At 49.2% G+C, this 67,183-nt stretch overlaps 2 protein-coding genes across 2 annotated transcripts; both read right to left on the bottom strand.

Annotated features, from left to right (window-relative positions):
• Positions 1–12,601: 12,601 nt before the first annotated feature.
• LOC122731102 (solute carrier family 22 member 20-like) lies at positions 12,602–29,432 on the bottom strand. The gene is made up of 10 exons (XM_043970963.1): positions 29,058–29,432; positions 28,872–28,975; positions 27,482–27,636; positions 25,408–25,576; positions 23,940–24,063; positions 23,157–23,272; positions 20,422–20,636; positions 17,644–17,752; positions 15,079–15,282; positions 12,602–12,758 (listed from the first exon to the last, which is right to left on the bottom strand). The coding sequence occupies exons 1-10, from the start codon at positions 29,430–29,432 to the stop codon at positions 12,659–12,661; spliced, it is 1,671 nt and encodes a 556-aa protein (XP_043826898.1). The 3' UTR covers positions 12,602–12,658.
• A 3,074-nt stretch (positions 29,433–32,506) lies between these two features.
• CAPN1 (calpain 1) lies at positions 32,507–60,178 on the bottom strand. Its single transcript, XM_043970962.1, has 23 exons — positions 60,039–60,178; positions 59,231–59,341; positions 57,182–57,449; positions 56,891–56,960; positions 56,375–56,493; positions 49,859–49,992; positions 49,590–49,758; positions 44,856–44,939; positions 44,545–44,630; positions 44,084–44,158; positions 43,219–43,379; positions 41,961–42,142; positions 40,705–40,716; positions 38,519–38,730; positions 38,289–38,328; positions 37,832–37,897; positions 37,684–37,741; positions 36,716–36,780; positions 36,143–36,211; positions 35,780–35,858; positions 34,417–34,533; positions 34,076–34,134; positions 32,507–33,584 (listed from the first exon to the last, which is right to left on the bottom strand). The coding sequence occupies exons 3-23, from the start codon at positions 57,446–57,448 to the stop codon at positions 33,558–33,560; spliced, it is 2,151 nt and encodes a 716-aa protein (XP_043826897.1). The 5' UTR covers position 57,449; positions 59,231–59,341; positions 60,039–60,178; the 3' UTR covers positions 32,507–33,557.
• Between the last annotated feature and the right edge of the window lie 7,005 nt (positions 60,179–67,183).

Genomic DNA, 67,183 nt, shown 5'->3' on the forward strand with positions numbered 1-67,183 from the left:
AGACCTAAACTCAAAGTCAGCAGCCTCAGACACTAACTGTGTGACCTTGGGCAAGTCACTTAACCTCTGTCTCAATTTTCTTAATTTCGAAATGAGGATTATAATAGCGCCTCCCTCTCAGAGTTGTAAGGCTCAAAAAATATAATATTTCTAAAACATTTCCACAGTGCCTGGCAACTAATAAATGCTTGTTCCTGTCCCCCTTTCCCCAACTAACTTTATTTGGGGTTTTTTTGGGGAGGGGGGGTTGGCAGGGCAATGAGGGTGAAGTGACTTGCCCAGGGTCACACAGCTAGTGTCAAGTGTCTGAGGCTAGATTTGAACTCAGGTCCTCCTGAATCCAGGGCCAGTGCTCTATCCACTGCGACACCTAGCACTCCCCACCCCCAACTAACTTTTTTTGGGGGGGGGATTGCCCAGCTAACTTTAAATCTGAGTTCACTCTACCCAGGGACCAAGGTAGTGCAGAAGTGAGGGTTCCTTTCAGAAGTCTTTGTATTGGGAGGCATAGCTTCTCATATTCATTTGTAAAAGCTAGTTGATGTCCATTGTCCACTGACGATATCACAGAACTATCAACTGGTTAATTTATATGGAGCACTGGTGTTCTGGGGTAGCCCCAATTCAGACCATTAGCCTGGCAGTTTATGTACAGTGACCACAGACCAGCCCCTGACTATCCATTTGGATGATGGTGGCGGTGGCAGCGGCGGCAATGCTGCTGCTGCTGCTGCTGATTTGGCAGGGCAATGAGGGTTAAGTGATTTACCCAAGGTCACACAGCTAGTAAATGGATTATTATTTTTTTTTTTTAATCTCAGTTTCTTCAGCATGGTTGTTAGGCTTACAATTCCAGGGATCTGCCTTGATTTGCATTTCATCACAGTTGGGGGTCCCTCTATAAGGTCCCTCATTCAATTGGCTGCTTAGGACTTTATGCATTTATAGACCCAAGGACAGCTGGTTTAACTGTCAGGTCATTTCTATAAAGTCATTCAAAACTAACCAAAGCTTTCTCCATTCACACACAAATAAGGTCCCTTGGAGCTGGGGGGGGGGGGGGGCTCCTTTCCTGGGCCTCTCCGGAGGTAATTAGCTAGTCATTGCATTAGCAATACAAAAGCCTGGAAACCAAGCAAGAACAGCTCATTCAAATGCTTTTGTCCTTTTAAATTCGGGGGAATCTACTTCCGGCAGCCGCTTTGAAGGTAAATTGGTTTGGGGAAATCCCTCCGAAGAAGTCGGAAGCACTGAAGTGACCTGTTTGGGAGGCTCTGAAGGGCAGGGCAGCTGCTGGGCCCCAAAGACAATTGAGCCGATTTTCTCTGAGGCGCAGACTCACCAGGTAGACTGGCTACTGATAGTTTACTTTCTCTTCTCCCAAGGCGGGGGGGGGGGGGGGGGGGGGGGGGGGGGGGGGGGGAAGAGGCGCCTCGCCATCTCCAGAGGCCTCCCCAAAGGCAAAGCCGACAGCCTGCTAAAGGCCAATCCAGACTTCCCTTCCTCGCTAGGCCCACCCACTTCAATGAGATTGTTCTCTTCCAACCCTGACTAGTAGAACCAATTGTTAGCCATAGCAGGATACAGCATTCAACAAAGAGAGGCAACCTCAAGTTGATTCAGTTGGACAAAGCTTGAGTCACCCATTGTTCGAATTGTTAATATGAATATATGGATCACCTCAATTTGTTGGAGGTACCTAATTATCCAAAAGTATTTTTTATGAAACCCCAGGTTAATAGGAGCAAATTGCCCTTCAACTGAACTCCAAACTGAACCCAGATAAAAGTCCCTACCTAGTAACTTCTTTTCCCTAAGGATAGCAAGTCCCTATCATATGATAAGATCTGGGTGTCCTCATCCTTGCCAAACCCTTGTTTGGAATCCTGTAATCTTATCATGATGCTTCGGTATTTCCTCCATACTTGTTATAACTGAAATGGTTAAACTGCCTTTGCTTCTGTATCAAACTATTGAAACTTATAACACTCTGTAACCCATGGACAAAAAACCCTTCTATGCCCTCAGAAGGAGGGAGTCTCTGAGCCCTTCTGAGGAAGGGGGTCTCCAACATGATCATGTTATATTTCTTCTTGGGACAAAATTAAATTGGTATTGTTTTTTCTGTCTGTCTCTAATTTTTTTCTGGATGTGGAGAACATTTTCTATCATGAGTTCTTTGGAATTGTCCTGGATCATTGCACTGCTGAAAAGAGCTAAGTCTATCACCGTTGATCATCACACAATGTTTCTGTTACTGTGTACAATATTCTCCTGGTCCTGCTCATTTCACTCAGCATCCATCCACTTAAGTCTTTCCAGATTTTTCTGAAATCTGCCTGCTCATCATTTCTTACAGCACAACAGTATTCCATTACATTCATTCTATAATCATTTAAAAGATTTACTTAAAACATGACTATCCACACTGGAAAAAATCAAGTGAATGAAGAGTGCCAGGCTCTAAAGTGTTCTAACTCTGATAGGAAGGTAGAACTGATCCCTCTGTACACATATCTTAAATAGGCTAAGGGCTAGTACCAGAACCTAATAGAAAACAATGAATTCTTTTAGAAAAATGTCATTGCTATTAATTTCCCTCTTTCTCCTACACTTTTTTTTGGCGGGGGGTGAGGCAATGGGGGTTAAGTGACTTGCTCAGGATCACACAGCTAGTAAGTGTCAAGTGTCTGAGGTCGGATTTGAACTCAAGTCCTCCTGAATCCAGGGCTGGTGCTTTATCCACTGTGCCACCTAGCTGCCCCACTCCCACACTTTTAAACAACAGTCTTCCTTTGATGCTGTATAGGTTTCAAGTCATGGAATAATACTGCCTCCAAAGAACAGAGGCTAAAGGTTATAAAAAAGGATAGTAGAGAGAGGCTCAAGGTGGTTGTGAGTGAGCAGCTGCACCTTATTAACAAAAGAAGTTCTTAAGGATTACCATCAAGGAAGATGCATGTCCAGAAGAGAAGGTGGATCATCATCTGGGAGAGCCAGTGGTCAGTCCACATGTTCTAATGGTCAATCCATCAATCAACATTTATTAAGCACCTACTATGTACCAGACACTAGGCTAAGTGCTGGGGGTACAAAAAGAGGCAAAGACAGTCCCTTCCCTCAAGGAGCTTACAATCTAATGGGGAAAGCAACATGAAAATATATATACAGGATAAATATAAAATAATTAAAAGAGCCCAGGAATGAAGAGGGGTTGGGGAAGCCTTCCTGTACAAGATGAGATTTTAGATGGGATTTATAGGAAGCCAGGAAGGTCAGCAGTTAGAGCTGAGGAGGGAGAGTGTTCCTGCCATGGGAGACAGGCAGAGAAAATGCCTGGAGCCAAGAGAAGGGGTCTTATTCTTGGAACAGCCAGAAGGCCAGTGTCACTGGACAGAAGAGTCCATGATGGGAGTAAGGTGGAAGAAGATTGCAAAGAGGGGGGGGGTAGGGTCCGAAGGACTTTGAATGCCAAACTGAACATTTTGTGTTTGATCCTACAGATGACAGGAAGCCACTATAATTTATTGATTAGGAGGGCAATGCCACGATTGGACCTGAATCTTAGGGAAATCACTTTGGTGACTGAGTGAAGGATGGATTGGATGGGACAGGCAGACACCCCTCCCCACCCCCAGCAATTACTGCAATAATCCAGATGTGAGCCAATCAGGGAGGAGAAAAGGGGGTACATACAAAAGATGCTATGACGTTAGGAATGGCTGGACTTGGCACTGGATTAGATATGAGGCTACTGGTAACACCAAGAACACAAGGACTATGACACCGCAAAACTAGATCTGAAAAATATCACAAACCAATCAAAATTTAACTAAAAGTTTTTATTATTTGGCACAAGAGTACATGGCCGGGAGAAGAAGTCTAAACTTCAACTCCTGGGGAGGAGCAGATTTATGGCATGTTCCTCAATCAGCCAGAGTAAAGACAATGCTTTTATGGGGATAGAAGGGGATGGGGAGGGGCAGCTAGGTGGGGCAGTGGATAGAGCACTGGCCCTGGATTCAGGAAGACCTGAGTTCAAATCTGGCCTCAGACCCATGACACTTACTAGCTGTGTGACCCTGGGCAAGTCACTTAACCCCAATTGCCTCACCAAAACACACACACACACACACACACACACACACAAAGAAGGGGATGGGGAGATAGACTTACAACTGAAAAGTTACAGCTGTTTGGGGAGTGAGGATGCTAGCTATTGGGGAGTGGGATACATGAAACAGTAGATATGTCATATTCCTAACTTAAGGTTTTTGTCAGGGGCAGCTAGGTGGTACAATGGATAAAGCACTGGCCCTCGATTCAGGAGGGCCTGAGTTCAAATCTGACCTTAGACACTTGACACTTACTAGCTGTGTGACCCTGGGCAAGTCACTTAACCCTCGTTGCCCTACCAAAAAAGAAAAAGCAAAAAAGGATTATTGTCACTACCTGGTCCTAATCATGTAGGAAGCACATTTGGCCCAATTAGGCTCCTGCTATAAATTTCAAGGCCCCAGCTTTCTGGTTGTCGGTGACACATCTGCTTTGTTATCTGTTTGACTAACCACTATCTGGTTAATTAACTGCTTAGCTTTCCCAGTTAGAGTACCCTCTAACTGACCCCAGCAAGTTGATCAACTGTATTATTTCTCATGGTCAGAGTGTCTTCCTCACAGCTAGAGTATCCCTAACTGGACCCAGGCCTACTGGGCTGCTACTACACTAGGGGTTTGAAGGTAACTCCTAGGTAGGAGACAGAGGGACAGAGTTGCCCTCTACATAATAGGGAAGGTGAGAGGGAGCAAGGTTTAGGGAGGGGGAACAATGAGTTCTGTGAGTTTCAGATGTCTCCTAGACAATGACGTCTAGAGGAAGGCTGCCTGGATTCTGGGTAAGTCTCTTTTGGAGGCCTGATGGGAATACATGGATACAGGTCATACGGGGATAGAAGGAATGAATGGGGCTGGATCTCAGATCCACAGATGTATTCCAAAGCCTCAGAAAGCAGCGATGGGAATTAGGGGGAAGAAATGGTTCGAAGAATGGTTCCCTGGTGCTCTGTAAAACCACAGCTGAAGACACTGCGTGTGATGTTATTCAACGTCTCTTATGTAAGAGTCTGTGGGATAAATTCCTGCAAGAAATTAATTCCAGGAAAAAGTGAGTCTCTCTAGAACAGCGTGTGTGCTTCCACTCAACAGCATGCTGCACAACCAGCATGTTTCTTTCTCGTCCTTCATTGGCCTCAGAGAAGCTCAGAGCCCACCCAGCTGTGCTAACTCATCGAGGAACCACTACAGTTCTGCTCCAGGTCACTGACTTCTATTCTTTTATAGGGGTTTAAACTCAGCAAACTATCTCAAATCCCATTTTGGAAGTTCCTTTTGCCATTCAGTCATTTTTCAGTCCTGTCTAACTCTTCATGACCTCATTTGGGGGTTTCATTGGCAAAGATATTGGAATGGTTTGGTATTTCCTTCTCTAGATCATTTTGCACATGAGGAAACTAAGGCAAACAGGGTGAAGTGACTTGCCCAGGGTCACACAGCTAGGAAGTGTCTCAGGCTAGTTCTGAACTCAGGTCTCCTTGACGCTAGGTCCAGAGCTCTAGGAACTGTACCTCCTGGCTGCTACTTTTAGAACTAGCTGGGGAATAAACTCTAAATTTAACCCCCACTGAACCCTAAATCTGGGAGGTCCCAGAGCCAAGAGAAGGAGGACTTCCCTCAGCTTGGCCAAGCTTTCTCCCATGCTCCTTTTGGCTCATTCTCTATGCAGCCGTCACCAAGTTCTTCAGAGATACATGAAGTCTGGTGTTGATGGTGAAGCCAACATACAGACTCTATGAGGAAGCTCATAGGGTGAGAATAAAAACAGAAGTGCTCCAAGCTCAGACCCCAGCACAGTGAAGCACTCCTGTCTGCCTAACAGGTGGGAGGTGGCCTCTGACAGATGAAAAAGTGCTAGAAAAGGAGTCAGAATCTGAGGTCAGGTGGGTTCCTACCCTGCCTCCCAGGCAACCTGTGTGTGTAGGGGGGGGGGGAGTGGTCCTTAGATATTCCTCAATATAGCATTACACACTCGAACATAGTCCAGTCAGAATTTAAGGCATTTTTATTTGGCACTAGGGAAAGAGATGGAGAGGAAGGTCAGAGACCTAGCCTCTCGGAGAGGAAGAAGAATTCAAAAGCACTTCCTCCTCAGACAGAGAAAAGGCAAGGCTTTTATAGAGGATGGAGGGGGGACTTGACACCAGATACTGAAGCAGCTGCTATTACATTTCCCAAACTCTGCCTCTGGGATTATCTCTGGCTCCTGGCTCCAGCCAGGTGGCAGCACACCTGTTGAACATCTGACTTCCTGCTATCCTATTATCTGGCAGATCCATCCTTTTTCACAGGAAGTGCTCCCCAGGCCCTGCTGCATCCTTGATTTTGTTTCTCATAGGGAAAACCCCTTCTGATAGATTTTAGGCTCATGTCACTGTGTGGCCTTGGACAAGACCCTCGAACTCTCTGGGTCTCCATTCCTTCCCTATAAATGAGGGGGTTGGACTAGATAAATCCAATGAAAGCTGCCAGCTCTAAGTCCATTCTCATAGAAGGGACAGACACCATCCAGTCCAACCCCCTCATTTTACAAATGAGGAAACTGAGTCCCAGAGAGTTTGAGGGTCCTGTCCAAAGTCACATAAGTCAAAGCAAGAAGCATTTATGAAGCCCCTACTATGTGCTAGGCATTGTGCTAAGTGCAAGGATGCAAAGAAAAGCAAAAACAGTCCCTGCCCTCAAGGAGTTCCCAGTCTAATGGGAAAGACAACAAAGTATGTATAGTACATGCAAGATATATACAGGGTAAATTGGAGGCTATTTCAGAGGGAAGGCACTAGTAAATGTGGAGAAAAGGAGGGGGAAACATTTCAGAATAATCAACAGGAGGGGGAAGGAGGGAAGGAAGAGACTCTGGTTTCAAACCTGATATCAAACTTCAACCTAGTCACTTCTTCCCCTATATAATTTTCCAGCATTTTTTTTGTTTGGCGGGGCAATGAGGGTTAAGTGACTTGCCCAGGGTCACACAGCTAGTAAGTGTCAAGTGTCTGAGGTCGGATTTGATCTCAGATCCTCCTGAATCCAGGGCCAGTGCTTTATCCACTGCGCCATCTAGGGGCCCCATTTTCCAGCATATTTTCCAGCCTTTGGAGAAATTTCAGATTAAAGCTGTTACAATCATTTTTGTGGGTTGGGGGAAGTGGTATCTCCAAAGTTAAGTTGATTTCCTGGGTGATCCTGAATTTTCCAATTCAATTCAATTCACCATCTCTGGAGTGCTAGCTCCCAGGAAAGCACTGGTCTAGGAGCTTGGCAGGAGGGAGGTTTATCAAACAATCCAGGCCTTCAAGGAAGGTACTAGGCTTTTGTTTTGCCTCAAGCTCCCTAGTGCCTAGACAGGCTTGTCACATAAAGGGCTTAAACAATGCTTGTTGAGTGTTTATGAAAAGAAGAATGAAGGAAAGGATCTATGATTTGGGTATGCAAAAGTACCAAACCAAGAAGCACTCCCCCCAAAAAAACCCACATAAAATAGACATTTTAAAAACAAAAGACATAAAATTGAAAACAAAAAACCTAATTCATAAATAAAACTGATTTTAAAAAAATTAATAAGATAGACAAAGCATTCTCTAATTTCTTTTTTTAAGGCAAGCTAAATTATCAATTTACAATCTTTTTTAAAAGGAGAAATTACAGGCAAACCATTAGAAACTATTTGGCTCAGTTAGCTAAGAAATAAAGCGAGGTTGGTCACCACTATTATTTACTACTTGAAACCTCCAGATCATTTTTAGGCAGAAGTTATTCTGAAAAAGCCCTGAGGGGTTTCCTGGCTGGCAAACTCAGTGTGAGTCAGCAGTGGGATGTGGCCAAGAAAGCAAATGCAATCTTGGGTTCCACTGAGAAAGGCCCGGCTTCCAGGAAAAGGGAAGCAACTGTCCCGCAATCCCCTGCCCTGATCAGATCTCATCTGGTTCAGTTCTGGGCCATGTGGTTTAAGGATGTTGGCTGAAGATGGCAAACAAGATAGTGAAGAGTTTTATGTTCTTGCAACCATGGAGATCAATGAAAGAATTAGAAACATTGAGCTATAGAGGAAAAGCCTTGGGGGGAAGAGGAATACGGAAGCTAGATGAGTAGCACCTGAGCCCCCATTGTAGTGCATTCTCCTCAATACCAATCCCCAATTACAATGAATACTTCTGGGGCAGCTAGGTGGTGTAGCGGATAGAGCACTGGCCCTGGATTCAGGAGGACCTGAGTTCAAATCCAGCCTCAGACACTTGACACTTAGTAGCTGTGTGACCCTGGGCAAGTCACTTAACCGCAATTGCCTCACAAAAAACAAACAAATACAATGAACACTTCCCTTATGTCATCAATAGTGTGATTGGTGCTCCAGTATAATTTAACCAATTCATAAGGGGCAACTAGGTGGTACAGTAGATAGAGAGCATCTGCCCTGAAGTGAGGAGGACCCAAATTCAAATCTCACCTCAGATACTTACTAGCTGTGTGACCCTGGGCAGGTCACTTAACCTCAGTTGCCTTAAACATCCAGGGCCATCTCCAGTTGTCCTGATATATATCTTGGCACTGGACCCAGATGGCTCTAGAGGAGAGTGATGTTGGTGACTTCGCACAGCCCTCCCTCACTTCAATCCAATTCAGTGCAAATCATGACATTAGCCCAATATCATGGTCCTCTTTGAGAATGAAGGACAAACAAACACAACCAGTTAGGATATGCCCTGATAACATATAAGAAAGAGCAGAGGTTATAAAAGTACTCTCACCCCAACACCTAGGGGATACTCTCCCTCTAAATCACTAGTGGTCCCTGGAGATAGTGGACTTAAACTTAAAGCCATTTCTACAAAGCATTCATTCACCCCAAGTTCACTTCTTTTTTTTGTTTTGGGGGGCAGTGGGGGTCAAGTGACTTGCCTAGGGTCACACAGCTAGTAAGTGTCAAGTGTCCGAGGCTAGATTTGAACTCAGGTACTCCTGAATCCAGGGCCGGTGCTTTATCCACTGCGCCACCTAGCTGCCCCCCCAAGTTCACTTCTAAGCACTACATAGCAGACAGATGAGATCCCATCGCTCCCTCTTAGCTGCTTTTGGTTCACTTTTCAGAGTCTGACTTCTAAGCTTCAAATCTGTATTCAGGCCTCAGACCTTTTTAAGCTCCCAAGGTCATCACTCAGTGCAGTGCTAGAGCTAAACTGAGAGCAGAAAGACCAAAACAAAGAAGCAAAGAGAGGCCAACATTCACTGGCCATAGATCAGTCCAGATGGGAAGATGAAGACCCAAGGCACCTTTTTCTCTTCCCCCCTCTCCCTCTCTCTCTCCCCCCCACTTCCTTTTCCATCTCTCTCCCTGTCTTTGTCCCTTTCTGTCTCTGTTTCTCTGTCTCTGTGGCTCTCTGTCACTGTCTCTGTCTCTCTCCCTTCCCTATCTCCCTGTCTCTGTGTCTACCTCTGTCTGTCTCTGGCTCTCTGGCTCTCTTTGTCTCTCTCTCTGTCTCTTTCTTTCCATCCCCCACCCACCCAAAGGCTTACATCATGCCTTTCCTCAATCATAGCCAGAAAGGAATGAGCCCTGTTATATAGTTAGCACCTTTTGAAAGGATTCTCAGTTCTGACTCAGCAGCCAATTGAAAGGCTCCTCTTCTTCTCATTGTAAGCAGACAGTCGAAAATACCTGCCCAAGCTCTGCAGTCCAACTGCAGAAAGGACTGAGCATGCTCCTAAGGCCTAGGCTTATTGACCATCCTCTCCTACACACACACATACACAATGGACAGACTTGTTTGGCACCATAGGGCAGGGTAGGAAACTATGACTGGAGTCAGAAAGAGGTCAATGACTTGGGCTCAATGGTGGGAAAAGTTTCCTAAGAATAAGAGCTATACTAGAGTGGATTGGCCTACCTCCAGAAGTGGGGTTTTCCCCCTCCTTTTCAAAGCAAGACTGGTCAGCTGGTCAGGAAGAACCCCTGGTCAGATATGGAGACGGGGCTTCTGGGTGGGGGGGCTCAGTGGCTTTGAAGACCTTTCCGACTCAGATCCTATGATTCAGTGTCGGGGGGAGGGTACAGTATATGAAGGATATATGTGGACAAGCAAGGAACTATAAGGTAATTCGGAGAGGGAGAGTGCCAAGAGCTGGGACCCTGAGAAAAGGCCTCCCACTCTTCTAAGAAATAGAGGCCAAGAGGGTCTCTATGTCAGGCCTGGGGACAGAGGGAGGAGGTGCAATGTCAAGACCAGTGAAGAGCTAATAGGTGAGTTTGGCTGTATGGGACTGGACCTGAGATTTCATGAATATGGGGAAATCTACATGAGGAAATACTTTTCCCAATGCAGGTCACCACCTTCTCTGAAATGTATAATCTTAGCGAATTTCTAAGAGTGCTAAAGAATTAAATGACTAGTCCAAGATCACATAGTCAAATTGTCAGAAGCAAGGCATGAATCCAACTTTTCCTTTCAAGGTCACCTCTATTCACTACCACAGAGACATTAAATACAAGGCCAAGGCGGCTTGCGTGAGGCCCACAACACTCCTAGTGCAGCCAAGCCAGATTCAAATGGATGTGGGATACATGGAAATGTGGTTTGCCTAACTACACGTGTGTAGCTTGTCAGATTGCTTGCCTTCTCAATGGGGAAAGGGGGGAGAGAATTTGGAACTCAAAATCTGGAAAAAAGAATGTTGGAATTGTCTTTACACATAATTGGGAGGAAAAATAAAATACCAAATTTTAAAAAACAAATATAAAAGGGAAATATTTAACAAAAATAAATAAAAATATAATAAAACATAATATTAAATTTTTAAAAGTAAGTCGGGGTGTGGCCCACGGGGATCCCTACATGTGGTCTGGTGGCCCCCATTTTTATTTGAGTTTGATACCACTGGCCTATGTCAAAGCTGCATCTCCCTCTGGAAAGTGTGTGAATGGGAGTGATATGCAATAACAATAACTAACATTTATACAGTGCTTACCATGTGCCAGGCACTGGGATAAGCACTTTACAATTATTATGTCATTTGATGCTCACTGGGAGGTGGGTGGTGGCAAACAGAGTTAAGTGATTTGCCCAGGGTCACACGGCTTGAACTCAGGTCTTCCTGACTGAAGACCTCATGCTCTGTGTACTGTGGTGCCCCCTAGCGGCAGATGTAGAGAAAGCGGCTTAGAGAGGGGCCAAGAGACTGTCCCGCTGAGGTCTTTGCAATAGCATCACCCCATGGCAGAGCTTGATTGGAATCAGTTCAGTCCAAAGCAACAATCTTTCATTAGTTTCTACCATGTGCCCAAGTGCTACAGATGCAAAGCCAGAAACAAAATAGCCCTAAGGCCCGGAGAGTGAAAAGAGAAACTAAGTAACTGCAAGCAAGCTTGAAGGAGGTGGTGGCGGAGGAGGCTTCATGGGGGAGACGGCACTTGAGGTGAGACCAGAGGGAGGGAGGGCGCACAGAGGGCACAGGTGAGGAGGGAGGACATTCCTGGCCTGTGTGAAGGCGCGAGGTGGTAGCAGACAGATTGCCAGGCTGGAAGAACAACCAGACTGTTTTAGCCTGGACAAGTGAGTGAAGGGGATGAGGTGCAGTAAACCTGAAAAGGTAGGCTGGTAGCCCTGAATGGCTACACCTCCAGACTGAGGTATTTTAGCCCCGAGGAAATAGGGAACAGCTGAAGATTTGAGGTTAAGGGACTGATGTCAGACTATGCTCTGGGGCATCGCTTTGACTGAGGCAGGAGGGATGGCTTGGAGACAGAAGAATGGAGCAATAGAGACAGGACCTCAGGGACCAATGCCCTCATTTTACAGATAAGGAAATCGAGACCCAGTGGAGTGACTTGCCCAAGATCACACAGATAAGAAGTGAGAGATCCAGGACTTTTTTTGGCAGGGGGGGGCAGGGCAATGAGGGTTAAGTGACTTGCCCAAGGTCACACAGCTAGTAAGTGGCATGTGTCTGAGGCTGGATTTGAACTAAAGTCCTCCTGAATCCAGGGCCTGTGCGTTACCCACTGCACCACCCGGCCGCCCAGAGTCAGGACTTTCTGCTAGGTCTCCCCACTCCCAGTTCAGGGTTGTTGTGCAGAAACTACTTTGTAACCCTTAAAATGCTAGAGATGTAAGCTGTTGTCACGGGCATAGAAGCATCGGTCCCCTGAGAGGTCCTCCATCGGACTGCGGGTGCTCCTGGAGGAACAGACTGTCTCCCTCATATTTCTACACATTTTTATTAGCAATTGATGATTGATTGGTTTGTTTTCATATCTCCTGCTGGCCTTTCTTTCACAATGCCTGTAGCCCTGGTCTAATGGCTGTTTAAGCCTAATGTAAGTAGAGGCCACAGGAATGTAAACAAAGAAAAACACAGACAACTTTGAGGATCAATTCAATTCAACTCACATTGGAAATTGTGATAAACATCTGGGAAATGATTGAAGAAGGGGACAGCAGGGCCAAGGCTCTGCTTCCCTTCTCCAAAGGATACCCCGCCCCGCCCCCAGCAGCCTGGCCAAGCACAGGGCCGCTTGCTCCAAGCAAGCAGGGCCCCTCCCAAGGGGTCCCTCCAGCTTAGATGGTTTCCTTGATGTGAGAAGAAATCCCTGTGGGCTGCAGGCTCACTTCTTCACTCTTTTCTTTGGTATCTTCCTTGGAAAGGCATCCTTTGGCCCTAATGAAAGCAAGGGGGAGAGGGAAGACAGCAGAAAATGGGAGTTGGAAGAGACCTCAATGGCCATGAAGTCTAACTCATACCTCGACAAGACCCAACAATTATAATAATTATAAACTAGAGCCAGCATTTGTATAGCACTTTAAGGTCGGTAAGTACTTTAAAAATATTATCTCGTGTGTATATATATATATGTATATGTATATAGATATATAGATATAACCTATATCAGATTACCTGCTGTCTAGGGGAGGGGGGAGGGAGGGGAGGGAGGGGAGGGAGGGGAGGGAGGGAGAAAAATCTGAAATTGTAAAGCTTGTATAAACAAAAGTTGAGAACTATCTTTACATGTAATGGAAAAAATAAAATACCTTATATGTAAAAAATTAAATTAAAATTAAATTAAAAAATATTATCTCATTGGATCCCCATAACAAACTTGGGAGGTAGTTGCTATTATAATCCCCAACTGAGGCAAGCAAAAGTTCAGTGACTTGCCCAGGGTCACACAGCTAAGTAAGCGTCTGAGGTTAGACTCAAACTCGAGTGTTCCTGACTCCAAGTCCAAGAGCTCTACTCAGTGGTTGTCCCACCTTGGGTGAAAGACCTCCAATGAGAGGGTGTCCCTGCACTTGGCAAGGGAGCATATTCGGCTGTTGGACAGCTCCAATTGGTAGGAAATGCTTCCTGACATTCAGCCTACACAGTTTGTTGCTTTGCGACCCTCCCCCACCCATTTATTCCTGTTTCTGCCTCTGAGACAAGCAGATCAAGGCTGATCCTGCAGTCCACCTTTCCCACTCTGGGCAGGACTCTAGCTTAGAACCAGAGTTAGGGTGACTTGTAGAGGAGATGAGGTTTATCCCTGTGGCTTCCAAGCCTTTCTGGTCATGTGACCCTGGACAAGTCACTGATCCTCTCTGAGCTCTCCATAACCTGGTCCCTTCCTGTCTTATGGTCTTCTGTTACCTAACTGTCCTCCATGCTCTCTAGGATTCAGTGACACAAGTGATAAGTTTGTGGAACACAACACTCCACCTCCCGCGCCTTTGCACTAGCTGTCACACACACCTGGATGCTCCACCTCCTGACCTTGGACTCTCAGTTTCCCTGACTTTCTTCAAAAGACTCAGCTCAAATCTCACCTGTCCCAGAAGAGACTTTTCTCCTAGATCCCTTAGCTGGTGACCCTTCCCCTCCCTGTCTCTCCTGCCAACCCCAATTTGATTGTAAACTCCTTGAGAGCAGCTGTGGTGGTCTTTTGCCTTTCCTTGTATCCCTAACACTTAACACAGTGCCTGGAATATAGTAAGTGCTTAAGAAATGGTTGTCTTGTCTCGACTCACAAATATTAGGAATTCAGAAAAATTTGGGAAGATTTGTGTGAACTGATGCTGAGCTCAGTAAGTAGAACCAGGGGGAAAATAAACACAATGACCATAATAGTGTAAATGAATAAGACCCCCTTGCCCAGGGCCTTTCCTGATTTCCCCTCAGTTACTAGTGCCTGCCCCCACCAAAAAAAAAATCACCTTGCATATATTTATATGTGGCCATATCATTAGCCCTGATAAACTCTAAGCAACTTTTTTTTTTAATTGTAGGGGCAGCTAGGTGGCGCAGTGGATAGAGCACTGGCCCTGGAGTCAGGAGGACCTGAGTTCAAATCTAACCTCAGACACTTAACACTTGCTAGCTGTGTGACCCTGGGCAAGTCACTTAACCCCAATTGCCTCACTAAAAAAAAAATGTAGGCAATTAGGGCTAAGCCCAGGGTCACAAAGCCAGTGTCTGAGATCAGATTTGAATTCAGGTCCCACTGCATCCAGGGCCAGTGCTCTATCCACTGTGCCATGGAGCTGCCCCATACCATAAGCCCCTTGAAAGCAGGCAGGACATTTTTGTCTTTGAATTGCTAGTACCTAGCACAGGGCCTGGCACATTAGAGGGACCTCTTCAACCTCTCATGTTAGAAAGTTGCCTAGAGCTCAGAGAGATTAAGGGACTTGCCCAAGGCCACACAGCCAGTGGGTGTCTGAGGCAGGACTTGAACGAAGAGGCCAGCTTGCCATCCCCTACAATCCCCCCCACCTCTGGATGAAATTCTGCACAACCAAAAAAGGAGAAGCCAAAGGACAGGCAGACACACCTCCTGTGCCTAAATGAGGAAATGTGAAGAAGGATGACTGGGGGTGGAGGTGAATGGTTAGGGTACCCTGCCCTGAAATTCACTAACATGTAGTTATTGAGCAAGTTCCATCAATTGTTTAATAGACGGCATTAACTTTTTTTAATGATATGCCCGTGATGGAGAGCTCACCTTCTCTCCATCGCCTCGATGGTCTCCACCAGGGGCATGTTGCGGGTCTCCATGAGGAAGCAGACTGCCACCCCAGCCAAGATGGCGGTAGCCCCAAAGATTACCGGAGGCAGGGCGCTGTGGTACTCTGCCAACATGGACACCAATGGGGCTGCCATGCCGCCCAAGCGAGCATTCACAGAAACGAATCCCATGCCCATCTGCCTAGCAGAGGAAAGTCAGTGGGTTAGCAAGCCAAATGGAAGTCAGAGGGTTGGAGGATGGAAGCAGGTCCTGAGACTTTCAAGGATGAAATCAGGGATCAGGGCCAAAAAGGGACAGGTTTGAGTTTGCTAGATGGTGCCCATTGAGGAAAAAAGGCCCACTGCCCCACGCAGGGGGCTCTGGGTCCAAGACTTCCTTCACCACCATTGAAGCCATGCCATCCCTCCTTGTCACTGACCAGATCCTTGCTGTGGCCTAGAGGTGCCCAGGGCCATCCCCCTCCTCTCTCAAGTTCACAGTATTCCTCCCCATCCCAGCCTCTCCCTCCATCACCGGTGACCTCTGTGCTCATGTTAATGGTCATCTGAATGCTGGGGCCTCCTCAGCTCCCATGATCTGCATCTTTACTCCACTCAACTACCCAGAGGGATGCTTCCACTTTCAACTTACACCACTCACACTTGCTCAAACTCTGCCATTTCCCTCCATCACAGTCTCCTTCATCCTCCCAGCTCTACCTCTGCCTTACTGCTCCTAACCTGGTCTTTTGTCTTCTGCTTGATGACAAACCGGTCCCCTCTGTCCCTCGCTGTTCATCTGTCACCTTCCTCTGGCCTTACTTTGTTCCCTTCATAGTCATGTCAAGTATGCACCGGCCTCTGTCCTGAGAGTCCCTTGCCTCCTTGTCTCCCTACCATTTGCACACTGACAACCCTTAACCCTAGGTCATCCCCACCATGCAGCTTGCTACTCCATCTCTTTTGCCATCTAGCTATTCAACTCAGTTGAATCAAAGCTACTCAAGGGCTGAAGTTGTCAGTGCCCCCTTGAAATGTTCAGTGCCTTGGGCAGAGCCTCTATCACACTGCCCTAGTTATAGGTCTGAATTCCATTGTTGTAATGAAGCTGCTATCTCAGAATTTAGCAGGGACCTCTTACCTATGAAATCTGAGGACCTTCACTTGGTCTTCATCCTTTTCAATCTCTCAATAGTTTTGGTGGACACCATCAATCACCCCTTTTCCCTTAGTTTCTATATTAGAATCTCCTGTTTGACCACTCCTTCTCACTTGTCTTCTAGATCATCACCCATGTCTCCACCCAAGCAGTCTCTGTCTCTGTCTCTCTGTCTCTGTCTTTCTCTGTCTGTCTGTCTCTCTCTCTCTCTTTCTCTGTCTCCATCTCTATTTGTCTTTCTCTCCCCTTGCTCTCTTCCTCTCCTCTCCCTTTTTTCTCATCTGTCTCCTTATCTCTCTCTGTCTCTCTGGCCTCGTTAGGTGTGAGGGACCATGCCAAGGCCTGGCGACCCCAGGCCCAATCTTGTTCATTCTCCTCTACAAAAATCTCCTGATTCCAGTCCCTTCTTTCTACTCCCAGGTTCGCCATCCTGGTTAAGACCCACACCTCTCATCTGGGCTACTGTGTTGTTGTTATTGTTCAGTCATGTCTGACTCTCTGTGACCCTGTTTGGGATTTTCTTGGCAGAGATGCTGGAGGGGTTAACCATTTCCTCCACCAGCTCATTTTACAGATAAGGAAACTGAGGCAAACAGGGTAAAGTGACTTGACCAGGGTCACACAGCTAGTAAGTGTCTGAGGCTGGATTTGAACTCACAAGATGAGTCTTCCTGACTTCAGGCACCCCTCTGCCCCCCCCACTCTGTGCACTATGGCCCCCCCTAGCTGCCCCAATCAGTGTCTCTGTCTCTGCTCCACTCTATCCTTATTCCCTCCTCATTCACTCAGATGACAAAGTCATCTTCCGATAGCCAGCCCTTAGAACATCTCTCCCCTTCTCAAAAACTTTAACCGTTCCCCGCTGCTGCTAGAACTAAGCACAGAATCTTTACTCTGACTTCAATCTGACTCCCATTTACCTTTTCAGCCTCACATCATTTCCATACTCAATGTTCCAGCCAAAGACTTCTAGCTCCAAATTTAACCTTTCACCTCCCACCACCACCAAGCCTTTGCGCAACTCATGGCCTCTGTTTGGAGGGCATTTCCTCCTCATTGATTCTCTGAATTTTCTCCTTCTTCAAGGCTCAGCTCCCACACTATTTCCTTCCTTCCTAATTCCCCTTGCCTCAGGCTAATGCCATCTCCCTCCTCAAATGACCTTAGATGTATCCATATCCCAAGTGGAAGGGAAGCTCCCTAAAGACAGGAAATTTCATTTTCCCCTTCAGATCCCCAATGCCTAACAGCATCCTGCATACAGTAGGCCATCATGACATGCTCATTGAATTGAATTCAGATAAGGAAAGAAGACTCTGGTTTAGACTGAGGACTCTACCCTCCTTCCAGGGCACCTTTGTGAGCACATCCCGAGAAGCCAGCAGCACCCCACCCCCTGCCTACCTGACCTGTGTTGGGTACAGCTCCCCGGCAAAGAGGTACACAGAGATGAAGGAGCTGGCCAGACAGCCCTTCCCCAGGGCCGCCTGGGCCGTGCGCAGGGTTTGCATGTCTGTGGAAGGATGGAGAAAAGGAAAGCATGAACAGCTGCTGGGAAAGGAGGAGATGCCAGACTGATGGGCTGCATCTGGCCCATTCCCACCTCAGGCTCCTGCCCAAAGTCATCCCCAGAGTCCTGTGCTTCCTATCCCCCACCTTGCCCCACCCTGGGCCAGGCCCTCAGTACCTCAGTGGATCAGTGTCAACTCCCTTCGCACTCACTCATTCATTAATTCAACAAGTGCCTACAAAAATGAAACTTTCCCATCCTCTCAAATTCTACTGGGGAAGTGAAACCCAATGGGCATGGATGGGGAAGTAAATACAAAATATGAACATAGTCAAATACAAAGTAATGGGGGGGGGGAGGGAGGGGGGGAGACCTCACACCTGAGCGGAGCCCTCAAAGGAGCCATAGATTCCAAGAGGTGGAGGTGAGAAGGGAAGACATTCCAGGTATAGGGCATGGCCTGTGCAAAGGCAAGGAGGTGGGAGATTGAATGCCATTTATTGAGAATAGCAAACCAACCGGCTTGGTTGGAGGGCAGAGTGTGTGAGGAAAAGTAATGTGAAATCAGCCCAGGGCCAGACTATGAAGGACTTTCAGGGCCAAACCTGGGAGTGTGTATTTTATCCTAGAGACAAGATGGAGCCACCCAAGAGTCTCCATCCCACAATCCAGTCTGCACATTAATGGCAGATTAATCTCCCAAAGATCGCACTTTCATCCTAGTACTGCCCTCCCCAGAAACCTCCTTTCTTACTCTTGCCTACCACACTTCTGATTGGAATTCAAGGCTCTCCATCATAATATAGTCCCACCTTCTCTTTCTAGCTTTATGTCCTCCCCACCCCATTCCTCAACAGGACAGCTGGGTGGCTCAGTGGTGTGGTAAAAAGTTTTTAACAGTCCGTTAGTGAATACGGAAAGACGTCAGTTTTTAAAGGACCACCCTTTCGGGGAGGAGACCAACAGCTGTGCATGGGCTACACACGCCAGCCCGGCTGCTAAGCACTCCACTTCCGGGGTGCGAGCTTAAAAGGCAAGGAGAGAATGGAAGTGAGGTCTTTTGCCTGCTCTCCTAGTCTGATGGCTGCGCTGCTCAAACAGACACTGACTGAAGTTCGACTCTGCCCGGCTCGCCATTAGCAGCATGTGCTTGACACGGCTCTCCCCCCAAAGGTGGCCTTGGGCTTTTGGTGAGTTTTATACGGAATATAGACTAAGCTTAGACTTGAGACTATTTGTTTTGTATTTCTACTTTCCTATCCCTCTAATCAACATCACCTTGTAACTACCAAACAATAAAAGCTCTAACTAGAGACCAGGGGCTTCTTTACCTTACTGATCTGGGAGATAAATTAAGGGAAAGGTTAAAGAAGGGAGATTAATGCTCTAGTATCCAATTTAAAATCTCACAGTGGATAGAGTGCTGGGCCTGGAGTCAGGAAGACCTGGATTCAAATCCAGCCTCAGACACTTGCTGTATATCCCTGGGAAAATAATTTAACCCTGTTGGCTTCAATTTCTCATCTGTAAACTGAGCTGGAGAAGGAAATGGCAAACCACTCTACTATCTCTGCCAAGAAAAGCCCAAATAGGAGCAAGTAGGTGGCACAGTGGATAAAGCACCAGCCCTGGAGTCAGGAGGACCTAAGTTCAAATCTGGTCTCTGACACTTGACACTTACTAGCTGTGTGACCCTGGGCAAGTCACTTAATCTCAATTGCCTCACACAAAAAAACAAAAAGCAAAAACAAAACAACCCCCCCCAAAGTAAGATAAAAGTATTGAAAAAAGAAAAGAAAGCCCCAAATTGGGTCACAAGGAGTTAGGCACAACTGAAATGACTGAACAACATCAACAAGCAACGTCAGCTGTTGTCATGTGTTGGGAGGACACACTCACCCTCCAGAACTTCAGACTTAGGACCGACAGCAGGGCAGGGATGAGTCATCATTGAGGAGATCACATACCCTACATCTAGAGCTGGAAGAGACTTGAGGGTTATCTAGTCTCCCTTCTCATTTAACACATGAGGAAACTGAGGCACACAGAACCTATTCAAAGTCATTCAGGTAGAGTGGCAGAGGCAGGATTTGAACCCAGGTCTCTGACTCCCAAGCCAGTTTTCTTTCCACTGTAGCATGTTGCCTCATATATTTGCCACAAATATTTGAATTTTATTATTATTACTATCTGTATGACCTTGAGCAAGAGAGCCTCTCAGAGCCTCAGAGCCACATCTACAAAGGGACAGATTTCTTCCTCTCTGTGTTGGCTGTGAGATTCACAGATCCTAGCATTGCTGACACCTACATCCAGGTGCTGTTCAGACTAACAGCTCCTGCACTTCTCTTTTCGCTCTGAACTCTAGCTTCCTTATCTGTAAAATGGAGACAAGAATCCCTGCAAATTGGGGCAGCTAGGTGGTGCAGTGGATAGAGCACCAGCCCTGGAGTCAGGAGGACCTGAGTTCAAATTCAGCCTCAGACACTTAACACTTACCAGCTGTGTGACCCTGGGCAAGTCACTTAACCCCAATTGCCTCACCAAAAAAAAAAAAAAAAGAATCACTGCAAATCCCACCTCACAGGGTTATCGTGAGGCTCTAATGAAAAAATGGACACCAAGTGCTTTGTAACCTGGGAAGGGAAGACATCGTAGCTCACATGACTTACCTTGTGGGACAAACATGTTGGCGATCACCATGAACCCCGCCAGGATTAGGAAGGAGGCCACAGTGGCCCGGCGCCCCACGTAAATCATAGTGGTAGTGGAGACCAGCATGGCTGGGATGTCAATGACCCCAAACATCACCTGGACCAGGTAAATGCTGAGGCCAAACTTCTGCAGGTCCATGGCCAGGCCATAGTAAGCCAAGGAATTGGAGAACCTGGGAGTGACAGCAGAACGCTCTGCTTGGCCCCATGTCCCCTTGGCCCACCCCACAGCTCTGCTGCTAGTGCCGATACCTTGATGCCTCAGTTTCCCCCACTCCCCTCCCTTCCCATCAGTCACTCATTTCTGCGCTTAATGCACTACAGACTGGATACGTAAACTTCTTGAGGTCAGAAGCATCTTCCTTTTGTCTCTGTACCTCTAACACGTGGCACCTAGTAGGTACATAATAAATGCTTGCTGATAAATTTCAGTAGATGAGGAAGGCTCCTCTGACTCCTGGTTTGTTTGATCTAACAGGGACCAGTTGGAGGAAGTTGCCGAGAGGCCAGTCTAGGCTTGATGCCAGGGCACTTCCTAAGAGTCAAAAGCTGTCCCACAGGGGAGTGTGGGGCCTGCCTGGGTTAGGGCTGAGCTCCTGCTCTATCCTCTCTGGAGTTCTCCAAGAGAGGCTAGAGAACCATGGATGCTGAAGTGTCCTCCACAGCCCGACAGTGCCAGCTCCTTGTCACTGTTCTGGATAGATCTAGACATGTACAACTCTCCCCTGGCTGGACTGGAAGCTCCCTGAGGGCAGGGACTGTGTTTGTGTTGTTTTATATCCCTAGTGCCCTGCACATAGTAGGTGCTTCATAAATGGTTGTGGATTGACGGACGACACTGACACTGAGGTCCCTTACAGCTCTGAGATACTGTGATTGTGGCTGGCGAGAGTTGAAAGGGCACCAGTCCTTGTGGGTGGGGACCCCCAGACACTGCAAGGTCACTGTGATCAGGCAGGTGGAGGAAAGCAGGAAGAGCAAGAAGGGGCTGCCTGTGGAGAAGCTTGTGTGAGGTGAAGTCCCATTGGGAGCTTCCTACTTTTAGTAAGTAATTTCATTAATTAGGTGCCCCACTCAGCTGTCTCTACCTGACAAAACAGCGCAGGTGCTGTCAGCAACCATTCTGAATTTTGGTGCTGTGTGCAAGAGCCTATGGCCCCACCCTAGTTATAGCTCTAGCTGCCCTTTGTAACACTGATGTTTGTGGAGTTACAGTGTTTTGTCGGACTTTTTCCTAGTCTAGAATTATGCTTGGGAGGACATGATTTGACAGTGGAAAAGAGAAGATTTAAGATAGCATGGAGTGGGGCAGCTAGGTGGCGCAGTGGATAAAGCACCAGCCCTGGATTCAGGAGTACCTGAGTTCAGATCTGGCCTCAGACACTTGATACATACTAGCTGTGTGACCCTGGGCAGGTCACTTAACCCCTATTGCCCCGCAAAAAAAAAAAAAAAAAAAAAGATAGCATGGAGTATGGGAAGTACACAGAACAAAACTCATTATCTTTCCCCCTAAATATCCCCCTACCCCACACCTTCCTGATGACTGTAGGAGGCACCACCATCCTCTCAGTCCTTCAGGCTCACAACCCAGGAGTCAGCCTGAACTCCTCACAATCTCTCCCCCCACCCATATCCAAGCTGTTGCCAAAGCCTGTGGATTTCACCTCAGCAACATCTCCTGAATATGCCCCCTTCTCACTCTGACACTGCCCCAAGCCTGGTGCAGACCCTTATCGATTCACACCTTGATTATTGCAATAAGCAGTGAGGGGTTTGACTGCCTTAAGTCTCTCCCTACCCCCGTTCATTCTCCACTCAGCTATTAAATTAATCTTCCTAAAACACAGGGCTGTCCATGTCACCTCCATTCAATAAGCCTTGTGTTTTAGGAAGATTAATTTAATAGCCCCAGGGGGGCTCTCTCCCTGCCCCAGGATCAAATAGAAAATGCTGTTTGGCATTCAAAGCCCTTCCTAACCTGCCCCCTACCTTACAAGTCTTCTTACACCTTCCTCCCCAATATAGACTCTACAAGTCAAAGACAGTGGCCTCCTTTTTTGTTCCACTGTGATAAGTGTGACAGAGAACCAATTAGGGAGATGTAAATTCATTGCTTTGTCCAAGTGATGATCCAGTCAAGATTGTACAGCAAAAATTTGTGTGGATCCAGTCAGGATCCAGTCAGAGGGGTGACATAGAAGATAAAGAAAGGGAGGTCTCACATGGGACAACTGATCTTTTCCACAAGGGGTCTAATGTATAATGAATATATTTTCTATGCTCCCATATTCCAGTGTAACACAGAAATATTGTTCAGGCAAAGGCCCACATGCTGGCCACCATTTTGAATTGTCTGTAGCACCCATCAAGAGCTGGCATACCCCCCCACACCTCCAAATTTGGGGAAATGCTCATCCAAGAGCTATTACATAGCTTCAAGATACTCAACAGAGGAAAACTCAAGTGATGGTCTTTTGTGTCAACCTTATACCTAGAGATTTTCCAGGTTGATAGCAGTTTGCACCTGAGGGCAACTTGGAACACCTGCTTATCTGCAAGGTTCACTCCCTCACTGCAGTATTTCCCAGCAGCTCTTATCAGTGGTTACCAAATTGTTCCTCCAAAGTCAAAAGACTAGGGAAAAGGCCACCACCCCCATCCCATACTCAAGGATGGATCCCATGACCTACCAGACAACCATGAGGCAGCAAGTGACCTTTCGAATGGCTGGTGTCCGAAAGAGGTCCAGGACAGAGCTAGAGGGCCGCCCAACTGAAGACTCACTCTGCATGTAAGCACTCACCACCTGGGTGAAGCAAGTCCATTGAGAGAAATTGGGTGGTATCACATCAAAGCATCCCAACCCCCTCTGCTTTCTTCAAGTTTCCTTCCCACTGTGAATAGGGGTACAGATGACCTCCTTGACCATCAAGTCCAGCCCCCATTTTTTAGATGAGAGAACTGAGGCCCAAGGAGACTTAGTAATTTGCCCAAGGTTACATAGGTAGATCAGGATTTGAACTCAGGTCTTCTGTTGCAGGAGCCATTTTTTTTTTCATTCTACCACACTAATCCCCCAATGAGATATTAGCCCCCAAGTGACATATTGGATGCCAAATTGGAGACTGCCTGAGGGGCTATAACTAGACCTTTGGCATGGATGCTGGGCTCCAACCCGCCCCAAAGATGCTGCTAAATTTCATCTCCCCATTGACCCTGTGCCTCTCTCTAAGGCCCTCCAGGGGCTTTCGAAGGTACTGATTTCCAGAAGATTAAATCTTACTCTGGGAGTAGAATTGGGGGAGGGGAAAGCCACTTTCTGAGGCCTGAGGCTGCTGAATGAACTGTCAGGTGGGACCTGAGCCTCCCCCTCCCCACCCCCCCATCCCAGCCCCGAGCGTTCCCCAGGCCAGCAAGCACAGGGAGTACCCCCAGGAACAGGAGGCAGCCCCCACGCTCTCCTCTCCTGTTACCTCCTTGGTAAGTCGCTGCCCTTCCTCTCTTTTCCCATTTAGAGTGGCCACTTTCCGCAGGTTCTGGATGGCCAGGTGGGATTTTCCATGGAGAAGGAGCCATCGCGAGGACTCAGGCAGCCACCTGAGCAGGGAGGCATGACAGTGAGTCGAGGCTGGCTGCCGGAAGCCTCAGGGGGCCATGTTTCCAGTGCCCCGCAGGAGCTCACAGTCCAGCTGCAAATATATAAGTATATATGGGGGGGGGCGGGGTTACAGTGGAAAGATGGCTGCCTTTGAATCTGAGTTTAAATCCAGCATCCATCACTTACTGCCTGTGTGAACTTGGGCAAATCACTTCATCTCTCTGGGCCTCAATTTCCCCAGCTGTAAAATGAGCAGAGTGGACCAAATCGGCTCTTGGGTTAAGGATTAAATTGAGAAACCGATACTGTGTAGTTGGGGGAGGGGACCAAGAAAGGCTTCGTGGAGAAGGTGGTATTTGAGCTGACTCGAGGGGGGTGGGGGAGGCTGGGGTAGCGGCAACAATATTGACAACACTGACAGATGGAGCTGCCAAGGAGAATCTAGGGGGTCTGGGTTGTGGATTTTTGTTTTGTTTTGTTTTTTAAGGTGAGCAGCAATCACTCAGAACATTCTTTAACTCACCTGGATGTGACATGGTCTGGAGAAAAGGAGAGCTTAATGAGAATTTCCCTTTCCCCTCAGCTCGGAGGAACATGGGGATCCTGGCTCAGAAAGCCACGCCAGGAAAAGAAACAGGAAAAGGACCAGGAAAAGGACCAGGGACTGGATGTAATACCTCAAATATGTAGATGAGGAGCTTAACAAACCACACAGCTCTTACAGCCCGCCCCCAAGCCACTGCTGGGACAGTCCTCCTGATAGCCCAGCATCCTCTCTGGCCTGGGGTACATGACCCAGATTTACATTATATAGGAGGAGGTACAGCTTTAAATCTAAAGAACTGGCCACCTTGTCCTAGATCCACTTGTTTGTATTCAGCCATTCCTTCATTCAATCAGCCAGTTAGCTGTCAACAAGCATTCATCCCCAAGGCATTCTGGTAAAATACCAGAGCTGTCTCCAGAGGCTGTCCCTTCAGGCCAGGCCAGGCCAGGACTGGATTCCTCAGTACCCTCCCTGGGACCAAGTCCCAGCTCTGCCCATGCTACCACTCCTAGATAGCACCCAACTCCTCAGGGGATCGTCTCCCAGCTCAGCTCGTAATAAGGCTGGGCCGACAGAGAATCTGAATTGTCTCCTGTGGACTGTTCTGCCTTCCACAGGTGGCGTCCCAGGCACTGGAGAAGCTGAGGTGTGCTGACACAAGAGCTTGGTGCCCAGATGAAAGGTGGTGTGGTCTACGCCCTCAGGGCACACACACACACACACACACACACACACACACACTCACTTACACAGTCACAGCCCCACTCCATCCCCCAACACTCCCCTCAAAACATACCAAGAGTACAGGAAGATGACCAAGAAGGGGGCGGAGACAGCGAACTGCAGCCATCGCCAAGGCCGAACCAGGTATGCCACTCCTGCCAGCAAGATCTGCCCCAGGGTGAAGGCATAACCCAAGAGGGCTCCAGCCACTGTGCGCCCTTGGGTGGGCATCCACTCCACAACTGGGGAGAAGACAGAGGTGAGGGTGCTTACTGAAAGCACAGCACGCTGCCGGGACAGCGACCTTAGGAAAAACCTCAGTGGACTCGAAAAATGGGTCAAGACACAGAATTGGAATAAATGTAAATCTAACACTTGGATTCGAAAAATCAATTGTACAAGTAGAGGGTAGAGGCTGTGAGCTGTGAGGCTGACCTAATAGCAAACAGTTCACAGGGAGAAATGATCAATCCTGGGGAACTGGAGTGTAAATGACTTGCCCAAATGTACACATTTAGGAAGTGTCAGAAGTGAGATTTAAACCCTCTCCTTGACCACAAGCCCAGAGCTCTAGCCATTCTGCTACCCTGCCCTTAGGCTGCAAGGACACACAGTAATCAGGATAAGTGAGGTCAGAGTCCTGTGCTCTCCCCTGGTGTGTCTTCCCTCCCGGGCCCTGACAAACTAAAGTCGATCTGGTTGGAAGACAAGAACAGAGATACAGCTAAAAATCAGGTCATACAAGAAGGGCTGTGAGGGAGGAGGAAGAACTCGGGCCTGGGAATCAGAACCCCTTTGCTCCAGGGCTGGCTCTGGGAGTTTAACTTCCTGGCACCTCAGTTTCTTCCTTTATTAAAAGGGGATCATTATTTTCTCTTATAACATGACTAATGCAGAAATATGTTTAATGTTATTATATATAACCTATATCAGATTATCTGCTGTTTAGGGGAAGGGGGAGGGAGGGGAGGGAAGGAGAAAATTCTGAAATTGGAAAGCTTGTATAAACAAAAGTTGAGAACTATCTTTACATGTAACTGAAAAAAAATACTTTATTCAAAAAAAAAAAAAAGAGGGCAGCTAGATGGCACAGTGGATAGAGCACCGGCCCTGGAGTCAGGAGTACCTGAGTTCAAATCCGGCCTCAGACACTTAACACTTACTAGCTGTGTGACCCTGGGCAAGTCACTTAACCCCCATTGCCTCACTAAAAAAAAAGAAAAAAGAAAAAAAAAGGGGGGGGGTCATTAAAATGGCATCAACCCAAGAAAATCATGGTTGGGGCAGCATACTCTGTTTAAGTAGAGGCTAGATGTGGAAAGAAGGCAGAAGCAATGTCTACACTGAATGGGAAGCCCAGCTGGACTCCCACCCTCTGAGCTTCCGTGATGCTAATTCTCAGATTGTGTCTCCAGCTGTCTCTGTGATGAAATGTACCCATTTCTCAGACCTCTTTTCTTTGCTCCCTCTTCTTCCCCTGCCCCCTCCAGCACCAAGACGATCCTCAAGTGGAGCTTGTGGCTCCCATCACCCTCTGCCCTTGCCATGAAGTGAACCTTCCTCAAGGTCAAGGGCTATTTCCCCAGATGGAGCAGAGCGAACCCTCTAATCTGTAACAGGAGACAGAGCAGCCAGCCTGGCTGGAGGCTTAGCCTGTCCTCTCCATCAGTCACAGCCCAGCCTCAGGTGCTGACCGCTTGCCAGAGTTCCCTTGAAGCCGGCCAGGAGAAAGGATTAGCTTGGAACACTTGAGTGGGGGAGGATTAGGCCCCATCTCTCTTCGTTGCTTCATGCAAGCCCACCCGGCCCCACCGATCATTGCCACTCTGGTCGGGAGGAGAAGTCAGTCCCATCTGCTTCCCTCAGCGGAGCCCGAGGAGAGCAGCAGAGAGCTCTGGACTTCAGGCTCTGCCTCTGACCAGCTGTGGGCCCTCGGACAAGTGTCTTCCTCCTCTGTGAAATGACGAGGTGGGCTTGGAGGGGCCCTGAGGTGTCTGCCTCCATCTGACAAATATATGTGACCCTCCCCAGCCTTGCTCCCCCCCTCTGCTGAAGGGATGAAGGCGATATCATCTTCCCCTTCAGCCTCGACCTCCCCTCCCCCTCCCCCACAGCACTGTTATCACACTCTACCTGGAAAGACTTACCCAGAGAAAGGGAGTTGAGGATGATTCCAGAAAAGGTCATGCCCGTCAGGAAGCGAAAAACACAGTAGATGGTGAAGGAGCTGAAGTAGGCTGTGCAGGCCCCGGACACAGCAAGCTGCAGGTAGGACCAGATGAGGGGGGCCTTCCGGCCCCACCTGAGCCCAGAAGAGAGAAGCCCATAATCACAGAGTCACCTGGATGTCCACAGGCAGGAGCGCCGCCAGCCGATGGCTTGGGCACAGGGGGTTCTGGCTTCCATCTGGTTTCATGCATTGTTGGTAACTCCCAGTGTGGAAACTCCTTCTGGTGGTATGGTTCTGCTGCTCTGACTGGGCAATTCGGCTTGGCCAGAGCCACACAACAGGAGGGGTCAGAGCCCGGCCTTGAATATTCCTGACCCCAGGCCTGTCCCTCTCTCTACTCTGCCTTTGAAGCACAGTAGCTATCATAGGAGAAGTTATTTTAAATGATAATCTATGTCATCGATGATGACTGATGATGGGTATTGATATGGGCACAAAGGAGTCACACTGTTCACTGTTGGAGACAATGGCTACATCAAGAAGACCCAGATCCACTGAAGTGTTGTAAGGATGATAAGATTCTCAGTTTCTTTATCTGCCAAATGGGGATGGTGATAATGCCTGCCTCTCAGGGTGGTTGTAAAGACAAATGAGATGGGGCGGCTAGGTGGCACAGTGGATAGAGCACAGGCCCTGGATTCAGGAGGACCTGAGTTCAAATCCAACCTCAGACACTTAACACTTACTAGCTGTGTGACCCTGGGCAAGTCACTTAACCCCAATTGCCTCACCAAAAAAAAAAAAAAAAAGACAAATGAGATGATATTTGTAAAGAGCTTTGCAAACTGGAAAGCTCTTGGTTTAGGGAAGAAACTCTATGGGGTCTGTCACCTTTTCTGCAGCCTGCAGAGTTGTCATGGGGCACTCAGACTAAGTGAAATGGCTGCCCAGGGTCCCAGAGTCAAAGCTAGGTGTTACTGGCTCCAAGGCCAGCCTGCGCTGGAGGGCTACCAGAACCCTGGTCAGCGCACCTGGAGTCTTGGTCAGCTGAAGAGCATTCAGAGAAGGGGGATTAGCCTGGTGAAGGGTCTTGAGTTCATGCCTTGGGAAAATCAGTGGGAGGTTTAGGCTAGAGTGGGGGCGATTTGGGGAAGAAAGGAGGGAGAGAGAAAGAAAGGAAGAGAAAGAAAAAGAGGGAGAGAGAGAAAGGAGGGAAAGAGAGAGGAGAGAGAAAGGGGAAGAGAAAGGAGGGAGAAAGATAGAAAGGGAGGGGAGAAAGATAGAGAGACAGGCCCCCAGTGCTTAATATGAATCTTCCATTGAAGAGTGTCAGGGGAAGGGGATGGGGATGGGATGGGGTGGCCCACCTGTCTGCCACACTGCCAAATACAGCAGCCCCCACCAGCACCCCTGCCATATAGATTGTCTGAGCCAGGTCCCTCATGGGCCTTGAATCGCACACCAGATCCCACTGCCAGGAAAAACAGAGACTTGGTGACTGTCCCCTCCCATGCCCCCCCAGCCCGAGGCCTGGGCCTGGGTCCTCTCCTGACCTCAGTCACGATGGTGGAGGGGAAGATGCTTTGGTCGTAGGTCCATCCATCTTCACAGCCCTCTGTGGCCACGCCACTGACTGTGGCATTGGGGTCCAGTAGTGCCCACTGAGGCTGGACAAAGCGCAGGCAAGGCTCTGGCCTCTGGTGCTGGTCTATGGGGATGGATGCCCGCCACCAGTTCTCCACCGTGAGGTTGGTGCCCCCCGTCCCGTTGGTGTGGCCCAGGCAGTGGTGCTGGGGGACAGCAGCTGTGAAGTTCTGGAGGAAATTGTGGCAAGCTAGAAGGGAACAGGGGAACAAGAGAAGAGCAGTGTAGAGCATCTGGAAGCGGCCCACCCCCCCCAGGGTGTCCAGCAACTCCGTGAAGGCCATGGCCAGGAAGGGCAGGAGAGCTGGCCTGCGGGCACCAGCAGCAGATGCTGCCCACTAGCCTTAGGCGGGCATTATATAAGGGAACCCTGGGGTCAGGGAAAGGAGGGAGGAAACAGCCCCAGGGATTAGGAGCCGGCTCGGCTCAGGGGACTCTGATTACACCTCACGGGGAGCCTCGGGTGTCTATACACCAGGTCCAGGGGCTGCTGGCAGCTAGCCTCTTTCCGGCCACTCCTGGAATCCCATCAGCCTCCCTCTCCCCCCTGTCTCCTCATCCACCCCCTTCATTTTTCAGATGGAGAAACTGAAGCCCAGGGAGGGGAAGGGAGGCCCAGTCACTGCAAAGAGTGGATGGGAGAGCAGGGATCTGAACTCAGCTCCTCCGGCTCTTTCCAAGGCAACAGGCTGCTCTCCAGCTTGTATACAGGCTCACCCAGAAGGCCTGGCACCTGCACTCGGGAGGGGGGGGGCCACTGGAGTGAGGGGGCAACCTCAGCGGAACCTCAGTTTCCTCATATGCAAAATGGAGATAATCGTGTCACCTCCCTCGCAGGGTTGTTGTGTTCTCGTTCAGAAGCCCACCCTGCCCTCTCCTGGGGCTCCCCAGGTGTGAGCTAGAGGGAAAAGCCTTGGCTTCCACCTTCCTGCTGGGAACTGGTTGGGAGGCTCCTTTAAGAGGCCAGGGATGCTGTTCTCAGTGCTCAAGATTCAACTGTGTGTTGGGGGATCTCGAGGCACAGTGGATAAAGCACCAGCTCCGGATTCAGGAGGACCTGAGTTCAAATACAGCCTCAGACACTTGACACTTACTGGCTGTGTGACCCTGGGCAAGTCACTTAACCCTCATTGCCTTGGCAGGGGCGGGAAATGAAGTGCAACTGTGTGATCTGGGACAAGTTGCTTTTTTTCTTTGGCCTTCACTTTCCTCATCTACAAAATGGGTTAGGTGGGGCAGCTAGGTGGCTCAGTGGATAAAGCACCGGCCCTGGATTCAGGAGGACCTGAGTTCAAATACAGCCTCAGACACTGGACACTTACTGGCTGTGTGACCCTGGGCAAGTCACTTAATCCCCATTGCCCCCAAAAAAACAAACAAAATGGGTTAGGTGCCTTCCTGGGTACCCAGAATCTTTTGATGATCAGGGGATTCCTGAGCAAGTCAAAGGTAAACCAAAGTTGGTCTCAGGCTTCCCACCAGATACTGATGCTACAGACACTGCTGGGAATGTTGGGTTTGTGTCTTTTCATTCATGACTTCCTCTAGGCTTCCCAGGAGCCCTGAGTGGTGGGTACAATGGCATGGGCCAGGGCGCTGTGAGTCGGGGACCAAGTGAAGGCACAGGGCTGTATAATGAGGCACACTGCAAGAGAATTAGGAGGTGAAGGAATGGCTTTCTTTTGACTGTTGGTGTTCCAGGGCAAAGCTCTAGTCACCCTACCCTAGTTGTAGGCCTTCCAGAAAGCCCCTGAAGGCCTCAGGGCCCCACAAGAACAGGGTCCCTAGCATACATGCCTTCCATGTTGGGGGCATGGCCAAGGTCCCCACTATTTCTTATCTATTTAAACTGGTTGCCAGGCTCATGCTCCATGATAAGCCTATAGTCTCCAGAGGGTTAATGGTATACACAGGCAGGGGAGTGCTTATCTCTGGGTACAAACCGCTAGGCCCCAGGAGGGGTGGGCATAGCTTATGTAAGCAGCAGGTGTGAGCAGGTCTTGGGGCAGCCTCCCCTCACCCAGAACATAGCATGAAAGAAGTGGCTATGCCCAAGGAAACCCTGGGGGGGATCAGGTATGCACCAACTCTAGGCTTGGGTGTCAGGGACAGACTGGGAGGGCCAGCACGTCCAGGTCTGCAAACAGGGTGGAGCTTGCGATTAAGGACTTCATTGGAGCAAAGGGATTGTGTGCACAGCCCAAAGTTTGAGGCCCCAGATGTCATCTTTGACACAGAAAGGACAGAGGAGAAAGGGCAATCTCAGGAACTGAGCCAGGTGTGCGTCAGAGAAAGCCCATCACCCAGTCCCAAGTCTGTGCTCCAAGGGCAACATGGATGGCCCAGGGCTCCTGGCTGAGGCCCCAGTGGGGAGAGCCCAGAGGCTGATGTACAAGTATCTCCCGAGCTAGACAGAAGCTCAGTGGCCATCCAGCCCAGCCCAGATCTGAAAGGAGTTCCCTTTCTAAGATCCCAAGCTCTCCAAGGAGGGAGAGGCCACCACCTCCAGAGGAAGCCCGTCCCACTCTGGGACAGTTCCTTCTGGTCATCCCAGGTCACAATCTCAGCATCACCTTTGGTCTTTCCCTCTCCCTAGGGAGGGGAACCCCACTCCCTACCACATGCAGGTGCCAAGTCCTGTTGATTTTAGCTCCGGTCCCTTCTCCAGAACTGTTGCAATAACCTCGTAGTTGGTCTCTTTCCTAATTGATCCTCCAGGATCTCCCCTCCCCAAACCACCCTCCAGGTTGATGTTGTTGTTGAGGTTTTTTTCCAGTTGTGTCTGATGCTTTGTGACCCCATTTGGAGTTTTCTTGGCAGAAATACTGGAGTGCTTTGTCATTTCCTTCTCCAGCTCATTTGACAGAGGAGGAAACTGAGGCAAACAGGACCCAGAGTCCCACAGACATTTACATCTCCTTCCTCCAAACTGCTCCTCCAGGTTCTCCCCTGGCCAAACCATTCTCCAAACATATTCCTAAAGGACAGAGGTGACCTCCTTCCTTCCCAGTGCAAGAAGCTCCATTACCTCTAGTATAAAATACAAATTCCTGTTTGGCATTTAAAACTGTGCCCAATCTGGCTGCAACCTTCCAAAGTTATACACATTCTTCCCCAACTCCCACTCGGTGACCCGGCCAATCAAGCCCACTTGCTGTTCCTCATACACGATATTTCATCTTAAGGCCTTAACAAAGGCTGCCCCTCCCCCTGGGTCTGGAGTGCTGTCCCCTGCTCTCCTCCTGCAGGAAGCCCGACCAGATTCCTCCCCATGCCCACCCCCACATCCAAATGAATTTGAATACATCCTCTTGTTTGATCAGTGTACAGTGTAGAACAGAAGATCCTTAAGACCAGGGACAGTTTTTCTTTGTAATACAGAGCCTGGTAAATGGCAGGTACTTAACACATACTTGTCAGATTGAATGAAACAGCTTCTATTCTCACAGGCCAACCACAACAGACTCTGGGGCAGGGGAGGGCTTAGAGGGTTTTCTGTTTTATTTGGGGTTCTTTTGGCATGAGAATGGTTGGTTGGGTTCTACAAGAAAACAACCCCCACCACCTTCACCCTAGGCATCTCCTCAGACCCCCCACAACCACATACCCAGTCCCTAAAGAGACCCCTTACAATCACCAAGTATAAAAAAAATAGCAGGAACTAAAAAGAGGTTGGCCCTCCCAGGATACGCAGCCTTCAGGGAGCTGGACAGGGCCGAGGGAGCAGGGGCTGAGGGTCACCCCAAAGCGGGACTGTTTGGCTTTTGTGATGTGCAGCTCCTGATGGTTTCTTGGTACCCATCACAGGGACTCCTCAAAGGGCCAGGCCAGGAAGGGATTGGGCAAAAGGATGGGTAGGGTGCGAGATCAGAAGGAAGTCCTGACTGGGGGCTGGTGGGTGTCCATCCACAGTGCAGGGTAGGGGTCTGCTGGCCGAAACCCTCAGAGGGGTTTCTTGGAGGCGATGTTAGGAGCCAGCCTCAATCCCAGGTGGGCCTCAGTTGGGCAAGCCAGTGGGGGGGGGCGGTGGTCTGGGCAGTGGCCTCTGGCAGAAGCAGTCCCAGCTTGTCCTGGGACCCCTGTCCCAATGTTGGCACAGGACCAAGCAGCATTTCTGGCTTCCATGCTGAAGAATTGAGCAGGCTCGAGGCCGGGGTCCTGGCGGGGGGGGGGGGGTCCTTCCCCACCTTCTGGAGGGCCTACCAAGTCTGTGTCTCAGGCACAAGTGAGGGAGGCGTGCTCCTATCTAGTGAAGGATATCCGTGGCAGCTCAGAGGGGAGGGAGGCAGGAGGAAGGGTAGCTTCCCATCTCTCCTGAGAAGGCACTTGAAGCTGGGGTCAGTCATGTGGCAGACAGAAGAGGGGGCTGGGGTCAGTGCAGAGAGAGGCGGAAACCTGCCCCATCCACTTCACGCAAACATGGTCAACTGTAACCACTGGAAGAGGGGAGGGAGATGCGGTCAGAGCAGGGAAAAGAGTCTGGTGATTGCAAGGGGAAGGGAGCAATGCTCTCCAACCCTCCCTGCTCTCAATCCCTTGCCATCCTGCCTCCCAACCTAGCTCAGCTCTGCTCCTGGGACTCGGGTGCCTGGGGGGTGCCCTAGCTCTCCCTGTCATTTCAGCACCAAGCAGCTCCCTTCCCAGAACTCCCAGGTGCTCTAATCCCTCCAGAGTCCGGAGCCAAATGCTTCCCATCTCCCACAAACCCCAACCAGTTATCCAGCCCCACATCAAGAGAGAGGGGAAGAGGGGCAGCTAGGTGGCGCAGTGGGTAAAGCACTGGCCCTGGAGTCAGGAGTACCTGAGTTCAAATCCAGTCTCAGACACTTGACACTTACTAGCTGTGTGACCCTGGGCAAGTCACTTAACCCTCATTGCCCCCCCCAAAAAAAAAGAGAGAGAGGGGAAGGGAAGAGCAGGCTCTTACCCTAAGTAAGTCAAAATTCACAATTCCATCTCTATCTGTGTCCAGGCTTTGGAAAAATCCTGCGTGAACAGTACAAGGAAGGAAAAGGAGATGAGTCAGGGAGGCCAAAGCCACAGAGTGTGTCCCTCCCAGCCAGAGATGAATTCAAGACCCCCCCTTGCCCAAAATATACAAATGACCACACAAATACATGTCTGTCCGTCTGTGTGTACACAGGCCCATGTCTCCCTTTTTATATGGCAGAGGGGGCTCCAGAAGAGACTGAGGGAGGACAGACACAAGGAGGGGGTGGGCACACTTTCCCAGAGTCCTAGAGGAAGGGAAGGGAGAGCAGTACTCACTGAACATGGTCTCCAGCCGTACCAGACAGCACACAAAGCTGTCGAAGTTCACGGCCAGGTCAGCCTCTGAGTATCGTGTGATGATCAGTTCATACAGCTTTTTGTTCAGCTTGTACCCTGGGCCAGGAAGAGAAGAACAAAGGTCCCTCTGGGGCTGGGCCAGGGAACTTGTCTGCACTGGTCCCATTGGGGGCCAACTCAAATTTGTTCAAACTGGTCAGTAACACCCTGCCCCTTCAAATACCCTCGCTTTCAGATAGATTGAGCCTTAGTTTCTAGTCCCTTCCCTGATGCCCAAATTATCCCATCCTTTAAAAAAAAAAAAAAACCCTCTGTAGAACCCACCTTCCCTGATAAAATTAGTTCTCTTCCCTTTCACAGGCAAACCCTTAAGAAAAGCCATCTACACTTGCTTATCTTCACCTGTTCTCCTCCAACTCCCTTCTTTGCACTAAGGCCTCTCTCCAGCATGACCAATGATCTCTTAATTGCTAAATCTAATGGGACTTTTTTTCATTCCTTCATTCATTCTTCACCCCTAAGTAGCTTTTGATACTGTTGAGTAGCTATCCCATCCTGCCTCATCCGAAACATGTTCTTTCCTGGGTTTCCTACCTCTTTGACTACGCCTTCTTAGTTTCCTTTGCTGAATGGCCTAGTGCTGTTGTTCTCAATATTTTTGGTCTCAGGAGCCCTTTGCACTCTTAAAAATTACTGAGGAATCCCCCCCACCAAAAGCTTTTGTTTATATGAGTTACATCCATCAATATTTACCATGTTAGAAATAAAAATGTGTTAGTATTAAGTGGTTTTGAATTCATGGACCCCTGAAAGGGTCTGGGGCACCCACAGGGTGTAGGGGATAGGGCACCGGACTTGTGCTTGTCCATGGTCACACAGCTAGGAAACATCACAGACAAGACTTCGCCCTGGGTCTCCTGATTCCAGAAGCTCTGTTCACTAGACACACAGCCTCTCCAATGAACTCAATTTGCTGGGAGGCAGGAAGAGACAGGGCACCCTTGGCCCAGAAATAATTAACCCAATAAGGGATCCCAGGAGAGTTTTGGAAGAGGGCTGGCGACACTGTTCATTGAGCCCCCAAAGATGACGGAGTTGGCGCCTGAAGCCCCACAGCTTGGTCCCAATGCCTTTGCTTCTAGGTTGGGTCACTTTGGAAATACTGCCTCCCCTCTATGAGCCCCAGGTTCCTTCTCTTGTTGGACCAGATGTCTGGGAGGGTCTGTGGACCCATCATCCTGAGGAGCTGCCGGCCAGCAGTTATCACAACCACAAGGACACCTGCCCCCCTGCGGACGGTTCCCTCCCCAACCCTCTTCCCCCCATCAGCTCAGGATTTCACCTGCAGCCTCAAGAGCCATCCGCATCTCATAGGAGCTCATGCTGCCCGACTTGTCCAGGTCATACTTTCGGAAGATGGCCTATGGGGAGAGACAGACAGGGACAGAGGAAAAGGGACAGGCCGATGCTCTCATCTTCCGCCAGGGGCCTCTAGACCACAGCCAACAGGCAGGTGAGGTGAACCACCCCCTGTGGCCTGGATGCTTTGAGGAAATCATGGGGCAAGGGAACTATAGGGCTGGACACCAGCGTCCACCTGGGCTATGAGGGAGCAACCAGGTAAGAGAGGGCCCATCCTTCCAGTGGCCTGGCAGCCCAGAGCCCACCCCCGGGGGACCAAGGACAAGGAGGTTCATTTCCTTACCAGGTAATGCTTGATTCGGTTCCAGAGGATGTTAAACTCCACCAGCCCCAGTTTCCCGTTGCCATCCCGCTGGACTGGGGTTAAGAGAGAAACTACAGACTGGTTGGGGAAAATGCCCCAAACAAGGAAGGGGATGGGGGCAGAGGATTTACAAGATCAAAGGGACCTTAAAGGTCACATGAGTGACCCACATGTGCTAAAGATGAGAAAACCAAGACCCAAAGAGGGTGAGTGACTTGTCCAAGGTCACATAGAAAGTAAATGGGGAAAAAAAGAAAGTAAATGGCAGAGGTGGGATTTGAACCCAAGTCCTCTGGCTCCCAATACAGAGGTCTTCCCATTGGGCTTCACTGTTTCTTCTGGAGAAGAAGTAAGAGAAAAGAGGAAAGGAGATAGTGGAAAAGTGGGTTCCTAAAAAAGACCCTTCGAACTGAACTTCCTTCATGGCTCATTCCATCTGAACTTCCCCCCTCCCCCCCACTTCATGCCCTGCCCATTCCTCCCTGCCACTGGCCTGGTCCAGGGCTAGCCTCCCCCTGCCCCAGGCGGCAATCCCCCAACTCCAAAGGATACATCCATAAGATTCACCATGCTTCGGCAGGACTCCTTGCTGAAGCCATTAGTCCGGAGGTCTTTGTCTGTGGAGGGGGAAGGGATGAAGGGATGGAGGTGTTTGAGATGGGGGGGGGGGGGGTAGGGCAGGGGGAAGGCAGAAGGAGGGGGGGAAGCCAGGGAAAACAAACAAGCCAGAGAGTTAGCATCCTGGGGCCAGAGGATTCTGAGTGGGAAGGAACCTTTAAAGGCATCTAACCACCCCCTCATTCATTCATTCACTCATTCATTTATTCATGAGCAAGCATTTGGGTTTTGTTGTTGTTTTTAGTGAGGTAATTGGGGTTAAGTGACTTGCCCAGGGTCACACAGCTAATAAGTGTTAAGTGTCTGAGGCCGGATTTGAACTCAGGTCCTCCTGACTCCAGGGTTGGTGCTCTATCCACTGTGCCACCCAGCTGCCCCATTAGCAAGCATTTGTCAAGTTCCTCCCACACACTAGGCCCTGTGCAAGGCTCTAGGGATTCAGAGACAAAAAGGAAACAGAGCCTGCCCACAAGCAGCTTCTGAGCAGCTGCTGTGTATTGGCAGGGAGGGAGAATGAAGGCCCCAGCTGGCTGACGTTCTCTCTATCTGCATCCCCAGGCTTCCGAACAGAGGAAGCACCTAATCAACCTTCATCCATTCATTTTGCAGAGGAGGAAACTGAGGGAAGGGACCTGTCCGTGGTCCTTAGGTTAATAAGCCTCAGACCCAGGTCTTCCCAGTCTTTGAACTCCAAAGCCTGGCCTGGCTCCATGAACCTTCCTTGCATTACTAAAAAGTCGTAATAAACAAGGTCCCTCGTGCATAGGCGGGGCATCTGGCCTGGCAGCTCCCCCAAACCCTGGCTCTGGGGGGGGGGTGGGGAGCAGGAAGCAGGAAGAGAGCAGGATTCCGGGGTCAGGGAGGCGATCAGGGCTTGACCCTGGGTTCCTGGGGACACTCACGTTTGCTAATGATCTTGTTCAGGATGGTCTGTAGCTCCTTGACACTGACCTCCATGTCCTGGTGAGAAAGGGGTACAGAGGAGGGTGAGCTTGCGCCCTCAGGAAGCTAGGCCCCCGCCCCCTCCATCTCTTCCAAAGCCCCACTCACCGCCCCGGCCAGCTGCCTAAAAAGGTTCTTGAAGGTATCATCGATCTCCTCTTCAGAGAGCACTCTCTGTGATGAACAAGGGGTTGGGGAGGGAGGTGGTTAGCTACCAGAATCCTTCACCTCCCAAGACTGCCCTTCCCTAGAAACCTCGGAGGGGCTGCAGGGACCTTGAAGATCAACTTATCTGGCTCCCTTATTGTCCAGGTGAAGGAAACTGAAGCCCAGAAAAAGGAGAGGGCTAGCCTAGTCACACAGGTCAGCAAGGGGCAAAGGGAGGATTGGAACCCAGATCCAATTAGAAAAAGGAGAGGGCTAGCCTAGTCACACAGGTCAGCAAGGGGCAAAGGGAGGATTGGAACCCAGCACTAATTCTACAGCATAATGCTGCCTGAAAAGGAGGGAGGAAAAGGGCTACACCTTCCACCCACCACCCCAACACAGGAGAGGGGCTGCCTACCTCATCGGGGAGATGGGCTTCGATCTTGTCATCGAGCTCCCTGTAGAAAAGCAGACACACACATATATACACGCACAGACAAGGACTGTGGCAAGGGCATGGGAGGCCCCCAAAGCCTGGGAAGCTGAGGCAGTCGGGGAGAGGCTGAGGCGGTGGAGCAGGGACTGGACCTGCACGGAGCCCTGGGCTGAGCTGGGGCGGGGCCCACCTCCACTCCCTGTCCCACTCACTCAGTACCGGCCTTCTTCTCAGAGAAGAAGCGGAGCACAAAGTCGCCCTCCTTGTTGGGTTCGAAGGTGGAGGGCACGACGATGTACTCTCCAGGAGGCAGGCACAGGCGCGAGCTGACCTCTCGCAGGTTAACAAACTGCTCCGACCGAGCCCGTGATGCGTGGGACAGGAAGAAGTCCCGCTTCAAGTGTACCCCAGACTTCCCCACCAACTGCAGATGGAAGAAAGGTAGCATGGAACCTTGTGCCTTCTGACCTGAGGGTCACCCCCTCCCAGGGCCAGGTCTGTGTCACATCCTGCCACGTGACTGGGACCCCGAGATGCCATCTCTGTAAAGGAGGCCCGCCTACAGTGGTAGCAGGGTCTGGTGGCCTTGGAAGCTGGAGGATGGGGGTTCAAATCCTACCTGACACATGCTGGCCATGTCACCCCATGTCTCTAAGACTATACATTACAGAGCTGGTGCCAACCTGCACTGGCAGAGGGGATTAACTCCCTGGGAGTTTCCTACACCACCTACACCACAGGCCGGGCCCCAAAAGGGACTTGGGAAAGCATGTTTAAACAGAAGTCCTCTGATGCTATCCGTGTGACCTTGAGTAAGTCACCTGCCATCCTTGGGCCTCAGCTGCCCCTCTGCCAAGTGAGAAGGCTGGACTTTCTGTGGCCTCTGAGCTGCTGGCTTCACGGGCCAATCAAGGCATGAAGGTAGCCTTTGCTAGCAAGGAGCTAACTCTGGAAGCCCCGCCCTGCTGGGAAGACTCCAAGTATAGGATCTGTGAGGGGCAGCTGGCAGAGGACCACCCAAGGCAGGACGAATGGTTTGGCCACAGCAATACACAAAGGCCATTCCCAAGTCATCGGGGGGCTGCAGTGCATCAGTGGAGGGCAGGGCCCATGCCTACAAACTTGGGGAATCTCTTCGGAGCCCACACCAGCCCTGTACAGGAAGTCCTGTTGGGATCAGTCTCCCCAGTGGATAGAGAAAGCAACAGAGACCCAGGAGGGGTAAGAGACTTGCCAAGAGTCACACAGCTTATGTCAGAGGCAAGATCTGGACCCAGTTCTTCCCCTCATATATGGTATTATTCATATAGTATAGCACAAAGCAACCTGCCCCTGACACTTCCCAACTGGGTGACCCTGGCCAAGTCATTTCCTCAAATGTGAGCCTCAGTTTTCCTCTTCTATGAAATGGGGAGAATAATGCAGCCACCACTTCTCTCACAGAGCTGTTGCGGGGAAAGTGCTCTGTCAGCCTTCAAGTGCTACAGGGATAGGAAGCTCAGTGGTACAGGAGACAGAGCCAGGAAGAGCCAAGTCCAAACCTTGCCTTCTATACATCTTAGCTGTGTGACCTGAGACAAGTCACTTAATCTCTCTCAGCCTCAGTTTCCTTCCCTGTTATGGAAATGATTTCTGCCTCACAGGGGTGTTGTGAAGCTCAAATGAACTAATATAGGGAAGACCCTTCGCAGACAAAGTGCTGTAGAAATTCAAGCTCTTATTAATAATCACAGCTGACGTAAATTTACGTGGGCCTGGAAAGCAAGGTCCACACATCCTCTCTCAGTTGACCCTAATTGTGTGTGATCATTATGTGGGGCAGTTATTAATATATTTTGTTTTGTTTTGTTTTGTGGGGCAATGAGGGTTAAGTGACTTGCCCAGGGTCACACAGCTAGTAAGTGTTAAGTATCTGAGGCCGGATTTGAACTCAGGTCCTCCTGAATCCAGGGCTGGTCCTTTATCCACTGTGCCACATAGCTCCTAGCTGCCCCCCCCCCCAATTATCAATATTAACAGAGGAAGCATGGTCCAAAGGCTACCAATGGGATCAGCCTCAGAGTCAGGAAGACCTGACCCATGTCCAGCCCCTGTCCCATCCAGGCTGTGTGACCCTGGGCAAGTCACTTCTCCACAGTGGCCTGGACACTCTCTAAGACCCTCAGTTTCAGATTTGCATCAGCAGAGAGCTCTCTCCTGGAGAGCTCCCTACACCAGAAATCATGGGTCTGGGCATATCTAATTATGCTGCAGAAGAACAGCAGAGGCTGGCAGCCGGCCTGCCCTGGGATTGGGTTGTGCCCTTGGCCTCTCCTCGGCCCATCTGCAGTGTGGGCCTCAGGCACACAGTGGCTCTCCAGGGTTGTCAATACCAGATGAGTCCAGCAGGTGCACTTACATTCTCAGGAACCTGTAAGAGAAAGAAAGAGGCCAGTGAGAGCAGGGTCAGTGGCTTCCCCCCCATCCAAGGAAGGGGGAGAGTAGGTGTGGGGGATAATTGGGTTCTGAGGAGAGAGGACGTTTGGAAACTGCTCTACCACCTGGCTTCTTAAACTGTGGGTCTTGACCCCACATGGGGTTGTGTAACTGAATGTGGGATTGCAAAAAATGTGGCAACAGTAAAAGGTTATGTAAATCTATTTTATATACCTAGAAACCCAAGGCCAAGTAAAAATTTCTCTGGTGAAAAGGGGTCCTGAGTAGAAAAAGTTTAAGAACCACTTAAGGTGACAAGTCACCTTAGGGAGGCACAAGGAGAGTGGGGTGACTTCCACAGGTCCCACACCTCCTACCCCAAGTTCTAGGCCAGGCTCATCTTCCCAGGGGGCTAAGGGCCCAACCTTAGGTGTGGGGGGGAGGGGTTCTATTCATAGATGAGAAAGCCTGATGCATTTCCTGCTTCCCCACCCATCTCTTTGCACCCAAGGGTCAGTAGCACTCTAAGATATATCTGCCCACCCAACCCAGGCCTGAGCAGGGGCCCTCCCCAAGAACCCAGCTGCCCTGGCATGCAGGGGTGGGAAGGAGAAGCCAGATTAGAATCAGACGTTACCCTAAACCCGTCCTTGAACCAAATGGAAATGGCAAAGAGGCCTCGGAACCAGGTATGTCTGACGGGCAGAGGGTAAGGATGCCCAGCCTGGCACTGACAGGGAGAACCATGGGCCAAAGCTGCCATGGCTGGGGAAAACTTCCAGATGCCCAGCCCCAGAGCCTTTCTTCTGGCTGATCCCTGCTCAGGCAGGATCAGTGAGCACCAGACCTCAGAGGGCTGCCCAGGGGGATCCCCAAGACTAGAAGCCAGTTCAGGTCCAAAGCAGACCAAGGATCCATGGAAGGGGACAATGGAGGGAGCAGAGCAGGCTCAACTCAGTATAAGTTGAGACATCAGGTTCTTTTCCTAGCCCTCTCCCCAACCCCGGGCGCCTGTGTGGACGTGCGTGCGCACCCTCGGACAAGGGCTCCATCCGAAGCCTTGGCTTCCTCCCCAGGAGAGTGGGCCAGACTTGGCCATCTCCAGGGGCCTTCCCAGTCCTGACCACTTGGGCTCCATAAAACCCACATCCTAATGGCAGCCTCAGGGACCGGGCTGCGGGGACTGAGAAGGCAGGCAGCCAAGGCGAGTCTGGGCACAGGAAGGGGGCCGCCACTCACCTCATAGACCGCGAAGCCAATGGTCTCCATGTCCCGGCCGAAGCGGCGCTCTCGGCGCCGGTGTTTCTGCATGAGCGCCAGCAGGAAGCTGCAGCCCGCTTCTTGATGACCTTGATGGTCATCAGCATGGTCGTCCACCTCCTCCAGTTTGATCTTAAACTGGGGGTTCACCCAGAAGGTGGCTGTGAGAACAGGCCTGGAATCAGAGGGGCTGTGATCCAAACCCCACGCTCTCCTCTTTCTCTAACTCTTCTCCCCTCACCTCCTCTGAACCCCGAGGAGCAGGAAGCAAGAGGCTCCGGCTGGAGGCAAATCCTGCTTCTGCTACTGTGGCTGAGGCTTGAACGAGTCAGCTATGTTCTGTGGGCGCCTCAGTTTCCCCCTTTGTAAAAGGAGGAAGCAGGACTCCAGGGCCTGTGAGGACCCTCCTCCCTAGTCCCACAACCGACCCTATGATCCTATGATTCCCTGGCTCTGTCTGAATTACAAGAATCATGATTTAATGTGGAATCATTATACCATCCCTACCCACAGGACTGGTGAGGAAGGCCCGTGGCCCCAGGGAGGAGCCACCTCCACTCAGCTGCCTGAGCGATCCACCTAACCCCTCCCTCAAGACACAGTGGCTCCCCATCGCCACCAGGATCAAATCTGTTTTGACATTCAGAGCCCTTCCCAACCTGGCTCCCACCCAAGTCTCCTGTCTTATGCTTTACAAAGGAAGGAAGGAAACAAAGAAGGGAGGGAGGAAGGGAAAGAAGGGAAGGGGTGAAGGGAGAAAGGAAGGGAAGGGGGAAGAGAAAGAAGGAAAGGAAGGGAGGAAGTCAGGAAGGGGGAGGAAGGCCAGGACAGTCAGCACACGGCACAGAAGGAGCTAAGAGGCTACTTGGGCTTCCTCCCAATGGGTGAGCCATCAGTGGCAGGCCAGGACCAGGGAACTGGGGATTAGCCCTCCCTGGGGTCCTCAAGGAAAGGCCAGGCAGCCCCTGAGCACCTCTGCAACCAAGCAGAGTCCCGGACGAGATGCTGCTAAGGCCCCTTCCAGCTCTCGGGCTGTGACTCTAGGAAGGCAAGAGCTGGGAGAACGGAGACTTGAACCCAGGTCCTCAAACTCTAAGCCTGTGATTCCTTCCGGCACATCATGGCGCCCTTTGCCCTCCATCTCTAAGCCTAGCCCAGGGTTTGGGCCTCCACATCCCCTCTCTGGTCCCGAGCGTCTCTCCTGGGTGCCCCCACAGCGTGCTGGGCCCAGGCTGACCTGGGTAGTTCCTGCAGCCGCCCGCCGTGCTCCCACGCCGCCAGGTGCCGTCATACAGGGTTGTGTTCCATTTGCGGAACTTGTGGGACTTGAGGGTGTCTGGGGTCAGGTTGCAGATCTCTAGGCGGGAGAACTCACGGAGAAAGTCATTGAAGGACATCCTGGGGGCCAGGAGACATGAACCAGGATGGTCCAGGAGGGGCCCCAGAGGCTGCTATTAAGGGGCTGGCAAGGGGGCAGAGCCAAAGCCTGAGGCTGGGGGAGGGAGGGCATGGACACCCCAGAGTGTAGCTGAAAGAGCTAGGGATCTGGGTTCAAATCCTGCCTATGCCAATAACTGCTCACATGACCCTAATACAGTCACTAGCCTCCCCAGGGCCTCAGAGAAACCCTCTTCTTGAAAATCTAGGGTTGGTCTGGATCAGGGTTTCCTAACCTGGAGTCTGATTTTTTTTTTAATTTCAATTTTTTTAATGTTTCAATAGCAACATTTCAATATTATTGGTTTCCTTTGTGATCCTCTATATTTCATTTCATGCTTAAACACATGATTCTGAGAAGGGGTCTGTCCATAGGCTTCCCCAGGCTGCCCAAGGGCCCAGAACAGAAAAAAAGGTTAAGAATCCCTGGGCTGAATCATCTACATCCGATGTTCAGCCTGTCCATCGTATGTTCTAAGGTCCAGCCCATTTTCTATGTTCTTGGTAAGGCTCCTCCTGGCTCTGACAATCTAGGACCCATGTTCTAAAAGCCTCCCCACATTCCCATGATGCTTTGCTCCAGGCATGCCTGAGGTCTTGGGGGGAGCTCCAAGTGGCCAGGGAGGGGGAGGGGACACCCAGGACCCTCTTCCTGTGCTACTCACCAGAACTCCCCATCCTCCATCTTGATTTGAAGCCGCTGTCTTTCAGCGGGGTCCACCTGGTTCCATTCCGAGGAACTGAAAGGTCACAGGCTAAGGGTCAGAAAAGCACCCAGGGCCGGCCCACTACAGCCCTTCAGGAGCCCAGGAAATAGGAGAGAGCTCCAGCCCCAGCACCCCCAGGCCAAGCAAGGACAAGTACCCACCCAACGCCCCAGAGCTGGTCTCCAGTCCCTGCTCTCTGACCAGGCCAAGACAGGGCTCAGGCTCCAGGAGGGATGGGGAGGGCAGGGGGTTGGAGCAAGCAGAGAGGAGCAGCTAGGCAGCCAAGAGCACAGAGTGCCTCAAGTCAGGAAGACCCGAGTTCAAATCAGGGATTGGCAAGGGAGCCAGTTCAGCCATCTGAGCCCCTGGATGCTGAACCAAGTGACCCGGCAGTGTGGGGCCCATTAGTCAGTTCCTACCTGTCACTCCAAGGCCCCGTCCACTCCACCTCACCCCACGGGTTCCTCATTCGAATCAAGTTCACTGAACGGCCCCGACAGTGCACCTGTAGCCCAGAGCCAAAGTCAGTGTGGACCCTGCATTCCCTCCTGAGTCTACCTCCCACCAACCAGACAAGATAAGATGAGACAGACCCCAACGGAGCAGGCATGCCTGCCTCTATTAGGAAGAATGGGGACCCTGCTCCCAGCGGGGTCTCCAAAGCCAGGCCTGGCCTAGAGTAGGAACCCCACAGCCCTGTCTCCCTGTCCCTCCCCAGGGTTGGTGTTACCTGGCTGGCCCCAGTCACAGAGTAGGCGTGTCCCTTCACCAATTTCTTGAAGGTGACAGCTTCCATGTCAAATGCACTGGTGATCTAGGAATGGCAAAGGGACAAGACTTCTGTCAAATGCTCCCAGGCCCCACCCCCTCCCTGCTCCAGTCAAGGGCTGCCCTCGGCTCCATGGGAACAGGCTGGGAAGGGAAGGAGGGAGGCTGAGGGTCGGGATGGATCATCTCTAGAGGTCCCAGCTCTGAAATTCTAGGAGCCTGTGACTTCACTGTCCCTCTTTCTCCCAAACACACGCTCTCTCACTCTCTGTGTCTGTGTCTCTTTGCCTTAACGACCGTTTCTTCCTTCAAAAGTTAGAGTAATCCATAAGAACTACTGTACTGCTGTTGTGGGCCTGGCTCCAGGGATGACTTTGTTGAAACAAAAATCAGGAGAACCTTGGGGAGAAGTAAACTTTCCATCTTGGAATTCCTGCTAGAGAAAGAAGGAGTCCAAAGGGACTGGTGTGGATGCACAGGGAGCTCACCAAGCAGCTTAGTCTTACAAGACACACACAGAAGACACTTACTAGCTGTGTGACCCTGGGCAAGTCATTTAACCCTCACTGCTCCACAAAAAAGAGAAAAAGAAAAAGAAAAAGACACACAGAAGAGAGAAGCCATGTCAAGCTAAAGGATGAATGTCCAAACGCCTGGCACAAGCCTACATAAGGGAACAAAGGGGGAAGAGAGGGTAGAAAGGAGTTAAGCTTAGAAGGAGCTGAGCCTGATAAGGAAATCTAAGAAAAAAGGAGGGGATTTGTTTGGTTTTTTTAAGTTATATTGGAGAAAAGAGGAGAATCAAAGAAGAGACTGGAACACTGTTCTAGGTGATCCATATCAGAATGGAAGCAAGGCCTGCTAAATTCTTTATTTTGCTTTGGTCTGGGTTTTTTAAAATGTGATGTTTAAAATCTAAATTGTGTGGTCACCTTAAATTAGAAGCTTTAGCACCAGTCTTTGGGCATTAAGTATTTATTAAAGCATACCAGGTGTTAAGAGCTAAAATTCTAGCTAAACTGTCTAAAATATCTAATGAGTGGTCGCCAATAAATTATAAGCTTTAGCAAGAGTTAGACTTTTAAGCATTTATTAAGGAGAATAAGAATTTGGTAAAGAGAGAGAAAGGTCTAGATTCCTATCTATTAAAAGGAGAGCACATTTCTAGCTCCGCTCTCCACCAGAGTCCAAAGGCAAGAGAGTGAGAGCGAGCGCCAGTCTCTTCCTTCCTCCTCCCACTAGCCTGCGTCACTTCCTGACGCCAAAGAAAAGACCCCTGGTCTTGCCCTCAAAGACCTTCGCTTCATGGGCGGAACTCTTCTACAGTAAGTCTCCAGCAGGTGGTGTCATTCCAATCATTACACAGGTATTCATGTGGAGTTCAGAAAGTTAAGAAAAGGCCTATCTAGCCTTCTTCCTCAACTCCACCCTGCTTCAATCACAAACTCCCCCAACCTGAGTGTGGAAGCTTTTTATAGGTCCAGAGCAGAGGCGGTCCTTACACACTGCTTCAAGCTGATTGGCAGGTGTCATCCAAATCCATTGGTTCACTGGACTTGAAGGTGGTCTCCAGCTAAGTTCAAAGTCCTTAGCTTCTGAAAACAATACTTTCTTTTTTTTTTTTTTTTAGTGAGGCAATTGGGGTTAAGTGACTTGCCCAGGGTCACACAGCTAGTAAGTGTTAAGTGTCTGAGGCTGTATTTGAACTCAGGTACTCCTGACTCCAGGGCCAGTGCTCTATCCACCACACCATCTAGCTGCCCCTAACAATACTTTCTTAAGGACTAGCCAGGTGTGATTACAATCTAATTAACTTGAAGTAGGCTAATCAGCAATCAATCACTCTCACTTAATTCAATCAGTTTAGATTAATCTTCAGGTGGGCCTTTGAGTATCTGCTAAATCCCATTATTTTATCACAAAAAATATATATACTATATTTTTTTTCCTGCCAAGGAGAATGATGTCTGAACAGGAAAGGACAGAACAGAAATGACTAATAGAGATTTGTGACCCAAGATTGGTAAAAAGATAGGAACAGAACACCTCTACTCCTGGAGAATTCAAGCGCAAGATTAAGCACACCTTTAAGTCCTGATCCCTAATGGGTGATGTGAGGAAAAGGGTACAGAACAAGCCAGTGCCACAGGATTACAAAGGGGCAAATGTCCCCATTTACCAAAAAAAGAGGAAAAGGACGGCAATCTAACCTCTAGAACAGTGAGTCTGATGGGAATTCCTAGTAAAATTGCCAATCTCATTCAGGTAGGGCTAGCAAACATTTGGAAAAGGAGGCCACACAAAAGATAAGCAATCAAAGGATATCAAGTTGTTTTCAAAAGAAAAATGACCCCCAAACAATAAGAAACTATAAAGAATCCCATGAACACGTGCTCCAAGTCATGAACAATAAGAGAAATGCACCTTAAAATAACTCCCGGCTGTACCTTGCACCCAGCAAACTGGAAAAGAAGCCAGAAAATGGGGACCATTGGGCAGCTAGGTGGTACAGTAGATAAAGCACCAGCCCTGGATTCAGAAGGACCTGAGTTCAAATCCGGCCTCAGACACTTGACACTTACTTGACTCTGGGCAAGCCACTTAACCCTCACTGATCCACAAAAAAAAAAAAAAATGGGGACCATCAGTGGTGAAGGGGGGTGTAGGAAAACGGATAAAAGGGTGCCCTGGTGGTGGGGCTGAGCAGGGGTCTAAACATTCTGGCTACGTAGGTAGAAATGTCCAAGAAAAGTGACTGAACTCGGGATTTAAAGAGTGGGCATCAAAGGAGGTCAAAGGCAGGAACAAAAGCGTGCTATGGTCCACAAAATCCGCAGCAGCATCAACTGGAAATAAGGGGAATGCCCACCCATTGGCTAGGAAATGGAGAGGGCTTTAAAAACAAACAACAAAACCCTACAGTCTAGGAGCGTAATGGAACATTATTGGCCTGGAAGAAATAAATGATGAATATGAGCAAATCAGAGAAGCTTTGTAGGAAAAGATGAAGAAGGAAAGAAGGGACAGGAAGCACCCAGCAGAGACCAGCCTAAGGTAGTCCTTAGAGGTTCTAGGTCAAGTTGAAAGAGTGCATCTGCAGGGGAGGGGCCCAGGGCCACTTAAGGTTTCTGGATGAAGGCACAGGTGATGCAGAGGACACAAAACTGGGAGGGCCCGCTAACACACTAGATGACAGATATGATTCAAAATTATTTTGACAGGGCAGAAAATCTGGTCTAACGGCATAAAATAAAACGTAAAAGGAACAAACGTCTAAGACAGGGTCAAAAAGTCGGGGTGAAAAGTAGCAGATGGGAAGTGGGGCTGGGGCAGAACAGACAGTGGCTCATGCAAAGGGCTCTGGTGCTGCCAAGAAAGCCAGTGGTTCTTCAGCAGCCATGGAGCTGTCCAGAGGAGGTCTCCAAACAAAGCCTGCATGACCACTAGTCACGTATACTATAGATAGATAGAGGAGAGTCACATCTGAGGGTGAGGTGCTCTGCAGGGCCTCTGAGAGTCACTGATTCTTGTGGTATAGTAGAAAGAAAGCAGGAGTTAGAGGCAGTAGATCAGAGTTCAAGGCCTAACTCTTCCGCCTCGTACCTGTGTGACCTTGGACAAGTACCTTCTCAGGGTCTAATTGTCCTTCTCTGCAAAACCAAGGGGCTGGACCAGATGACCTCTGAGGTCCCTCATAACCCCAAACCTATGATGAGGCTAAGAGATTAGATAAAGAAGAGATGGTTAGCCCTGGAATAGCTTAGAATTTGGAGGTTAGCTCTCTTCTTTGCAGAGATGGGTAACTATGGGTGTGTTACACTGCATCCATGGCTTGGGTGATATCTTTGTTAGTTTTGTGAAACCCCTTGCCCCCTACCCCTCACATCTTTCTTTTTTTATCCTTTATTACAAAAAATGGCTTTCTTGGGAAACAAAGGGGAGAAATATATTTGGGAATGAGGGTTAAAAAAAGATATAAATCTTAAATTTGTTTTTTAACAGAAATATGCCCCAAGGAGTTCAGAGAAAAAGGAAATCTAAGGGGAAAAAAGGGGTGCCTTTTTAAAGGTATATTGGGGAAAAGAAGATTGAATGTACACAAATATTTCAAGAATTTCTTGTGGTAGTGAAGAATTAGCAACTAAGGAGGAGGGCAATTGGGGAACAAATGGCTGAACATGTTATAAGGATGTAATGGAACATGATTGTGCTGTAAGCAATGATTAAAGGGATTGTTTCAGAGAAACACAGGAGGACTTGTATGAACTGATGCAGAAAGAAATAAGCAGGACCAGGAGTGCAATTTATACAATAGTAACATTAGAGTCAAATATCTTGGGAAGACTTAAGAATCTCATCAGAGCAGACACACCATGATTCCAGAAGCCCAGTGATGAAGCCAGCTACCTACCTCCTGACAGAGAGGTGAGAGACCAGGGTGCAGAGTGAGAGGTTCACTTCTGCATATGGATAGCATGGGAATGTAAGTTTGCTTGTTTATGCCCATTTGTTACAAGTGCTTTGTTTTTCTTTTCTTTTAAATGGGGAGGGGGAGGTTGAGAAAGAAAATAAATGCTTGTTATTAGAAAAATAAGATAAAATGGGGGGGGAGTGGGTTGGAAGGAGCAAGCACCCAGAGGTTGAAGAGTCAGAAAGGGACCAGAGCAGACACCTAAGGGCAGCCCTGTTGACTCACATCAATGGAACAGCCCAGCAGGGACCCTCGTTCCAGGGCCTTCATGATGATGTGGTAGAGATCATGAGGTGGCTTCCTGAGATCAAACCATTCTGTGACGCCTCCAGTGAAGTCTTCAAAGCCCTCAGAGGTACTACCCCCAGAGAGGGCTTCATAGCTGCCATTCACCCTGGGAGACAAGACAGATGAGTGCCCATGGTGCCCAAGGAGGGGAGAGCCCCTGGCAAGGTCCAGGGCACCTGGGATGGGAAGGCAGGGACTTAACTTACTTGGCATAGGCTTTCTCAAGCAGGGCACTCCAGAACTCATTGCCCTGGGCTGAATGCACGAAGACCAGCTTCCCATCCTTGGTAGGCAGGAGGTCATCCACGACTACATCGACCCACTCCCCAAACTGCCACAGCTGTGGGAAAGAAGGGATGGTGAGGGGATTAGCTGTGGTACAGACCTGACTGGCCCAAGGGCCACAGATCCACAAACTCCCCCCATGATCCTCCTGTCTTCTTCCTCACCACCTCCAAAATCCTTCCCCAGGATGAAGTGTGGGCTCCATCAGGGTCATCTGTGATGCCCCCTTCCTCACAGCCCTAGCTGCTGAGAATTCTATTAACAGCCACATCTTGGCCCCGTTCTCTTTCTTTCCCTCTTCCCCATGAAGACCACCCCACCTTCCTCCAAGCCCCCATAACCACCTGGGGTCTCTCCCTCAAATCTATTCAGTTCAGCAGACATGGGTGAAGCGCCTACTAGTGTGTGGTCTGGAGCTGGCAATAGGGAAGATGTGAAGGCTCCTCCCACTTCCACAGCACACACAGCCAATTATGGGGCAAGTCTCCCTGTTTCTACCCCATTTCTGCCATGAGACCCCTGGGCCTTCACACAGCCACCCCCAGATGGGGGCCACTCAGGCCCTCTCCACCTCTCCCCTAGACCACGACAACAGCCTCGTCATTGCTCTGCCCTGTGTCCTCCCCACTGCCACCACCTGATCTACCACATGCTGATAGTGATCTTCCTAAAGCACAGATTGGACATCACTCCCCTCCTCTTGTTGCTATTGTTCAATCACTTTTCAGTCATGTCCAACCCTTCCTGACCCTATTTGGGGTTTTCTTGGGAAAGATAATGGAGAGGTTTGCCATTTCCTTCCTTCCAGCTCATTTTACAGATGAGGAACTGATGCCAACAGGGTTAAGAGACTTACCCAGGGTCACACAGCTAGGAAGTGTCTGAGGCTGGATTTGAACTCATGTCTTCCTGACTCAGCTCCATCAATCTGTGCACTGTGGCACCCCCTAGCCATCCTCCTCCATTTTACATTTAGAGCTCTCCCCAGTTTGACTCCATTTGACCGTCCCAGCCTTTTTATTCAGGCCTCCCTTCCGGACACTCTAGATAACCTCTCTCCATCTCAGTGTCTTTGCACAGGATGCCCCATGATGCCCAGAATGCAGATCCTCTCTTAGTATCTCTAGTGTTCCTCAGGTCAAATGCCGCCTCCTTTATGAAACCTTCCCTAATGTCCTTCCTGCCCCCAACATTACCTTTATTTACTATACACCTGCATATGTACAAATGCAATTCATACATTTGCATGTGGGGCAGCTAGGTGCTACAGTGAGTCAGAGAAATCCGAGTTCAAGTCCAGCCTTAGACACTTACTAGCTGAGTGGTCCTGGACTAGTCAGGGCTGTCAAGGAGGGGGAATTGTGAGCTAGCTCGGCTGGATCTAAGTGTGATCAGGGAGAACAAAGAGAAATTGGCCTGGAAAGGTGGCCTGGAGCCAGACAGCAGGTAAGGAGTTACCTTAGAAGCAGTAAGGGAGGGAGCAGGAGAGGATTATTTCCCACCGTGCCCAGCGATGGGGCCACACAAGGGCAAAACCCAGTGTGGTCCAGGAACTTAATGGATGGCTGTGCTGTAAATCACCACAAATGGGAGGAATACATAGAAACCTGGAAGGATGGATTACATCAGTCCCTCCCACAGAGTCCCAGCAGCTAGAGCACAATCAAAAGGGAGATTGCGAAATTACAAAGAACAAGCTTTGTATCCTGGAGGGCAGGAGGGTGGATGGGGCGGGGCACATATTGGCACATTTTTACTATGTACACATCAGTTTTCCTGGGTTTTCCCCCTCTTCTGTAAAAAATGGTATTCATTATATAGAAAGGATCTCTGCAAAGAGAAGGGATTGGGGGGAAATGTTGGTGATGTAAACAAAAATCAACAAAAGTTGTTTTTAAAGATTTATGTGGCCTCACTGTGGAAGATGTATGGGATTCCTGACAGAGGTGACAGTGCAATTGACGTGGGCATGGCCAAAAGATGACGTGGTTTTTTGCTGACCATGCCTATAAGTTCTCATTTATTCTTTTTTTTTTCATAGGGAAGGGAGAGAAGATAGATTTTTGTTCATTAATAATTTTTTAATATATTAAAAAAAAAAGATGAGAGCCTAGAGAAGGAGACCAATGAGGAGGTTATCGCAATAGGCCAGGTGAGAGGTGATGAGGGCCCAGGCATCTAGGCTCATCTCGGGGAGAAAGGGACCAGTTAGAACCAACAAACAGGGCGATTGATTAGCTTTGGGGTTTCCAGATGCTTCCAACCTGAATGACTGGAAAAATGAAGACCCCCTCGAAGACAACAGGACACTTTGGAGGAGAGATAGGTCTGAAGGGAAAGACATCAAGTTCCAGTTTAGACAACTGAGTTTGAGATGCTCCTGGCACGGACATCCAGGTGGACATGTCCACTTGGCAATGCAGGACTGGAGCTCTTTAAAGCAAACACAGAATTGGGGAACTACTTACACGGATCACTGAACCCAAAGAGTAGACGAAGGTGCCGAAAAGATGAGTTTTCTCATTTTAAAAGAGGGGGCTGCACTCAGTGGCTGGACCTTTCTATTCCTAGATCTATGGTTAGTAACCCAATTTTGCAAATAAAGAAAACCAAGGTTCAGATATCACAAGTGAAGAGCCCAAAATCACAAGGTTGGTGAGTTTCAGTCAGAACTCGAATCCGGGACCCCTAACTTTGAGACCAGTCCTCACCCAAGTGGGTAGGAGGTCCTGGGGACACCAAGTAGTCAGGGTGGAAAGATAAGGCAGGATGGGGGAGACACCAAAAAACTTATGTGAGAACTGGGAGAAACTGAGAGCAGCCAAGCAAAAAGAGCATTCAGTGCCCTAGGCAATGGGAAGGATTGATTAAGGAGTGTACTTAGGCTTCACCGAACAAGCTGAGCCCTACCCAACAGCAATGCCCCAAGGATGAATCACCTGAGAAAGCAGGGGGGAAGGGGGAGTTGGTTTACTAAGCACTTTCCCCTGCAACAACCCAGTGAGGGAAGTGGTTCAGATCCTCATTCTACAGAGGTAAAAAACCAAGGTTCAGAAAGGGAACTGACTTGCCCAAGGTCATAAAACTAAGGCTAAGGTTTCTGATCTCCAGCCCACTCCATCAGGAGCTGGCTGTTAGGGTGAATGTCCCTGAAGTTCTAGGGCACAGCAATCTAGATCCTGCTCACTGGCTCATGCAGCACACACACACACACACACACACACACACACACACACTCACAGACAGGCAGATGACAGGAAGTCACCATCAGGGTTCTTTGAGAAATCCTCAAGAACCACAAAAGTAGCAATGAATTGGAGAGGGCAAATGATGACCTCATGAAAAAAGGGAAGAGTCAGCAAATTATAAAGCAATGAGGTTCTAAGACTTCAATCCTTGGCAAGATTTTAGAACATATTACTAAAGGGATGCCTAGCAAACATTTAGAAAAGGAAGCAGTGACCTTCGAGGCAGTAGGGCTTCATCAAGAACAGATCCGACCAGAATCATCTTATTTTCTAGACTGCCAAATCAAGAGAAAGCTGCAGATTCAGGGCTTTTCTTGTAGATGGAAAGATTCTAGAGAGGAACAAAAGAAATGGCCAGAAGCAAGGAGTGAACATTAATGGTTTACCGGCAACTAGAAAGGGCTCCACACTGGACCCTCCCTCTTTTAGCATTTTATCAAGGACTACAGCAAAGGGAGCAGGCTCTTCAGATTTGCATAAGACCCAAAGCCAGGAGGAATAGCAAAACATTCCAAACAGGCTGCAAACAGCCCAGGGACAAATCAAAAGCAATTACAGCAGGAAGTAATGTAAAGCCCTATACTGGGGACTTGAAAAAAAAATCAGTTTCTTCAGTTGTTGTCTGTCTTTCATTCTCAAAGAAGACCATGATATTGGGGTGATGTCATAACTTGCAGTGAATTGGATTGAAGTGAAGCTGGGCTGTGTAAAGTCAGCAACCTCCCTCTCTCTTCCAGAGCCATCTGGGTCCAAATGGCAAGATAAGTATCAGGTCAACTGGAGATGACCCCGGATGTTTAAGGCAATGGGGGTTAAGTGCCCAGGGTCACACAGCTAGTGTCTGAGGTGAAAATTGAACCCAGATCCTCCCAATTTCAGGTTTAGTCCTCTCTCCACTCACTATACCACCTAGATGCCCCTAGTTTCTTCAGTACCAGATAGGGAATATATGGCTAGACAGAACTGTCTAAGCCAGGGCTTCTTAAAGTTTTTCCACTCGTGACCCCTTTTCACCCAAGAAATTGTTACACAACCCCTGGTATGTAGGTATATAAAATAAGTATACATAACCTTTCACTGTTGTTGACCCCACAGTTTAAGCAGCTTTGGTCTAAGAAAGAGCTTCCAATCTTAATTCAATGCGAGTCAATAGTAACATACAGCAGGCAAGAAAGCCAAGGATACGATATTAGGCTACATTAAGGGAGCCCGAAAAGCCAGGACCACACAGGTGCCTGTCAAACTTCCCTCAGAATATCACACTCAGTTATGGGTGATAGATTCTAGGCAGGTCATTGAGAGGCTGGGGAGGACTCAAAAGAGCAACCAGGATGAGAAAGGGACTCCAGTCCAAGACTTGAACCAAGTGAAAGAATCAGGAATGTCTAGTCTAGTCTGTCTGGAGAGGAGGCCTTGAAGAGGGACGCCACAGCTACCCTGGAGTCCTTGGGGGAGAGTCCCATTCACGCTGCTCAACCCAAGAGGCCAGAGACAGTGGTGTCGAGGTGGATTTGGGCTCCAGGCCAGGAAAGGCTTCCTAAGGATCCGAGCCATTCAAAAAGCTGAGGCTGGAGGACCACTTATGGGGGATGCTATAGATGGAATGGGGGCAGCTGGGCCTGGAGTCGGGAAGACTCATCTTCCTGAGTTCAAATTCAGCCTCAGACACTTATAGCTGGATGACCCTGGGCAAGTCCCTTCACCCTGTTTGCCTCAGTTTCCTCCTCTGTCAAATAAGCTGGAGAAAGAAATGGCAAACTACTCAGTATCTCTGCCAAGAAAACCCCAAATGGGGTCACAAAGAGTCAGACACTACTGAATCGACTGAACAACAACATAGATGGGATCCCTGTCCAGGTAAAGGAAAACAATGAAAAACTTCAGAATTCTGACCAGGAAGGATTTCCTTTCCCCTTCCTCCTTCCTTCTGGCTTCTTCCTCTGTACTCCATCTTGCTTGTTCCTTGTTGTTTGTACACTGTGAGCACCTTGAGATCAGGGCCTGTCTTTTGCCTTTGTATCCCACAGCACTTTGTGAAGGGCCCAGTACACAGCTGACACTTAATAAATGCTTACTGGCTAAACGATTGATGCAGTGATGGCTCCTGACCCTTCCTGCCTCATAGGAGAGAAGTGGTGGACAGGTTTTGAGGGAGGCGTAGACTTATCTCCAGACTTGAGAGTCATAGATTCCCAGGACCCACCTACTTGGAGGTTATCATCACCATTTTACCGAAGAGGAAACTGAGGGCCAGGGAGGTTAAGAGACTTGCCCAGTGGCACACAGGGAATAAGGAGTACCACCAATGATTAGAACCCAGACCCTCTGACTTTGAATCCAGAGGTCACGCCTAGCCAATGGGTTCCGGAAAAGAGTTCTATTGGGGTGGATGGAGTCATTGGGATTGGCAGCTATCAGTAAGACACTGAGAAGAAGAAACGGGAACGGTTACTCATCTAAATCATGTGTTTCCCCTAATGCCTAGTGAAGTCTTCCGTACACAGTTGGCAATGAATACATTTGCTGTTTTGTTGTGTTGAGGAAACCCTCAGCACATAGTAGGCATCTTGTATTGTTACTATGACCTGGGCTTGTATCTTGTTCTATCAGACCACGAGACTGTGAGAGCAGGGATCCAGTCTTACCTAAACTGTCTCCCCCAGAGGCCAGCACTGTGTTCTGTACAAAGTAGGGGCTTCATAAATGTCTCTATAAACAATGCCTCTCTCCTGGAATGTCTCATCCTAGTCTCAAATTGATCTCACCTCTGCACTTACATAGGCAGGCTTGAATTAGGGTCTATTTCACCTCCCCTAGTAGACTTAGGCATTGGGGGGGGGGGGGGGAGTGGCACAGTGGACAGAGCTCCTGAAGTCAAGAAGACTCCTCTTCTTGAGTTCAAATCCAGACTCAGGAACTTCCTAGCTGTGTGACCCTGGACAAGTCACTTCACCCTGTTGGCCTCAGTTTCTTTAGGTGTCGAATGAGCTAGAGAAGGAAATGCCAAACCACTCCAGTATCTCTGCCAAGGCTGGAAAATGACAACAACACTAGACTGAGCCTTATTGGGAAGAAAGAGATTCTGTCTTATCTAAACTTGGCATCTCTCCACCTTAGGTGATCCCTGCCCCCTCAATTGTATCTAGGGTACTTCCATGGCTAGGCCACACCCTCCCCAGCCAGCCTCACCTGGAAATGAAAGATGCCAGCATAGCCTTGTTGGAAGCTCTGCCCGTGAGGCACCACCCGGTGCAAGATGGTATCATTCAGGGTGATAGAAGCGATGGCCGCCAACAGCCAGCAGTCCCCTGCAATGGGCACCAGCCATCAGAGTCTTACTGTTCCCAGCACCACCTGGCTCCCAGAAGAGCAGGGTAGGGAACAAGCAAGGCTGGGCAGGGCCCATGATGTCCCTAAGCCAGAGAAAACTACAGACCTCCTGGACTGGTTTCCCTCTCAACACCCCCACAGTTTACGGAAAAGACCCAGGAATCCAGGCAAACCAGCTTTGAAGATGATAATCAGAGCTTGTCTTTACTTGCAAGAGGGAGGGCCAAATATGGGGAAGGAGGGAAGGGCTCTGTGTGTGTGTGTGTGTGTGTGTGTGTGTGTGTGTGTGTGTGTGAGAGAGAGAGAGAGAGAGGAAGAAGGGAGAAAGAGAAAGAGAACTAACTAGAAGGAAGAGAGGAACAGTCCCAGACTTACCTAGCGCTCCCTGACAAATGTCTGTTCGGGTGGCCCCATCCACAATAAATTGGGGGTTTGACAAAAGCTCCTACAAAACAGACACAGAGAGCTAAGGGGTCTTGGATTCTCTGCAACAAGTTCTACCCGGCCAGCCCTCTTTCCCCAGCAGGATGCAGAGGTCCTGCCCCCCAGGTCCCCCAGGCATCCAGCCCCTGCACTTAGCTCCCCAGCCTAGACCCCACCCCAGGGCCCACCTCTCCTCCTGGGATGCTCCCTGAGGGCCCGTAATGGAGCCTGGGTCCCACTCACCGTGGGCCTTTTCCATTTAATGCCATAGGTCTTAGAGGAGTTGGGCCCCAGTTCCTTGAAGCCCAGTGAATATGAAGAAGGGGGGAAGGTCTCATCCTGGAAGAGGACGCCAGCCTGCAGGTACTGGGACCGGAGCTGTTCATAGTCCTGGCCCAGGTACTTGATGGCATTTTCATGACAACCCAGGCCTAGGTCCTTGGCCCGTTGCTTCTGTACCTGGGCAGACACCCCTGTGCAGTACACAGGGGTGATGATCTCTTCTGTCATCCTGGGGAGGGAAGGGAGGGACAAGAGTCCAGGCCTGCTCCCCTCTCAGCACCCTGGAGCTCTGCCCGACCCAACCTCTACTCTGCTTTCCAAAACCGTGACCCTCGACCTCCCCTCTCAGCACCCCTGCCTGGCCACGACAGTCCCCCACTGACAACCTCGTCACTGTCTTTTCAGAACTCAGGGGTCCTGGCAGCCCCCCAGCTCATCCCCTCCCCTATTGTCAAGATGTTCAACCCTGAACAGTCAAAACTCCCCAGCCCCAGTCCCTCCTCAGAACCCAAGAGTCCTAGTCCCCAGCTCCAGCTTCAAGATCTCCAAGCCCTTGATTTCAGAACCTGCCATCCTACTGGTCCCCCAAAGCCTCCCTCCCTCCTATATCCTCCATTTCAACATGTCCGACTTCTCACTCCAGGGGCAGCTAGGTGGCGCAGCGGATAAAGCACCAGCCCTGGAGTCAGGAGTACCTGAGTTCAAATCCGGCCTCAGACACTTAACGCTTACTAGCTGTGTGACCCTGGGCAAGTCACTTAACCCCAATTGCCCCACCAAAAAAAAAACCAACTTCTCACTCCAGTCCCAGGGGTCCTGCTCTGCCTTCAACCCCAGCCCCATCAGAGGATTTGAGAGATCAGCTCGTCCAAGCCCCGGACTTTACACAGGAAACAGCCACAGAAGGCAAAGGACTGTCCTGAGGTCACACAGGCAGGAGGAGCAGATGCCGGGTCTTCTTACTCCAAATTCAGAGCTCTTCTTTTTGTGATACACTGCCCACTCCCTGCTTGGCACCAGCCTCCAACTCACCACCTCAGCCCCCCATCTTCAAAACAGCCAACTTTCGGAGAAATAAGCCCGATTTCCCTTTCAGAATCCTGGGGTCCTACGTGTCAACTCCATCCTCGATGTCCGACCCCTTCCACTCCAAAACCCAGCATCTGGGTTCCCAGAATCCCTCAGCCCATCCCCAAGATAGCCAAGCTCTCCCCCCAGAGCCTAGAGCCCCACCTGCAGCCCCAACCACAACTCCTCTCAGAACTGGGGCTTGGGGGAAGGTCACCTACCTTCCTGCCCATGATTCTCCCCGTGTCCTGCCCTGACCTCTCTTAACCAGATGTTCCCTCCCAGCCTAGTTTTTCAGCTAGACAAGAGCATCTAAAGTGAGCCTAAACCGCCCCCCCCCATTCACAGAAGTAACAAATGAGGGGCCCAGAGAGGGAAAGCGATTGTCCTATGTCACACAAGAAACAAAGAGCGGGGGCAGAATTTGAACACAGATCTTCTAACTTTGTGCACTCTTCCACATTACATGGGATTTTTCTTCCTCCCCTTCTCCCAGAAGCCAGGAGTCCTAGGCCTCTGAGTGGGGTGGAGCACTAGACAAGATTGGAATTGTGGGAGTGGGGAGAGGATAAAGGCTTCTCCGGAGGCCCTTATTTCGACCTCATCACCCCAGCCCGGGGACTTGCCTGCAGACACAGTCTGAGATGGCTGAGAACCCTTCAGCCTGAGACTTGGTCCTAAGGCTGGGCACCAAAGGGGTCCCAGCTCCCATGACTGGGATCTGGACCACACCCAAGTTCTCTGCTCAGAAAGTACTCCCGCCCCCCAAGAAGGAGCTGCCCTAACTGGCCGCACTGACCCCTGCCCCGAGGATGGGGATGCTTGGGTTCCAAAGCCAAGCGGAAAGCCCTGGAGGGTGCCCTGGGGCACCTGTCTCGGGAACTCGATCCTAACCCCTGTGCCGGGACTCCAGCGGCTCAGGGAAGCCCGCAGCCCCCTTACCTCGGCCTGGGTCTGGTCCTCGCCCGTCAATCTGTCTGGCCGTCCGTCTGGCCGTCGGGACGGTCTCCCCTGGCCACTCCGGGGGTCTCGGGTTTTGGCTCAGCTCGCTCACTGGTAGGGCCCAACCAGGAAGAATCTGGTCCCCGCCCTGCCTTCCTGCCCCAAAGCCTCGAGGTCTGACTGGTCCCCTCCCACTGCCTCTCTCCTCCCACTGCCTCCTCCCCAGCCCGGACTCGGCTTTTCTCTTATGGCTATTGCCTATTGCGGTGGCCAGGCTCTTATCTCTCCCCAACTTTCTCTCCCTATCTCTCTGCCTCCCGACTCGGGACGCAGTCTCTCTGGGGCCCTCCCCCAGGCCGGGGCTCAGGGCCAGCTGAGAGAGAGGACAAAACTGGGAGTGGGGAAAGGGGAGTAGGCTGAGCGGGCTCGGGCACATAGGCAGGACCGGGGGCTGAAGGGCACTGCCAGCTGGCCGAGGGGCGGGGAGGGGGTGCGGTATTTTTAACTAGGGGGCAGCTCGGGTTACAGGGCTGGGCAGGCGCCGCCCTGCTGCGGCAGCCCCCCACCCCCACCCGCTCCCCACTCCATCCCTTGGCTCCCCGCCCCCCAACTCGCCCCCTCACTCCTCCCTTGGCCAGATTCGGACGCCCCCCCTCCACCCCTACCCTGCCCAGATAAGAGCTCCTTGCCCCTCCATAACCTTGCCTTCTCGCCCCGCCCTTAGCCAGGTTCGGGTGCCCCCCAGGTTTCTTAGCGCTTATCCTGCTGCCCAAACCTGCCCTGAGGAGCGGCGCTGAGATTACATTACCTTGGGCTGGAGCGGCGGCCGCAGCCACAACAAGGGCAGCCGAAGCTCCGGGGAGGGAGGGGAGGGGCTCGGAAAAGCCGTCACCTCCCCTTCAAGGCGGCCCCCTCCCGGCCCTCTGGGACGGCTCCCTCCTTTCCCCCCTCCCGGCGCTGCAGTGCCCTAGCCTTGAACGCCTCCGCAGGCTGCGCGCCCCCCCTGCAGGTCAGCGGGAGGACCGGACAGCCCGGACTCCGCTCCACCGCCCCCCTTTCCCAGCCTGGGAGATCGTGGGGGGCTGTGTTTAGAGACAATGAGGCCCAGCCCTTCATTGTACTACTACGGAAAATTATGTAGAAAACGGGGCGTTTGTCTAGAGGGTCGCTAGAGCTAAGGTTCTTTGTGCGACCCTGAACAAGGCACTTAGCCTCCCTGGGCCTCATCTGTAAAATTGGAGAGGGCCTCTGATGACCCATCCGGCCCGGACCTAGGATCTACTATGTAATTCAATAGGTACATATACAGGATCTACAAAATATTAAGAGCAAGGTCCAATCCAACAGCCATTTTTTATAAAGCAGCTAATAATGTACAAGACAAGCAGAGCTAAACAATGGGGAAAGAAAAACAGAATGAAAAACAGCAATTTACATTCTGAGCACCTGCTGCATACCAACAGCACCTTCTTGGTGCAAAGAGCAAAGGGCCTAGAGTCAGGAACTCATTTTCCTGAGTTCAAATTTGACTTCCTAGCTGTGTGACCCTGGACAAGTCACTTCACCCTGCTTGCCTCAGTTTCCTCATCTGTAAAGTGAGCTGGATAAGGAGATGGCAAACCGCTCCAGTATCTCTGCCAAGAGAACCCCAAATGGGATCATGAAGAGTCAGACACAACTGAAAGGACTCAACAATAAAAATATGCCAAGATAGTTTTGTCACCCAGGAGATTAATGTCAGATGATTCTTTTTAATGTCCCAAACTCTAGGGTTAGTCACCTTGAGCATGGTGCTAGAGCTCACTCTCCCTGCCAGACTGTGCCTTTCCATCGATCCCATCAAACCCCAAACCTAACCTGATGTGACACCTAGTGTTATATGCCTGGAGTCAGGGAGACCAGAGTTCAAATTCTGCCCCAAACACTAACCAAGGAACCCTGAACGTGTCACTTCATTTGTTTGTCTCAGTTTCCTCAACTGAAAAAACAGAGATGGTTATAGCACCCACTTCCCAGAGTTGCAGTGAGACCCAAATCAGATAATACTTGTAAAGTGCTTGGCACATAGTAGGCGTTTAATAAATGTTTGTTTCCACCATACACACATACCCCTTCCTTGTAGTCTCTAAGGTATTATGGATATCAAAACAGTTGTCATCAAAACATTTTTCAACCCTCACCAAAGCTTCCTGCGTTATACTTTAGTTAACTTCTTCTTTTTTTTTTTTTAGTGAGGAAATTGGGGTTAAGTGACTTGCCCAGGGTCACACAGCTAGTGTTAAGTGGCTGGATTTGAATTCAGGTACTCCTGACTCCAGGGCCAGTGCTCTATCCACGGCGCCACCTAGCTGCCCCTTCGGTTAACTTCTTAGCCAGCCTCTCTTAAATTTGTCCCTCACCCAAATCTATCCTCATCAAGAACCTTAAGTGGGCATTTAGTAATTGCTTGATTCACAATAGGTGCTAAAGAAATGCTTGTTGCATTGGCTGGGGCCCATTGCCACACTGTAACATCACCAAATCTTAAAGCCAGAAGAGTTAGGAGATACCAACTAGTCTAACCGATGCCTAGAACTGGACTCAGAATCTGGGCAACTTGAGTTCAAATCCTGCTCAAGGTTTTACTAGCTGTATAACCTCTCTTCCTCAGGTATCTCATCAGTAAAATGGGGGTAATGATACCAACCACCTCACAAGGTTGTTGTGAGGATCACAAAATATTTCCTATTCATCCTGTGTAGATCTCATTTTGCAATTATTTGTTTGTATGTTGTCTTTTCCTTTAGACTGTAAGCTCCTTGAGGGCAGGGACTGTCTTTTGCCTCTTTTTGTATCCCCAGGACTTAGTACAGTGTCTGCTTATTACATTTTTATTGGTTATTGATCAAATGAGGGAACATACATAAAGCATTTGGCAAATATTAAAGCACCATTGAAATGCACATTATTATTAAGAGATAGTGTCTTGTAGAGCAGGAGCTGGCCTTGGAGTCAGAAAGACCTGGGTTCAAATCCCACTTCTGATACTAATGATTGAGACCATGGGCAAGTCATTTCGAGTCTCTCAGTGCTCTAAGCAGCTCTCTAAGACTTTCCTTGGTCAAGGGAATGTCCTCATTCAGAAGTTCCCTAGACTAATGTGGTGGTTGCTGTTCAGTCTTTTCAGTTGTGTCTGACTCTTCGTGACCCCACTTGGGGTTTTCTTGGAAGAAATATTGGAGTGATTTGCCATGTCCTTCTCCAGCCCTCTACTATTAGGGCAGCTAGGTGGCAAAAGGATGAAGAACTGGGTATGAAATCAGGAAGACTTCTCTTCCTGAATTCAAATCTGGCCTCAGATACTCACTACCTGTGTGACCCTGTTCACCTCCATTTCCTCATCTGTAAAATGAGCTGAAGAAGGAAATGGCAAACCACTCGAGTATCTCTGCCAAGAAACCCCAAATGGGATCACAACGAATCTGACACGAATGAAAAAAAAAAACCAACCCTATACTAATAGTTCTCATCTATTATTACTTAAAAATAAAATTTTAGTGATATCTTGTTTTTTACATCACCAGTATTTCTCCCAGTACCCCTCCCGTTCCCACCTCCCAAGGAGCCAATGTAACAACATTTTTTTAAAAGAGAAAGATTTTTTTTTAAATCAAGAAAATTCATCAACAAAATGAAAAAGTATGCAAATGCATGCAATGTACCACCTCTGTAAAGGAGCGTGATGGAGGTTTTGTCATTTTTCTACTTTGGGGCCATGCTGGTTCTTTGTAATCCTCTACCACCATCATTACTCGGGCATCTCCAGATAGTGGTCATATAGTCTCTTGAAAACCCCAATTGATGAGGACCTGCCTATTTCTCAAGGCAGCCCATTCCAACTTTGCCTCTAGAGGCATCCATCCAAATAGACTCTCATCTCATTTCAGGAAGTCCTGTGTTCTAATTGGGTCCCAGTCTTTTGGAATCCTGATTCCAACAGTTCAACTCTAGCTGTTCCTCCTAACACTGGCTCATCTGAAAATGGGCTGTGTGCCATGAACAGCATCTTCAAGCAAACAAGCATTTATGGAGCTCCTAAGATGTGCCAGGCTCTATGCTGGGCTCTGGAAATACAAAGACAAAGGTGAAATAGTTCCTGCCCTCGAGGAACTTCTGCTTTATCATGCATATAAAATTGGTTTTGTATTAAAATTACGTATTTATAAAAATTGTAATTTTATGGATATAGAGAAACCCCAGGTGAGGAAATTCCCTCTATCAATGCAGGTCATTCATCATCTTAGAAAGTTATATAGGACCATGGGAGGTGAAGTAACTTACCCAGAGTCACACCGTTACTATTCTGTGTGTTAAAGGCAGAGCTCCATTTTAATTACTCAGTTAAAAACAATGATCATACTGCCTTTCTCCTGTGAAAGGGATAGAATGTCATTGGAGGAGGGGGAGCCAACAGCTGGGTAGGGGAATCAGGACAGGTAAGAGGTGAGGCTTGAGTGTTTTGTAGACTAAGGAATCTAGGAGGCAGGAGAAAGGAGCAAGGGCATGCCAAGCATGGGGTAAAACCTGTGCAAAAAAAAAAAAAAATTTTTATTTCCTCTTTGACAATTCCGTAATCTGAAGTTTTGGTTTTTTTGACTGTTTTCTCTCACAACTAGCTAATATGGGAATTTTTCCATGACTACTCATGTATAACTTATTTTGAATTGATTGAGTTCTTGTGGGTGGGGAGTGGTAATGGAGAGGGGAAGAGAAGTTGGAACACAAAGTTTTTTAAAAATTGTTGTTAAAATTTTGTTTTTACATATATTTTGGAAAATAAAATTCTATTAAAAAGAAAAAAAAAACCTGTGCAAAGTCATGGAGATGGAAGATGGAGTATAAAAGCAATCAGGTTATTATGGTGGGACTCACAAAAGGCATGGAAGGGAATAATGTGCAAGACTCATTGGAGTCAGGTTACAGAGGGCTGTAAATGTCCTGGGAGTTTGTATTTGATCCTGAAGGTAATAGGGACACATTGGAGTTTATTTATTAGGTTGCCTTAAGAAAATTACTTTGCCAGGAGAACATTGTACACAGTATCAACAACATTGTGTATTGATCAACTGTGATAGACTTGATTCTTCTCAGCAAAACAATGATCCAAGATAGTTCCAAAGGACTATGCTCTCCAAATCCAGAAAAAAAAAAAAAGAACTGTTGAATCTGGATGAGGATCAAACCATACTATTTGTTTTTGTTTGTTTGGTGGGGTTTTTGGTTTGTTTGGTGTATTTGTATTGTTTTTGTTGTTGTTGTTTTTCTTTTTTGAGGTTTTTCCTTTTTGCTCTGATTCTTCTCTCATAACATGACTAATGAAGAAATATGTTTAATGTGATTGTACATATATAACCTATATCAGATTGCTTGCTGTCTTGGGGAAGAGGGAAGGAGGGGAGGGAGAAAAATTCGAAACTAGAAATCTTATGAAAACAAATGTTGAAAACTATCTCTAAATGTAACTAGAAAATAATAAAATATTTATATGGGGAAAAAAAAGAAAATTACTTTGGTGTCTATGTGAAAGATGAATTGGAAAGGAAGAGACTTGAGACACAGAGTCCAAATGAAGGGTAGCAGGAGGCCAGGTGAGAGTCGAAGAGGGCTTGAATGAGAATGTTGGGTATAATGATAGAGACAAGAGGTTGAACACAAGATGCAGTGAAAGTGGAGGTCAAGCTTTAGTCGTTACGTGGGGGAGGGGGGTTGACAGAGAGAGAGAGATGAGTAGAGAACGTTCCTGAGGTAGTGAATCCAGCCACTGAGAGGATGGTGGTACCTTAGGCAGTAATAGGGAAGTTTGGAAGAGGGGAGGGTTTGGGGGAACAGGGAAAGATAATGAGTTTTGTTTTAGACATGCTGAGTTTGAGCTGCCTCTGAGAGTACAGGCTGAAGAGTCCAAAATGCAATTCACGAAGCCAGACTGGAGTTTAAGAGAGAGACCAAGACTGGACAGACAGACCTGGGAGTCAACTGCACAGAGATGATCGCTAAGGCTGTGGGAGCTCAAGAGCTCATTGAGTGAGAGAAAGCCTAGGGCTTAGGACAGAAACTACCTCCCCACAACTCACAGTTACAGGGCAGGAACCAGCAAAGAACACTGAGAAGCCATCAGACTTCTTCCTAGTCAATGATCAAAATGCTGAATAGTCCAACTCAGATGGCTGGAGCTCTGTATTAGATACCTCTGTTCACATGGAACCATTAGAGAGTCAAAAAGCATTGATTAAGTGGCTACTAATCGCCAGGCAATGGTGCTAAGCCCTGGGGATTCAAAGAAAGGCAAAACTGAGCTGACCCCCAAGGAGGTCCTATTCCAATATAAATAACTAGGTATATCCAAGATAAATATACAGAGTAGATGGAAGGTATCCTGGGGGGAAGGTACTAACAGCTGTGGAAACCGGGAAAGACCTTTCTCAGAAGGTGGGGTGTGTGCTTTCTGGGGAAAGCCAAGGAAGCTAACACACAGAAATGAAGGGGACGGTGCATTCCAATAGGGGAGGTAGCCATCAACAAGGCACACAGTCAGGAGACAGAGCTATCACAGTCAATGAGCTTCAAGGAAGCCAATGGTGCTGAATCAGAGTGTGAGGCAAGGAGAATGGCTTGAGGAGACTGGAAAAGTGGTGACAAACGTAATTACCTGAGAACTGACTGACTTTGTTTAGTTTCATGCCCGGACCAGTGAATCACCTGAGGCTGACTAGACTGTCAATCCCAGCCCCTGATTACTCAGTAGATCTCTTAGAGAATCTCTCAGCTTAAGTAAAAACTAAACAAGTGAAACCAAAGGCAATCAACCCCAAAGGCAGACTTTTCACAAGCTCTATTGTTGTTATTTGTACCCTATGTAAACTTTATTTTTAAGTCCCACCCTTTGGGGACTCCTAGAACTTGCTATGGTGGTATCATGAGTTATAATCCTCTGCCCTGATTAAAGACCTTAATTTTGTTATATTGATTGTTTCCAGGTTGACGTATTTGGGGGCTCATCCGGGATTTGAAGACCCCTTGCTCAGCTGAACTCCGTTTTTTTACTTTGGACGCTTGGCACCAGCAGGAATCCATTAAGTTTCCAGTTTGTACTCAAATTTGGTGGCTCAGCTTGGGTAAATGAGTCTCTCAAAACCCAGAATTCTTGGCCTTTTCGCTTGAGTTCCTAAAGCTCTTTGATCAAGTATCTGTCAATATCCATGGATAAATCATGGTCTACTTTGACCTGTCCACCACAGTGGACTGCTGCTGGTTATGTTTACCAAGTATGGACCATGTTCTTGCAAATACTTGGAAAATTGGCAAAATTTGACCAAGTCGGGGCAGCGAGGTGGCGAAGTGGATAGAGCACTGGCCCTGGAGTCAGGAGTACCTGAGTTCAAATCCAACCTCAGACACTTAACACTTACTAGCTGTGTGACCCTGGGCAAGTCACTTAACCCCAATTGCCTCACTAAAAAAAAATTTGACCAAGTGTAACCCCCAACACTGATGACCACACGGTGGGGTCTCCTTTTGGGGTTTACTGTTAATTCGGCTGGTCCAAAAATTGAGGGCCCTGAGCAGGATGCAATTTCCCAATGACTTTTCCCTTCCTCTGACAGGAGGCTCCTTTAACAAGGAATACCTAAGGACCACCACCTCTTCCCCTTGACACTCCACCTCTAAAAAGACCAATTGACCTGGTTCAAATTAATGGGGCTTTGAGGATATGGAAGAAGATTTAATTTGTGCATGCTAAATTATTTTAAGAATCTTTACCAATACTGTTTACTGTTTTTGTCTGTTCTTGTAGAGTGACAGTTGTGTTAAAATGTTCTGTGTGTGTGTGTGTGCCCCTGAATAAAAAGCAAGCCGGGTTTTTGTCCTTTTCTTCCTCTCCCTTGTTATCCAAGCTAAGTAAATCCACTATCTTGC

This window comes from Dromiciops gliroides, chromosome 6 (assembly GCF_019393635.1).
Source record: "Dromiciops gliroides isolate mDroGli1 chromosome 6, mDroGli1.pri, whole genome shotgun sequence".
NCBI classification, from domain to species: domain Eukaryota; kingdom Metazoa; phylum Chordata; class Mammalia; order Microbiotheria; family Microbiotheriidae; genus Dromiciops; species Dromiciops gliroides.

Coding starts and splice junctions, on each gene's coding strand:
- LOC122731102 (XM_043970963.1), bottom strand. CDS start 29,432: ATGGCCTTCACGGAGTTGCTGGACACCCTGGGGGGGGTGGGCCGCTTC. Junction 28,976..29,057: donor CCTCCACCATCGTGACTGAG/GTCAGGAGAGGA, acceptor TTTTCCTGGCAG/TGGGATCTGGTGTGCGATTC. Junction 23,273..23,939: donor GGCAGCGACTTACCAAGGAG/GTAACAGGAGAG, acceptor TGCTTCACCCAG/GTGGTGAGTGCTTACATGCA.
- CAPN1 (XM_043970962.1), bottom strand. CDS start 57,448: ATGACAGAAGAGATCATCACCCCTGTGTACTGCACAGGGGTGTCTGCC. Junction 44,631..44,855: donor CTGTGACTGGGGCCAGCCAG/GTAACACCAACC, acceptor TCTGGGCTACAG/GTGCACTGTCGGGGCCGTTC. Junction 44,159..44,544: donor ACGGGGCCTTGGAGTGACAG/GTAGGAACTGAC, acceptor GTGACCTTTCAG/TTCCTCGGAATGGAACCAGG.